Consider the following 72,089-nt stretch of genomic DNA (forward strand, 5'->3'; position numbering starts at 1 on the left):
CTTCAATGGATCCTTGGATGGCTCGAAGTTCTTGAAGCAGAATCATGACACGAAAACAAGTTCAAGTAAGATCATCACTTGAAATAAGATTGTTATAGTTATAGAAATTGAACCAAACTTTGAATATGATTATTACCTTGTATTAGAATGATAACCTACTGTAAGAAACAAAGATTTCTTGAGGTTGGATGATCACCTTACAAGATTGGAAGTGAGCTAGCAAACTTGAAAGTATTCTTGATTTTATGAAACTAGAACTTTTGGAATTTATGAAGAACACTTAGAACTTGAAGATAGAACTTGAGAGAGATCAATTAGATGAAGAAAATTGAAGAATGAAAGTGTTTGTAGGTGTTTTTGGTCTTTGGTGTATGGATTAGATATAAAGGATATGTAATTTTGTTTTCATGTAAATAAGTCATGAATGATTACTCATATTTTTGTAATTTTATGAGATATTTCATGCTAGTTGCCAAATGATGGTTCCCACATGTGTTAAGTGACTCACATGGGCTGCTAAGAGCTGATCATTGGAGTGTATATACCAATAGTACATACATCTAAAAGCTGTGTATTGTACGAGTACGAATACGGGTGCATACGAGTAGAATTGTTGATGAAACTGAACGAGGATGTAATTGTAAGCATTTTTATTAAGTAGAAGTATTTTGATAAGTGTATTGAAGTCTTTCAAAAGTGTATAAATACATATTAAAACACTACATGTATATACATTTTAACTGAGTCGTTAAGTCATCGTTAGTCGTTACATGTAAGTGTTGTTTTGAAACCTTTAGGTTAACGATCTTGTTAAATGTTGTTAACCCAATGTTTATAATATCAAATAAGATTTTAAATTATTATATTATCATGATATTATCATGTATGAATATCTCTTAATATGATATATATATACATTAAATGTCTTTACAACGATAATCGTTACATATATGTCTCGTTTAAAAATCATTAAGTTAGTAGTCTTGTTTTTACATATGTAGTTCATTGTTAATATACTTTATGATTTGTTTTCTTATCATAGTATCATGTTAACTATATATATATATATCCATATATATGTCATCATATAGTTTTTACAAGTTTTAACGTTCGTGAATCACCGATCAACTTGGGTGGTCAATTGTCTATATGAAACATATTTCAATTAATCAAGTCTTAACAAGTTTGATTGCTTAACATGTTGGAAACATTTAATCATGTAAATATCAATCTCAATTAATATATATAAATATGGAAAAGTTCGGGTCACTACAGTACCTACTCGTTAAATAAATTTCGTCCCGAAATTTTAAGCTGTTGAAGGTGTTGACGAATCTTCTGGAAATAGATGCAGGTATTTCTTCTTTATCTGATCTTCACGCTCCCAGGTGAACTCGGGTCCTCTACGAGCATTCCATCGAACCTTAACAATTGGTATCTTGTTTTGCTTAAGTCTTTTAACCTCACGATCCATTATTTCGACGGGTTCTTCGATGAATTGAAGTTTTTCGTTGATTTGGATTTCATCTAACGGAATAGTGAGATCTTCTTTAGCAAAACATTTCTTTAAATTCGAGACGTGGAAAGTGTTATGTACAGCCGCGAGTTGTTGAGGTAACTCTAGTCGGTAAGCTACTGGTCCGACACGATCAATAATCTTGAATGGTCCAATATACCTTGGATTTAATTTCCCTCGTTTACCAAATCGAACAACGCCTTTCCAAGGTGCAACTTTAAGCATGACCATCTCTCCAATTGCAAATTCTATATCTTTTCTTTTAATGTCAGCGTAGCTCTTTTGTCAACTTTGGGCGGTTTTCAACCGTTGTTGAATTTGGATGATCTTCTCGGTAGTTTCTTGTATAATCTCCGGACCCGTAATCTGTCTATCCCCCACTTCACTCCAACAAATCGGAGACCTGCACTTTCTACCATAAAGTGCTTCAAACGGCGCCATCTCAATGCTTGAATGGTAGCTGTTGTTGTAGGAAAATTCTGCTAACGGTAGATGTCGATCCCAACTGTTTCCGAAATCAATAACACATGCTCGTAGCATGTCTTCAAGCATTTGTATCGTCCTTTCGCTCTGCCCATCAGTTTGTGGATGATAGGCAGTACTCATGTCTAGACGAGTTCCTAATGCTTGCTGTAATGTCTGCCAGAATCTTGAAATAAATCTGCCATCCCTATCAGAGATAATAGAGATTGGTATTCCATGTCTGGAGACGACTTCCTTCAAATACAGTCGTGCTAACTTCTCCATCTTGTCATCTTCTCTTATTGGTAGGAAGTGTGCTGATTTGGTGAGACGATCAACTATTACCCAAATAGTATCAAAACCACTTGCAGTCCTTGGCAATTTAGTGATGAAATCCATGGTAATGTTTTCCCATTTCCATTCCGGGATTTCGGGTTGTTGAAGTAGACCTGATGGTTTCTGATGCTCAGCTTTGACCTTAGAACACGTCAAACATTCTCCTACGTATTTAGCAACATCGGCTTTCATACCCGGCCACCAAAAATGTTTCTTGAGATCCTTGTACATCTTCCCCGTTCCAGGATGTATTGAGTATCTGGTTTTATGAGCTTCTCTAAGTACCATTTCTCTCATATCTCCAAATTTTGGTACCCAAATCCTTTCAGCCCTATACCGGGTTCCGTCTTCCCGAATATTAAGATGCTTCTCCGATCCTTTGGGTATTTCATCCTTTAAATTTCCCTCTTTTAAAACTCCTTGTTGCTCCTCCTTTATTTGAGTAGTAATGTTATTATGAATCATTATATTCATAGATTTTACTCGAATGGGTTCTCTGTCCTTCCTGCTCAAGGCATCGGCTACCACATTTGCCTTCGCCGGGTGGTAACGAATCTCAAAGTCGTAATCATTCAATAATTCAATCCACCTACGCTGCCTCATATTCAGTTGTTTCTGATTAAATATGTGTTGAAGACTTTTGTGGTCGGTATATATAATACTTTTGACCCCATATAAGTAGTGCCTCCAAGTCTTTAATGCAAAAACAACCGCGCCTAATTCCAAATCATGCGTCGTATAATTTTGTTCGTGAATCTTCAATTGTCTAGACGCATAAGCAATCACCTTCGTTCGTTGCATTAATACACAACCGAGATCTTGCTTTGATGCATCACAATAAATCACAAAATCATCATTCCCTTCAGGCAATGACAATATAGGTGCCGTAGTTAGCTTTTTCTTCAATAACTGAAACGCTTTCTCTTGTTCATTATTCCATTCAAATTTCTTCCCTTTATGCGTTAATGCAGTCAAGGGTTTTGCTATTCTGGAAAAGTCTTGGATGAACCTTCTGTAGTAACCAGCTAGTCCTAAAAACTGGCATATGTGTTTCGGATTTTTCGGGGTTTCCCACTTTTCAACAGTTTCTATCTTTGTCGGATCCACCTTAATACCTTCTTTGTTCACTATGTGACCGAGGAATTGAACTTCTTCCAACCAAAATGCACACTTTGAAAACTTAGCGTACAATTCTTCCTTCCTCAATACTTCTAACACCTTTCTCAAATGTTCACCGTGTTCTTGGTCATTCTTTGAGTAAATAAGTATGTCATCAATGAAAACAATGACAAACTTGTCAAGGTATGGTCCACACACTCGGTTCATAAGGTCCATGAACACAGCTGGTGCATTAGTTAAACCAAACGGCATGATCATAAACTCGTAATGACCGTAACGTGTTCTGAAAGCAGTCTTTGGAATATCATCTTCTTTCACCCGCATTTGATGATACCCGGAACGTAAGTCAATCTTTGAATAAACAGACGAGCCTTGTAGTTGATCAAATAAGTCGTCGATTCTCGGTAGTGGGTAGCGGTTCTTGATGGTAAGTTTGTTCAAATCTCGGTAGTCGATACACAACCTGAATGTACCATCTTTCTTCTTGACAAACAAAACAGGAGCTCCCCACGGTGATGTGCTTGGTCGAATGAAACCACGCTCTAAAAGTTCTTGTAATTGGCTTTGCAGTTCTTTCATCTCGCTGGGTGCGAGTCTGTAAGGAGCACGAGCTATTGGTGCAGCTCCTGGTACAAGATCTATTTGAAATTCAACGGATCGATGTGGGGGTAATCCCGGTAATTCTTTCGGAAATACATCGGGAAATTCTTTTGCAATGGGAACATCATTGATGCTCTTTTCTTCAGTTTGTACTTTCTCGACGTGTGCTAGAATAGCATAGCAACCTTTTCTTATTAGTTTTTGTGCCTTCAAATTACTAATAAGATGTAGCTTCGTGTTGCCCTTTTCTCCGTACACCATTAAGGGTTTTCCTTTTTCTCGTATAATGCGAATTGCATTTTTGTAACAAATGATCTCCGCTTTCACTTCTTTCAACCAGTCCATACCGATTATCACATCAAAACTCCCTAACTCTACTGGTATCAAATCAATCTTAAATGTTTCGCTAACCAGTTTAATTTCTCGATTCCGACATATATTATCTGCTGAAATTAATTTACCATTTGCTAATTCGAGTAAAAATTTACTATCCAAAGGCGTCAATGGACAACTTAATTTAGCACAAAAATCTCTACTCATATAGCTTCTATCCGCACCCGAATCAAATAAAACGTAAGCAGATTTATTGTCAATAAGAAACGTACCCGTAACAAGCTCCGGGTCTTCCTGTGCCTCTACCGCATTAATATTGAAAACTCTTCCACGGCCTTGTCCATTCGTGTTCTCCTGGTTCGGGCAATTTCTAATAATGTGGCCTGGTTTTCCACATTTATAACAAACTACATTGGCATAACTTGCTCCGACACTACTTGCTCCGCCATTACTCGTTCCGACACCATTTGTTCCTTTCGTTCTATTAACCCCTGGTCCGTAGACCTCACACTTCGCCGCGCTATGACCATTTCTTTTACACTTGTTGCAAAATTTGGTGCAGAACCCTGAGTGATTCTTTTCACACCTTTGGCATAGCTGCTTCTGATTGTTGTTGTTGTTGCGGTTATTATTGTTGTTGGGATGATTGTTGTAGTTGATGTTGTTGTTGTTGTTGTTGTTGGGCCGTTTGTTGTAGTTGCGATTGATGTTGCGATTGTTGGGATAATTGTTGCGATTATTGTTGTAATTGCTGTTGTTGTTGTATTGGTGATTCTTATCACCGTTTTCCTCCCACTTTCTTTTGACTTGCTTCACATTGGCCTCTTCAGCAGTCTGTTCTTTAATTCTTTCTTCAATCTGGTTCACTAGTTTGTGAGCCATTCTACATGCCTGTTGTATGGAGGCGGGCTCGTGTGAACTTATATCTTCTTGGATTCTTTCCGGTAATCCTTTCACAAATGCGTCGATCTTCTCTTCCTCATCTTCGAATGCTCCCGGACACAATAGGCACAATTCTGTGAATCGTCTTTCGTACGTGGTAATATCAAATCCTTGGGTTCGTAACCCTCTAAGTTCTGTCTTGAGCTTATTGACCTCGGTTCTGGGACGGTACTTCTCATTCATCAAGTGCTTGAATGCTGACCACGGTAGTGCGTACGCATCATCTTGTCCCACTTGCTCTAGATAGGTATTCCACCATGTTAACGCAGAACCTGTGAAGGTATGCGTAGCGTACTTCACTTTGTCCTCTTCAGTACACTTACTTATGGCAAACACCGATTCAACCTTCTCGGTCCACCGTTTCAATCCGATCGGTCCTTCGGTTCCATCAAATTCCAAAGGTTTGCAGGCAGTGAATTCTTTGTAGGTGCATCCTACACGATTTCCTGTACTGCTAGATCCAAGGTTATTGTTGGTATGTAGCGCAGCCTGTACTGCGGCTATGTTTGAAGCTAGAAAAGTACGGAATTCCTCTTCATTCATATTCACGGTGTGTCGAGTAGTCGGTGCCATTTCCTTCAAAATAGTTAAATGGAACAAGTTAATCATACAGAATATTAAGAGTAGTTAATAGTATTTCGTAGCATAATATGAACTCATTTATAAAAGCTTTTTCTTCATATTAGCGTTTTATAAGTTTAAATTCGGGTAGTACCTACCCGTTAAGTTCATACTTAGTAGCTAATATACAATTCAACTACTACAATTCTATATGAAAAACTGATTATAATAATATTTCGCGTTCAAACTTTTATACAATATTTTACAAACTTACAATACCGCTTATTTTACATAAAGCATGAAATATAGCACACAATAACTTTGATACAAGATAGTTGTGAAGACAATTCTAGCTAGTACACAAGTCGTTCAGCAAAGGCAATAAAGACACGTAATTCATACGTCCAGAAACAAGTCATGCATTCTGGTTTTACTAGGACTACTTCCCATCCTTGGTCTTGTGCAACATAACCGTTATGGCCGTTGATAAGACAGCGTGTTGTAACGTCATCAAAGGGACGAGGGTTACGTAATGTCCAACAGTCCCGTAATAATCTAAAAACCTCATTTCTTACCCCAATTACCGACTCCGTCACTTGTGGAAACGTTTTGTTTAATAGTTGTAGCCCGATGTTCTTGTTCTCACTTTGGTGAGAAGCGAACATTACTAATCCGTAAGCATAACATGCTTCTTTATGTTGCATGTTAGCCGCTTTTTCTAAATCACGAAGTCCAATATTCGGATATATTGAGTCAAAATAATTTCTTAACCCGTTGCGTAAAATAGCATTTGGGTTCCCCGCAATATATGCGTCAAAGTAAACACATCGTAACTTATGGGTTTCCCAATGTGATATCCCCCATCTTTCAAACGAAAGTCTCTTATAAACCAAGACATTCTTGGAACGTTCTTCGAATGTCTTACAAACTGATCTCGCCTTAAATAGTTGTGCCGAAGAATTCTGGCCGACTCTAGACAAGATTTCATCAATCATGTCTCCGGGTAGGTCTCTTAAAATATTGGGTTGTCTATCCATTTTGTGTTTTTAAACTGTAAAATAGACAAGAGTTAGATTCATAAAAAAATACTTATTAATACAAGCAATTTTTACATATATCATAAAGCATAAGAACACTATATTACATATATTACACCACACGAATACAACTATCTTATTCCGACTCGCTCGTTTCTTCTTCTTCGGTTTTGGTTCGTTTTGCCAAGTTTCTAGGGATATATGATGTTCCCCTAATACGAGCCGTCGTTGTCCACATTGTTTTAGAAAAACCTGGTGGTTTAGAGGTTCCCGGGTCATTGTTACAACTTAAGGACTTCGGGGGTTGACGATACATATAAAGTTCATCGGGGTTGGAATTAGATTTCTCTATTTTTATGCCCTTTCCCTTATTATTTTCTTTTGCCTTTTTAAATTCAGTTGGGGTAATTTCTATAACATCATCGGAATTCTCGTCGGAATCCGATTCATCGGAGAATTGGTAATCCTCCCAATATTTTGCTTCCTTGGCGGAAACACCATTGACCATAATTAACTTTGGTCGGTTGGTTGAGGATTTTCTTTTACTTAACCGTTTTATTATTTCCCCCACCGGTTCTATTTCTTCATCCGGTTCCGATTCTTCTTCCGGTTCCGATTCTTCTTCCGGTTCCGACTCTTCTTCCGGTTCCTCTTCGGGAACTTGTGAATCAGTCCACAAATCATTCCAATTTACATTTGACTCTTCATTATTATTAGGTGAGTCAATGGGACTTGTTCTAGAGGTAGACATCTATCACATAATATCAAACACGTTAAGAGATTAATATATCACATAATATTCATATGTTAAAAATATATAGTTTCCAACAAAAATGTTAAGCAATCATTTTTAAAGAAAACACGGTCGAAGTCCAGACTCACTAATGCATCCTAACAAACTCGATAAGACACATTAATGCAAATTTTCTGGTTCTCTAAGACCAACGCTCTGATACCAACTGAAATGTCCCGTTCTTATTGATTAAAAACGTTCCATATTAATTGATTTCGTTGCGAGGTTTTGACCTCTATATGAGACGTTTTTCAAAGACTGCATTCATTTTTAAAACAAACCATAACCTTTATTTCATAAATAAAGGTTTAAAAAGCTTTACGTAGATTATCAAATAATGATAATCTAAAATATCCTGTTTACACACGACCATTACATAATGGTTTACAATACAAATATGTTACATCGAAATCAGTTTCTTGAATGCAGTTTTTACACAATATCATACAAACATGGACTCCAAATCTTGTCCTTATTTTAGTATGCAACAGCGGAAGCTCTTAATATTCACCTGAGAATAAACATGCTTTAAACGTCAACAAAAATGTTGGTGAGTTATAGGTTTGACCTATATATATCAAATCGTAACAATAGACCACAAGATTTCATATTTCAATACACATCCCATACATAGAGATAAAAAAATCATTCATATGGTGAACACCTGGTAACCGACAATAACAAGATGCATATATAAGAATATCCCCATCATTCCGGGACACCCTTCGGATATGATATAAATTTCGAAGTACTAAAGCATCCGGTACTTTGGATGGGGTTTGTTAGGCCCAATAGATCTATCTTTAGGATTCGCGTCAATTAGGGTGTCTGTTCCCTAATTCTTCGATTACCAGACTTAATAAAAAGGGGCATATTCGATTTCGATAATTCAACCATAGAATGTAGTTTCACGTACTTGTGTCTATTTTGTAAATAATTTATAAAACCTGCATGTATTCTCATCCCAAAAATATTAGATTTTAAAAGTGGGACTATAACTCACTTTCACAGATTTTTACTTCGTCGGGAAGTAAGACTTGGCCACTGTTGATTCACGAACCTATAACAATATATACATATATATTAAAATATGTTCAAAATATATTTACAACACTTTTAATATATTTTGATGTTTTAAGTTTATTAAGTCAGCTGTCCTCGTTAGTAACCTATAACTAGTTGTCCACAGTTAGATGTACAGAAATAAATCGATAAATATTATCTTGAATCAATCCACGACCCAGTGTATACGTATCTCAGTATTGATCACAACTCAAACTATATATATTTTGGAATCAACCTCAACCCTGTATAGCTAACTCCAACATTCACATATAGAGTGTCTATGGTTGTTCCGAAATATATATAGATGTGTCGACATGATAGGTCGAAACATTGTATACGTGTCTATGGTATCTCAAGATTACATAATATACAATACAAGTTGATTAAGTTATGGTTGGAATAGATTTGTTACCAATTTTCACGTAGTTAAAATGAGAAAAATTATCCAATCTTGTTTTACCCATAACTTCTTCATTTTAAATCCGTTTTGAGTGAATCAAATTGCTATGGTTTCATATTGAACTCTATTTTATGAATCTAAACAGAAAAAGTATAGGTTTATAGTCGGAAAAATAAGTTACAAGTCGTTTTTGTAAAGGTAGTCATTTCAGTCGAAAGAACGACGTCTAGATGACCATTTTAGAAAACATACTTCCACTTTGAGTTTAACCATAATTTTTGGATATAGTTTCATGTTCATAATAAAAATCATTTTCTCAGAATAACAACTTTTAAATCAAAGTTTATCATAGTTTTTAATTAACTAACCCAAAACAGCCCGCGGTGTTACTACGACGGCGTAAATCCGGTTTTACGGTGTTTTTCGTGTTTCCAGGTTTTAAATCATTAAGTTAGCATATCATATAGATATAGAAAATGTGTTTAGTTGATTTTAAAAGTCAAGTTAGAAGGATTAACTTTTGTTTGCGAACAAGTTTAGAATTAACTAAACTATGTTCTAGTGATTACAAGTTTAAACCTTCGAATAAGATAGCTTTATATGTATGAATCGAATGATGTTATGAACATCATTACTACCTTAATTTCCTTGGATAAACCTACTGGAAAAGAGAAAAATGGATCTAGCTTCAATGGATCCTTGGATGGCTCGAAGTTCTTGAAGCAGAATCATGACACGAAAACAAGTTCAAGTAAGATCATCACTTGAAATAAGATTGTTATAGTTATAGAAATTGAACCAAAGTTTGAATATGATTATTACCTTGTATTAGAATGATAACCTACTGTAAGAAACAAAGATTTCTTGAGGTTGGATGATCACCTTACAAGATTGGAAGTGAGCTAGCAAACTTGAAAGTATTCTTGATTTTATGAAACTAGAACTTTTGGAATTTATGAAGAACACTTAGAACTTGAAGATAGAACTTGAGAGAGATCAATTAGATGAAGAAAATTGAAGAATGAAAGTGTTTGTAGGTGTTTTTGGTCGTTGGTGTATGGATTAGATATAAAGGATATGTAATTTTGTTTTCATGTAAATAAGTCATGAATGATTACTCATATTTTTGTAATTTTATGAGATATTTCATGCTAGTTGCCAAATGATGGTTCCCACATGTATTAGGTGACTCACATGGGCTGCTAAGAGCTGATCATTGGAGTGTATATACCAATAGTACATACATCTAAAAGCTATGTATTGTACGAGTACGAATACGGGTGCATACGAGTAGAATTGTTGATGAAACTGAACGAGGATGTAATTGTAAGCATTTTTATTAAGTAGAAGTATTTTGATAAGTGTATTGAAGTCTTTCAAAAGTGTATAAATACATATTAAAACACTACATGTATATACATTTTAACTGAGTCGTTAAGTCATCGTTAGTCGTTACATGTAAGTGTTGTTTTGAAACCTTTAGGTTAACGATCTTGTTAAATGTTGTTAACCCAATGTTTATAATATCAAATGAGATTTTAAATTATTATATTATCATGATATTATCATGTATGAATATCTCTTAATATGATATATATACATTAAATGTCTTTACAACGATAATCGTTACATATATGTCTCGTTTAAAAATCATTAAGTTAGTAGTCTTGTTTTTACATATGTAGTTCATTGTTAATATACTTTATGATATGTTTTCTTATCATAGTATCATGTTAACTATATATATATATATCCATATATATGTCATCATATAGTTTTTACAAGTTTTAACGTTCGTGAATCACCGATCAACTTGGGTGGTCAATTGTCTATATGAAACATATTTCAATTAATCAAGTCTTAACAAGTTTGATTGCTTAACATGTTGGAAACATTTAATCATGTAAATATCAATCTCAATTAATATATATAAATATGGAAAAGTTCGGGTCACTACATATTGGGCCTAACAAACCCCATCCAAAGTACCGGATGCTTTAGTACTTCAAAATTTATATCATATCCGAAGGGTGTCCCGGAATGATGGGGATATTCTTATATATGCATCTTGTTAATGTCGGTTACCAGGTGTTCACCATATGAATGATTTTTATCTCTATGTATGGGATGTGTATTGAAATATGAAATCTTGTGGTCTATTGTTACGATTTGATATATATAGGTTAAACCTATAACTCACCAACATTTTTGTTGACGTTTAAAGCATGTTTATTCTTAGGTGAATACTAAGAGCTTCCGCTGTTGCATACTAAAATAAAGACAAGATTTGGAGTCCATGTTTGTATGATATTGTGTAAAAACTGCATTCAAGAAACATATGTCGATGTAATATATTTCTATTGTAAACCATTATGTAATGGTCATGTGTAAACAGTATATTTTAGATTATCATTATTTGATAATCTACGTAATGCTTTTAAAACCTTTATTGATAAAATAAAGGTTATGGTTGTTTTAAAAATGAATGCAGTCTTTGAAAAACGTCTCATATAGAGGTCAAAACCTCGTAACGAAATCAATTAATATGGAACGTTTATAATCAATATGAACGGGACATTTCATACAAAGTACGTAGCTCGTTCAAAACGACAAGTGACACTAACGGTCGTAAAAGCATTCGAGGATCAAGTTAAGTGATTAAACACTTAATATCACATTTTAAGACATTAACGAAAGTGATTAATCATGAATAAAGATCCCAGAGCATAAACTAGCTCAGTACGCATAAATACGTAGTTTCGTGAAAGTATAGAGCACAAAAATATATGTCGAAAAAGTCGGGTCGTTACACATACTCATCTTCATCAAATTTGGGTGGTCTATTGGATGAGCCATTTTCAAGGTAAGCTGTATTTGAATATGCAACCATGTGAGAATTCAGATCCAAGATATTAAATTATCAAGACTGAAGCTCTGATACCAGTTGGCGGCCCCGTGATAAACAACAAGAGTATTGTAGGGGGGGTGAATACAATTTTTAAATTAACTTAAAAGTTAAGACAGTTTAGTATTCAAACAAGTAAATTAAATAGAGTCAAAGGTAAGTTTTCAACGATTTATTCTTTATTGATTTAACACCCTAGGCAAATCCCACATCGCCCACAGACATGAGTGATCATGAGATTATAAGGTAATACCCACGCTTAAATGACACAACGCGTTTTGGGATCACAGGCATAGCAGATTTGTGAGTACGCTACAGTTAAGCGTGCTCGGGCGAGAGCACTACCAGGATGGGTGACCTCCTGGGAAAAGTGCTTCTCGTGTGTGGTCACCAAGAAAAAGCCGTGCGCCTGCGGGCAAAGCGGACAATATTGTGGTCACGTTAAGCTGGGGTGTTACAGAATGGTATCAGAGCCACTCATGTGTCGTTGGGGGTGGTAGGGCAAACCTCGTCAAGGATGATGAGTTCCTGAGGGGGGGTGAATGTAACACCCTAGGCAAATCACACATCGCCCACAGACATGAGTGATCATGGGATTATAAGGTAATACCCACGCTTAAATGACATAACGCGTTTTGGGACCACAGGCAGAGCAGATGTGTGAGTACGCTGCAGTTAAGCGTGCTCGGGGGTGAGCACTACCAGGATGGGTGACCTCCTGGGAAAAGTGCTTCTCGTGTGTAGTCGCCAAGAAAAAGCAGTGAGCCTGCGGGCAAAGCGGACAATATTGTGGTCATGTTAAGCTGAGGTGTTACAATTGATTGAATCACAAAGAATTACAACTATCCTTGGTGAAATGATAGTTGATTGATACAGATTTACCTAGTTATAGCTATTGAGGATATTCTTAAAGCTATTACACGTTTTGGACTCTAAATAAATAAACCCACACCACTAGTTGTTACAATAGTGGATACACCAGTTTATAGTGGTCCTATTAACCGTGTAATTGTTCTATTATCCACTGGTACATAGGATGTCTGTATTTGTGGGGACAATTATGTCAGAGAGTGTGCTCCTGTCTTTCCTCTTAGGTAGCTATTGACGGGAACACCCCAATTCGGTTTGGAACCACTATTTGTTTAAATAAATAGAATGTTGTGTTCCATAGGCGTTGACGAAGTATAACACATGTCTGCACATGCGTTAAACTTCTGCATTCCCACATGGTCTTGTAAGGTCACTTGTCAGCCGCCGACGCATGTCCTTTTCTGTTCAACTTTGTCTTCGACTTCTGTTGAATAGTACAATTGATGTAGACCACTCAGGAAACTACTATGCTTGTAATGGAGCATAGCTATCTTGTGTTGTATGCTGCTTTCCAGCCATGCTGGTTCTTCTATGCTGAGTCATTTGATATTCTTGAATTGCTGGGTACACATCCTGTGCTGATTCGAAGTAAACTGTCTACCTTGTGCTGGTAGACTAGGCAGCATACTAGACACTCGACACAGCAATATTTGCTGTCTATACATAAACAAATTTGTGCTGGCTGCACATTACATTTTAGTGCAAATAAATTCTGTTTTGTCATAATTAAATCTTTAATTACTCTGGGGACTCAACAAACACCCTCAGCTATTTACAAACTAAACTATGAATAATACTAAATGTACAAAAGTGGCAAAACTTGTATATACTTATATAATATTCTACGGCAAGTAGCCAACTACTGAATTATAATGCTGGCTAGTTGCTTTCAAACAAGTCCAAACTTGTGTAAAACTTGATTGCAAGTATTGGTGGTTGACAATCAATAGTCAATATGTGAGTCTTGTGAAATATTCAACCAATGATATGGTTTCTCTATCATCCAAAATATTCTCAAATTAGATAAACCAACAAAAACAAACCAGGTCATCGATATAAAGAACTACTGGCAATGAAGTACAAAATATTTGATCTATAAACACAACATGATGCCAAAAGTATGATGCAACTTACTTAAGAACTTTGAATTATGATGATGTGAAATGGGAAGACATGAAGGTGGTGGTGGAATTGGTGGTTCAGTTTCTGTTTTCTTTTCTTTCTTCTTTCTCCGTAACTGAAAAATTATTGCATCACATATGCACATTCTGCTGATAATACCCCTCTTACCACCATGTTTGGGTGGAATGAATGCACAGGGGCGGGTGGTTTATCTGACCCATTTCCTCCATCAACATCAGGAACAGCCTGCAAAATTATCAAGTATAACTCTAAAATCTAAAAAATTAAACATCTGGTGGTGCTAGCATGAAATCAATTTTTACCAGAGGTGGCAATCTCAAGCATTTATAATTAAAGAATTTGCTCCGAAAAAAAAAAAAGTTAGACAATCTAACATGAGACTGTTGTTGAACATGTTGTTAACTGTTACCAAACACGAGCCTTTTGCACGTTCTACTTCTAATTATTTTACTTTGTACATGTACCATCTGATCTATTTAAGTAAACTTTGATTACCTTATCCAACTAACATCGGTGTTTACTTTTTTTCTGAATTTGACTATGTTTCTATTTGCCTCTTATTCTGGAGGAGTGTCTGATTTCATGTCTCATGGAGACAGACCAAATTTCAGATTAGGTAGCAGGTTAAGTGATACAGTAACGATAATTTTACTTTCAATTAATAAAATTGTCTACTGTAATCTATTGATGTCAATCTGTACAAAATTGTTATTCTGATTGTGATATCAATAGAATTGTTGTTGGCTATTAAAAAAACATGTATTTCTATCCATAAATAATTAAATATTCGTACATTTGTGTATTTACCCAAAATGGTGATAGCATTTTTCAAGGAAGGTGATACTATATACCTTTATGCATACTTAAGTTACTAATACTATATACCTTTATTTACTTATAATAATGAAAGTTCAATCCTCTAGATAAATTACGTATAAGTTTTATGATAAAAAAAAATGTATATATCAAAAAATAAGTGTCTACCTCCCATTTTCTAAACCTAAATAAAATACTCAGCGTAGAACACGTTCCTTTTACTGTAAAATATTTGCGCTAAATTGAATTACTCTACTTTCACTTACGTTGGCTGCTCTTTGCACTTTCAATTCAAAAATGTAACTAGATGATGATAATGGAGCCCTAAATCCATCAAAATCGTAGACGTAATTCACACTCTGTTATTTCTTGTAAAAGCTAACATGTACTGATATATTCATTACCTCAACAACTCATTGTACTGCGGATTAAATTTTATTTCAGTTCAAGTTTTATTTATTTATCCATCTATAAATTAGATTAAAAAACAGTTACGCAATACTTCAATCTGAAAAATATCTTACTCGAAATTTTTAATTATCCAGCACTAATTCTGATAAAAATATTAATAAGTGCGTTTTGATTCATCCTGAAGAGAACAGTGCGTTTGATTTCAGAACTTTTCTTACATTTTTCTATGAATGCGAGTTATTTAAAGTTTTCATTAATATTAATAAGTTAGGTTTTCGACTTTTCGATACCGAGTTTTTTTTTTTTTTTTTCATTGCAGACTTTTGGAGTGTATATGATGAAAACTCAATGTGTAAGTTCGGATAGAATCAGCTCACTTCCTGAAAACATAATCGAAACAATTTTAAGTCTTATGCCAATCCGAGATGCATTGAGAACCAGCATTTTGTCAAAGAGATGGAGGTATTGCTGGATGACTATGCCCAAACTTGTATTTGATCACAACTTGGTTCGAGCGATATCTGGTACTGGAATTTTGTTGAAATATAAGCTAGTCAATGCGATCTTCCATGTTTTGTTAATGCACAACTGTCCGGCGATAATAAAGTTCGAGCTTGATGTCGACAAAATGGACATGGAAACCGAGTTTCACCCGATCATACTATATCTGTCTAGGAGAACTAATGTGAAAGATTTGATCATTGATAATAATACTTCAGACATCTTCTACAAATTACCTACATCGTTCTTTTTGATACAAGGGTTAGAATCTTTAGAGCTAATGGGTTGTGATCTTGAACCTCCATTGACTTTTAATGGATTTAATAAGTTGAGGAAGATTGACTTTGATGATGTTCAGGTTTCTACTAAAGACCTTCAACATTTCCTCTCAAGTTGCCCACTACTTGAGGAAGTCATTTTGGTAACGTGCATTTAACCTTTTATCAAACTCCTTCATTTTAAGATATCATTTTAAATATATGTTTTACTGATGCAGGGTGATTATGAAGAAGAATATGTAGAAGAAAACTCCTTTAAGTTTGTACAACTTTTCCAGTGTGTGCCCTTAGTTCATACTTTAGATATCTCAAAAGATTACATGAAGGTGATTTTGGTTAAACGATTGTATACATCTCATACAACAATCTTGCGATTGCTAAACTTTGATTATTTTTTTTTTCTTCTTTAAAGTACTTGACTGCAGGTGGTATGCCGAATAAGCTTCCAACTTCGCTTCACCTTAAAGATGTTCGTTTGGATGTGTGCCTAAGGGAACTAGATGTCATTTCATCTGTCCTTTGCATAATCAGGAGCTCCCCAAATCTTGGGCGACTTTTCTTTGTGGTATATAATTGTATTGCTCACGATAATGGTTCTTTAAATACGGTTTTAATGACATTTAATTACCATGTTTTCTGAATTAGATGCGTGATAATGAGAAGTTACCGATTCAAGAAAGTTCCATTAAGTTTGCTGATCTCCGAGACGACTTGAGTTTGACCTTAGATAATCTTGAGATATTTGAAGTAGTTTATTTTAGTAACATTTCGTGTGAGATGGAATTTGTGAAACTGATCATGTGTAAGTCGCCTATACTGGAGATAGCACAAATTGAGCTTAAGGACAATGTTTCTGCTGACGATGAACTGAAGATTGTTAGAGATATGGAACGTTTTCCACGTGCATCACCTTCAGCACAATTAATTATAGAACGACGCCCAATGACAGAAGATTCTTAAGGATTGTCAAGGATGTGCTTTTATTTGTGGGGTACATGTTTAGATTATGTTACTATGTCGTATGAAGTGCTACTTTCTGCTTTGTAATAAGTACGGACCTTGTTTTTGAAGTAAATCATCCTGTGTAGAACTCAGTTAAGTTAATTATTATGTACATACTGTCTAATATTGTTATGGGTGTTTAGGAATGTAGTTTGTAAAATAGGCCTAGAAAGAACCCCTAATTAGTTAGATGTTATAAGAGTTAATACGAAAGTCCAATCTGTAGCTTTTGGTTTATCTCGTTGCTTTCTGTTGGATCACCTTCACATCATTTTTTGGTGCTGCCCTTATCCGTTGTTTATGTTCTTTTGGAGATGTTTTGTGATGACTGTATTATAACAGGTTTCAACATCGTTTTTAAGTTTAATCCTTCATTCACCTGCAATTCTTCTGTTGTTCCTTATTAGGTCAGATTCATGTATATGGATGATCAGGGGCGTGAATAATATGATGAAGCATTTTCTTCGTGAATGTTATTGTTTGGGTACGACTTGACAACTATCGATATTTATTAATGTAATATCTTTTCTTAGAAGTTCCACATACTCTCACTTACATACTAGGCTCGTCACCAAACACACATCTTATTCTCTGGAATTCTCTTCCCAACAATCTCCCCCATAGTGCGAGTTAAGCGTGATTAGTTGATGAAGATCTTGAATTCTTGATCTGTTTAACTTTCTTAAACTACTGTGATATTTGTTATTGCGTTTTGGAAGCTCCGAGTAGTTGACTGTATCGGTGAAAATGAGTCTTAGAACTGAATTATTCAAGAATCATTTAATTCATCTTTCAAACGATCTTGAAATACTTGTATCTTCTGAAGTTAACCGTAGGCTGGTCCTAACAATCACCTCTTTTTGATGACTCGTGCTTCATTGACCATTGATGAATAACTTGATAAATTTTCAAACTTTTGATGCTTGAATGTTGAGGATTCTGTAAGAAACGCTGAGAAGATCCTTGAAGCACATTTGCATGATGACCTTCACTCAGAATATCTCAGCAGTGTGTGATCTGACTGAGACATTGACAATATGTGCAAGGGTGTAAGAAGAATTATTCGGGGAAATACATGAAGTCTGCATTTTGGGTTATGGGTAATATGGGCTTAGCCTTTTTAAGTTGTTTAAAGAAGTGGGCATATGGGTCAGGATTGACCTCGTCTTCACTGCATATCACAAGCTTCTGTTGTGATAGCAGATTATGTGTTTATCCAGGATAGATATTCTAGGCTAACGCTGGTTGTTTAAATGGTAGTTATTCAAACTAATACCGAAAGGGGATACTTAGAGAATTAATCCACAACACTGGATGGTGTTTAAAACTTCAACAGATCCATGAACAATGTGTTCACTTGTGCTTTTTAATGTATAGGGATTAAAATCTAGTGAGATTCTCCACACTGATTGGTAACTAGAGGCCGATTTGCGCCTCGCGGTTTGATGTTTTGAACAGCTTAGAACAGTGGAAGTAGGTTACAACTGATTATGTCATATAATCCCTCTGAAAACGATATACCAAACACCTTCGGAATAATAGTCTACTACGGAGTATTATATTAAACACAAAGTACAGTTTGTGTATGTGTATCGTTATGACCTTTTGCAAAAATGAAAAAAAAAATTCAAATTTGATAATTTGTAAACTTAGATTTGGTTACGGCGTTTTGTGTTTAGAATCAAGCGAAATTTGACAATTTGTTAGTTTAGTACAGCAGTGTTTTTTTGGTGTCGAAAGACTTCCTTCCCTTGTAGTATTGCGATGTGGAAGTGCGGCGTGATTCGGGTAATTTATTCGGCGTTATCAAAAGGACTTGTTAATCGGAATAATTGATGTGCTGATGAAGTTTGGGTTTGTTTAAAGTCCCCTTCAAGTGAGAGATTGTTGGAGTGCGAAGTTGATTTAAATAAAGAGAAGTTGTCTGGCGATTGGAATTGTTTCGCGATTAGGATTCATATTCCCGTTTGGATTTGAACTTGTTTAGCACTATAAGTATACCACTATGTAACATGTAATTGTGTGCACGAGTTTTATAGTATATAATCTCTAGTTTGCGCATGTGGAGTAAACTTTTGTACGTATTTGGAGTTAGGATATAACCACACGTTAAATTCTTGTGTCGCTTTATGCACTTATTTATTGTTCATATGCTTTAGCTAGTTCGTTTATAATTAGTGGGTGAGTGATTAATCACTTGTCTTGTTGGGTCCTAAAATCCTAACATGTAGGTACTAATTGCCGCTTTCTGGATGCTTCTAGATTAACATTCGATTGCTTTATGTACTCATTTTGGAAAACAGGATCAGCGCTTTGCGATTTACTTTTATCTGTAACTAACTTATATTCACTATCACACTGTATCGTTTATCTGTCCTGGACTCGATAACTCTATTATCCAACTCCGTTTTCTCCACAAGCCTCTTAAACTGAGATTGATCAGTTATCTTATCCATTTTTACAATATTTTGTTGACTATTTTGCTCGTTCCTCCGAAATACTTGTGATTGATGCTGACTAGACTCGTCATTAAGCTTCTTTTCAGATTTCTTTCGCCATTCTTCATTCCCGTAACACACATCCACATTTTTCTTCTTCACGGTCTCATTTTCTTCTTTACATTGCTTGTGGACACGTTCCTCAACACTCTCATAGTAACGTTTCACATCCATTTTCCGATCATTCTTATACTCGCTCAAAGACTCACCTTTAATATAACCGCCATCCCCTCTAATCTCTACATCATCATTACTGTTGGTAATTTTAGTGTCATCCAACATTCATTTTAGCTAATTGTGATTTACTTGAATGCAAGAGTTAGCTAGTTACACTTAACAACGGGTTCGGAGAGTGTTAAGTACATGCCCGAAAGAAAAGTGTGGAGTACTCGCGGGGCTCGGGGCAGCGCCCCGAAACCTCAACCAAAATACACTATACGTTATGAAAGGAAAGTGTATTCCAGCCAAGAGTTGTACCAAAAGGTATAACAGTTTTTCCCGCTCAACTTGAAAAGTTGTATCCTTTCAAATTATAAATGCTGAATGTATCTGTTTTGTTATTTCGGTTTTTACAAACTGCATTTATAACACAACAACAGAAACACACAAATTCTCTATGATAATTTGATTAGTGATTTCATTGTCAAAAACACTGATTGCATTCTTGTCTTATTCCTGTAAAGATTTCGTGAAACCAAGACAATCGTTGCGTCAAAATACTTTATAGAGAAAGTGAATACACGAATCAAGAATCAATCCGGACAGTCAAATCATACCCAATTTCTAACAATTACCAATATGGAATTCTCATACTCACCCCGCTAGATTTGAAATTGTTATCAGCAGCCCTTCTTTTCTTCAAATATATCAAATTATAACAATTATACACAAACATTACTACTAAGATCCTGCAAACACATGAACATGAATAAGATCAACAGAATATTGATCCAGGCTAAAATTGCTGCTTATTTTAACAACCTTAGATCATCTTAAGCATTTTGAAATAGTAAGTTTTAGTAACATTTCTTTTGAGATGAAATTTGTGAAACTGATAATGGGTAAATTGCATGTACTGACGGTAACACGAATTGAGCTTAAGGACAATATTTTTACTTACGAAGTTTTGATATAAAGGTACCAAATAATGGAAATACCAAATATACCCCGCACATGGATAGCACATAACATTACTTTTTTTTTTTTGAAAGGCAATATTTTATTGATAGAAGAAATAAAACAACACTCAATGTGTCTTCCTTTTTGGAAAGAACACATACATCAGTAGCTACACAAGTAGCACAAACATATCCTTACAGTGTCTAGTTACAACATAATTATACTATGTACTTGATGCCAAGTTAGCACCATAGTAAATAATTTATTTATGTAATAAGAACTTGGGGCGTATGTTACCACGTATGCCAATCGATAGTCTTCGATTTACATCTTTTCACGACCCATTCGAATGTTTTTAGTTGTATCTCGTTCAGAGCCATTGGTACATTCCAACTTTTATTTGTGAAAACCTTTTGGTTTCGGTTTTTCCATATGAGGTAGCTAGACGACCAAATTACCGCTTGCCAAAGTAGTTTACCGACAAATGAAGTTGCTTGTCCCGAGTCTAGAAAAAGGTCCTCAACGTTAACATATGGTACCCCACCGCGACCCCACCAATCAAACACCTTGCTCCATACTTCTAAGGCGTGTTTACAACCAATCATGGAGTGATCAACCGTCTTAATATCATCGTCGCACAATGGGTATCTAACTGAATCTAAATCGATACCTCTTTTGTCAAGTTCCACCAACACCGGAATGCGTTTTTTTCTTGCTCGCCACACAAAAACTTCAATTTTTTTCGGTACCAACTTATTACTCAATGTCTCGTGCAAAGAAATATTTGTAATTAATACCCTCGAGTTGATCAAATTTGTAAGTTCTTTTGTAGTGAAATGTTCACCCCCACCCGCCTTCCATTTCCATCTGTCTCTTGCTTGTGGGTTAAACTTCACGATTGAAATCATGTCATTTAACCTTTGTAATTCATCGTTTGCCCGACCACTTGGTTCTCTTGTCCACGCCCATTTGCCTTCACAACTTGCTCCATCCCATGAAAGTCTATCTTGAATTGTAACGTCTAAATTCGGCTCTAGTCTTGAGAGTCTTTTGAACTTGTTTTTAAGCTTCTCATTTCCAATCCAATCGTCGTTCCAAAATGAAGTAGAAGCTCCGTCACCTATTTCCTTCACAAAAAAGTTTCTAAAAGCAAGACCGGTTTCTTCAATGTTTGCCCCCGTATTTATAATCCCCTTCCAAATTGATTTAAAAGAGTTATTTGAAAAAGAGTCATCACATGCAAGTCCACCCGAGGTGCCATAAATACTAGATATAACCTTGACCCACAAAGAGTTGGATTCGGTTTTAAACCTCCACCACCATTTGCCAATCAAAGCCATATTTTTTGTTTTTAGGGAACCCAAATTCAAACCCCACCCCACCCCCCCCCCCCCCACCCCCCCCCCCACCCCCCCCCCCCCCCCGATAAGGTAAAATTGTTTCTTCCCATTTAACCCAAGAAAATTTTGATTTTTTACCCGACCCACCCAAAAAAAAAAAGAACGCCTTACACACTCAAGTTCTTTAATCACACATGGCGGAGCACGGAAGAGCGAGAAGTAGTACAACGGGAGACTATTCAACACCGATTTAACAAGAGTCAAGCGCCCACCAAATAAAATCGATCTAGCCCTCCAATCCGAAAGTCTCTTTTCAAACTTGTTTAAAACCGGTTTCCAATTCTCTTCTTTTTTCATGTTACCACCAACCGGAAGCCCAAGGTAAATAAAAGTAGTAGAACCAACTTTGCAACGAAATAACCGAGCCATATTCTCAACTTGAATCTTATCAACCCCAATTCCAATAAGGTTACTTTTGTGGAAATTAACCTTAAGTCCCGATGTTAGTTCAAAGCATTTGAGAAGTTTCATAAGATTCCTAATATTTCCTTCACTCCATGATCCAAAGAAGATGGTATCATCTGCGTACTGAAGATGCGAGATGGGGACTTTATCTCGACCTATTTCTACCCCCGAAAAAAATGTTGTTCCTAACGGCCATTTTAGTTAAAATATTCAGTCCTTCCGCCGCCAAGATAAAAAGAAATGGGGAAAGAGGATCGCCTTGCCTTACCCCCCGCTCTAAGTTGAATTCACTTGTCAGCGACCCGTTAACAAGTACCGAGATAGAAGCCGACTTTAAACATGCCATTATCCATTTTCTCCATTTATACCCGAATCCCATAATTTCCATTATTTCGATTAAAAAATCCCAACTAAGACAGTCAAAGGCTTTCTCGAAATCCACTTTGAAAATAACACTTTTGATGCGCTTATGTTTTAAAAACGAAAGTGTTTCATTAGCAATAAGAGCCCCATCTAAGATATTCCTACCTTTTATAAAAGCACTTTGTTTAAACCCAACAAGATTAGGGATAACTTTTTTAAGACGATTAGAAAGAAGTTTTGCAATCACCTTGTAAAAGCTACCAATTAAACTAATTGGGTGATACTCATTCAAGCCAACGGGATCCGTTTTTTTGGGACAAGAGTGATAAAAGAAGCGTTGCATCCCTTCGAGATCTCCCCTTTTTCCCAAAACAAGTTAATAGCCTCGATAAGATCGCCTTTGTTAGTGCTCCAACATTTCTTGTAAAACCCCATATTAAATCTGTCCGGTCCCGGTGCCTTCGAGCTTCCACAATTTTTCACCGCCTCCCAGATTTCATCCTCACTAAAAACCCTTTCCAATTCGTTTGCTTCTAAAGGTGACAATTTGTTAGCCAATGAAATCAGAGAGTTATTTTCCACATTAATGGGATTGGGTGTTACTAAACCCCATGTTTCCTTCACTGTTGCGAATTCCACCACTAAACTCCATGTTTCCTTCACTGTTACGAATTCCACCACAAGCAGGCTCACCTAAAACTGAGACAAGCCTGTTACTATCACCCAACATTTCTGGCCCAATAGCAGCTGCATTTGTCGGCCCAACTGTGTAATTTGACATGATCCAATGGCGAAGAGTGGGTCTGCTACTGTTTTCGACCCCAAAAATTAGCACATAACATCACTTAACGTTGGCTTGTTAGGCCACTCCCTATCGTAACTAAACTATTCATCTTCTTAACCTTCCACATCAGCGCCACATCAACACCAATATCCTATAACTAACTCATAACTAAACAATCCCTATCATGGCTAAAACAATACTCCTCTTCATATACAACGTACAAGCAATAAAGCATCAAGTCCAATAATAAAAAGCCACTGGGACTCACAATTCCTATAACTAACCAAAACTCTTCTATTAAATCCATGGTGAGTACGGGTAACTAATGCGGGTAACTAAGCCGTGCCTATGGTTCATTACGGGTAACTACGTGTAATGAGCGGGTAACTAACCATAGAGAATGGTCTTAATGATTGTCAAGGAGAGACCAACGACATAATTAACAATACGTGGGTGACTAACCAAGCAAAAAAAAAATGAATAATCTGAAACAAACATTAGGAACAATCACGTAATTTTATCTATTTTTATTTTATTTTGAATGTCTATAAACCTAACTTCAATTCATACTAAATAATAATATATATTTTTAAAATTATTACTCAATTATCTTTTTCCATTGTTCCAAATTTAATTTGTTCACTTTTGTAAGTTGATCAAAATTCTTTTTTTTTTTTTTTAATTCTTATTATTATTATTTTGTTATAATTCAGTAGGCTTATAACTATCTTTAATGGTTATAAGAACAAAGAGAGAAAAAGAGAGAAGAAGGAGAGAAGAAATATTGATATTGATATTTCAAGAGAAATGGTGCACCTTAAATGGTTACCATACATGTCTATTTATAGTATAAAATATTACTATGCAAGAAATATAATAATAATAAAATTAACATCCAATCTAGATATTTTATAACACAATCTAGATATTTTATAACACTCCCCCTTGGATGACAATTTTATTAGAGAATAACTAGTACTGCCTCGTTAAAAACCTTGCTAAAGAAAACTCATTGGGATAAAACTTTAGCTAAGGGAAAAAGAGTGCAGCATAAAGTTGACTCCCCCTCAAGTAGGCAACGCCTGAGTTGTTACATCTTCTGAACATGCCTCATGCCAATATTATGAACGTGTGTTCTGAAAATAGCAGTTAGCAGTGCTTTGGTATAAAGATCAGCAGAGTTGTTGATTGAACGTATCTCATTTTAATCTGGTTGTCTTTTACGATATCTTGAGTATATGAGAAAAATCTGAGGTTTTCATCTGAAACTGTATCATCTAAATCTTTTATGTACAAGTTTGGCCCTCGTGATTTGTCTACAGTCTCCTTCATGGTTTGTTCAAACCGTTGTTTCAGTTCCTATTCCCTTTCAGTCTTTTTCTGAGCCTTACCAATATACCATTCTTTTCCATCAAACTTATGACCGTTAAGACCGTTTATAGCTTTAGCGCCTCGTCAGCATTTATGTTTTGTTCTGTCATTTTTGATACTCTTCTTTCATTTGTATTATGTAAGCTGTATTATCTTCATAGATAGTTGTTACGCTTTTATAGCGTTCTAGTCCACAAGAATCAATAATGATTTGTATCATTGATCTTAACTAAAATCATTCCCGAGTAGCTTCATGTAATGCAATCACTTCGGCATGATTTGATGATGTTGCAACAAGTGTTTGTTTTGAGAACGTCATGATATTGCGGTGCCTCCATTTAGGAATACATATCCAGTTTGAGATTTAGCTTTATGTAGATCGGATAAATAATCTGCATCTGTATAACCAAACAAATCTTGTTTCGAGTTGTTAGAATAAAATAATTATAAATCAGTAGTTCCCCGAAGGTATCAAACTATTTGTTTGATCCCATTCCAATGTCTTTTGGTAGGGGCTGAGCTGAACCTTGTCAACAAATTAACTGCAAAAGAAATGTCAGATCTTGTATAATCTATAAGATACATAAGAACCTCAATTGCACTAAAATATAGAAATTCCGATCTGTTAAAATTTTCATGATCTTCGCAGGGATGAAATAGATCAGTGTCAATATTGAGTGATCTAACAACAATGAGTTTGTCTTTAAAAAAAATGTTTTAAAATCTTTTCGGTATAAGTTGTTTGATGTACAAGTAAACCATTAGGCATATGCTCAATTTGCAATCCAAGGTAATACTTGGTTTTTTCAAGATCTTTCATTTCAAAATAATTCTTTAGAAGTTGAATGATTTCATAGATCTCTTTATTTGTTCATATGATGTTAAGAACATTGACATAAACAACTACGATCTCATATCCGAACATTGTTTTTATAAAACATACGTGCAAAATAAGTTTATATTTATACCCTTTTTTTTATCAAGTAGTCATTTAATCGGTTATACCACATACGTCCCGTTTGTATAAACCCACTTAGAAATCTTTGTGATTTAATGGAATATATTCCCTTGGGTTTTACATTAGATGCTTATGATACCTTAACCCTTTAGGTATATTCATATATATCACTATTAAGTGATCCATACAGATAAGTAGTAACAACATTCATGAGATGCATTTAAATAACTACCAGGTTGATTAAGTATCTAATAAGTAATTGTATCCATTACAGGAGGATAATTTTTCCTCCTAATTCATTTCTGGTCTTTGTGGGAAATATTGAGTTACAAGTCTAGTTTTGCCTTGTAACTTCATTTGCACATTTCTTTTCGGATAAAAATTCATTTGTATCCCATACGTTTCACATCTTTAAAAGTGATAACGATTGATCCGAAAACTTTTCTTTTATCGAGCGATTCTAATTCAGCTCTTATTGCTCCTTTCCATTGAGCTCAATCATGTCCATTTTGTATATTCAATGACAGATTTTAGTTCCAGATCATCATCTTTATTCATGATGTCATTGTAACATTATATGAAAATATCTCATAGAGATTTTAGTTTCATTTCGGTTCCATAATATTGCATAATTTATCGCAATTTTAGTATTTACATTTATCAATATCCTCTGCAGAAGGAATATTGATTTGTGGTTCTTCTTGAACACTTTCTCTTACCTCATTATCAGCTGATTTTCTTTTTCGAGGATTTTTATCTTCGGAACCAATTGATCTTCCATGTTTGATGCGTGGCAAAGACTCAACAGTGACATTATTGCCAGCTTTTGGAATTTCAGTTCGAGCTGGAGCATTTATCGCTGGTATATATGATTTAGTCACTTTTTTATATCTGTAAATGCATAAAGTAATTAATTTGCAAGTTCTTGCATATGCATTATTTTTGAACTTTCGTTTCACATTCTTTTGTGCGAGTTCAATATACCTTAATTGATGTTCACATCATGAAGCATCATTTTATTTTTTATTTTTATTTCTCCCCCTAATCTAGGGAACAGTGTTTTATTAAAATGACAATCAGCAAAACGTGCTGTAAAAACATCACCCATCATGGGTTCAATATATCTTATGATTGAAGATGTTTTATATCCAAAATATATTATCATCTTTCTTTGAAGAACCATTTTATTGTGTTGTGGTGATACAATTGGAACATACACTGCACAACCAATGTTTTAAGGTAGAAAATATTTGGCTCTTGGCCAAAATCAAGTATTAAGTGAAAATATTTACGACTTCCACATGGTATAATGCGAATTAATGTCGCAGCATGTAAATTTACATGTCCACATATAAATATTGAGAGATTTGTACTCATTATCAATTGTCTAGTTATTAGCTGTAAGCGTTTATCTATTGATTCAGCTAAACCAATTTTGTGTATGCACATGAGCAACTGGATGTTCAACAACAATCCCTGTAGATATATAATGATCATTAAATGCTTGAGATGTTAACTCACCAGCATTATCAAGTCTCATCCTTTTAATGGTGTAATCAGAATAATGTGTTCTCAATTTAATAATTTGTGCAAGAAACTTTGCAAATGCCATATTACGGCTTGATAACATACAAATATGAGACCATCCGCTAGATGCGTCTATTAGAACCATGAAATATCAAAATGGTTCACATGATGGATGAATTGGTTCATATATCTTACCTTGAATTCTTTCAAGAAACATTTGTGATTCTTTTTCACAATATACTTTTCATTAATCACCATATGTGCTTTCCATTAATCACCATATGTGTTTTTTTTTTTTTTTATAAATCACCATATGTGCTTTTTTTTTATCATATATCCTTTTCACCATATACGCTTTTAATCATATGCGCTGTGTTTTTCACCATATGCGCTTTTAATCATATGCGATTTTCATCATATGCGTTGTGCTTTTCATCATATTCGCTTTTTATCATATGCGCTTATCATATGCGATGCGCTTTTTATCATATGCGCTTTTTTATGTGAATAGTAAATTAATTAATTTTGTTTTACTATTCATATGAATTAATTTAGATTTACTATTTTGTTAATTGAGTAATATATATATACATCATATACTTGTGACTCCGAAGGCTCAAATGAATTTGACCATATAGTTATACGTTGTACCTTGCACATTAATTTTCAGTAGAAGCTTTAGATGCATATTATTTTCAGTAGAAGCTTTAGATGCACTTTTTTTTTAATCACCAAATACCACAAACACTTTGTTTGCGTTTGTTCATAGTCATCAATGAAAACCATTTTCTTTAATTTTTTTTTATACAATAAAATTAACGCATCATTATTCTTTTCAAAAACAATAATCTATTGTTATTGTTCACTTGAGCCATGTTTAACAACAAAAGTCAACAACCTCTGTCTTGTTTGTTGTGGCAACCAAAAACAACATTTGCTTTTGTTACCGAGAATTCAAGACCAAAAAACAATTAATTTTTAATTAATCTTTTATCAAAACCATAAATGATTTTATTGATCTACGTTGATATGGCCATAAAGAATTGACGGCTGACCTACTTTTGTAAGTGTATTTCGGCTATCATCCCGAAAACGCACAACGACCTTTTTTTTTTTATGAACTATTTGTTTCATATCTAGCTTAGGCAATTATTGTGAACATTTGGTCCCTATAAGAGCATTTATTTTTTAGACTTTTAGTTGATTTGTACTTGTCACAATTAGGGATAGCACCCGCGGATCGTGGATGCGGATCCATTGGATCCATCACCCGTACCCGCGGATTTTTTTTAAGAGACATCCAATTGAACCCTTATTCGTTGAAACAATTTGACTATATTTTTACTCCCCATTATTAAACGGGCCATTTTGATGCACACTCTTAAAAAAATAATTTGTTTTTTAAGTTTTATTATTCAACCTCCTTTTTTCAACGGTCACGTTTTTAACAAAACATTTGACAAGTTTGGAAAAAAGTTTTTTATTGATTATCATCAAAAGTTTTCTATTGTCACTCTACTGGATGAAATTATGGCATACAACCAAAATTGCAACCCAACACTACATAAGAACAAAAAGGTTGTTTTTAATTAACATATGTATATGTGTTAAACTCGGAATAATAATAACTTATTTTAGAAAATTAACATAAGACATGTTGAAACATTTTTGTCACATTTAGCTCATCAAGTCTAATACTTATCATTGATAGATTTTATCACGTCTAGGAGATGTTTACTTTTTTCTTGTATTAAGTCCTACTTTCATTTACCTTTGTTTGGAAAAAAGTTTTTTTTTTACTTTGCTTTCCCCCTTTCTGTAAAACTCATTTAAACACTTTCTTTGTTTTTTTTTTTTTTAAAAAAACTTCCTTTTTTTTACGTTACCCGTAAATTATAAATATATAAAAAAAACTTTTTGTTTAAATTTTTTTTCTAGTTTTTAAAAGGCCACTTGACCAATTTTTTAATTCTTTCACAACACCTGATATCGTGATCGTGACCTTTCACCAAAGCAAGAGATATTCTTGATAAACTAAACACGGACTCGTGTTTGAAATTGTCGGCCACAAAAAAAATTCATTTGATAAAAGTATATATATTTTTTTTAGTTATAGAAGGAGACCACTTCATTTTCAATACTTCATTTTTGACAAAAAACTATTCCATTTTACCATCCCTTTTTTTTCTTACTTTAACTTTTAAGATATACTTTTAATAAAAATACAAACTACTTTTTCTTATTTTAACTTTTAAGATTTACTTTTAATAAAAATACAAACTACTTTTTGTATTTTAACTTTTAAGATTTACTTTTAATAAAAGTACAAACTACTTTTTCTTATTTTAACTTTTAAGATTTACTTTTAATAAAAATATAAACTATTTTTTTATTTTAACTTTTAAGATTATAAATTTAAGAATAAACATTAGTATGCATGAAATAAATAATGATTAATTGCATAAGTAATCATAAATGTTAGATAACATATAAAGACCCCGTCGTATTCATATTGATCGGAATTAATCTCGACCCATGGTACCGTGTTGTCAAATGACGTGTTGCGTACATAAAGTACCGTGTTGTCAAATGACGTGTTGCGTACAATCATGAGGTCTTATTAACATAAATATAAATGTTAGTGAAGTTAATAAGAGTTAGATTACAGAAAATATAATTCAGGTGGTATAACCGACCATATATAACTTAAATAACATAAATATAAATGTTAGTGAAGTTAGTAAAAGTTAGATTACAGAAATATAATTCAGGTGGTATAACCGACCATATATAACTTAAATAACATAAATATAAATGTTAGTGAAGTTAGTAAAAGTTAGATTACAGAAATATAATTCAGGTGGTATAACCGACCATATATAACTTAAATAACATAAATATAAATGTTAGTAGTCCAAAATTTGATATATTCGAGTCTGAAAATTATTAATAATTTCATACCTTGATTAGTGATTCGTGATCGTTTGAGATATCTTTTAATTACACTAAGCTTTTCGTGCTGATAACGTGTTATAATTCAGTAGGCTTATAACTACCTTTAATGGTTATAAGAACAAAGAGAGAAAAAGAGAGAAGAAGGAGAGAAGAAATATTGATATTGATATTTCAAGAGAAATGGTGCACCTTAAATGGTTACCATACATGTCTATTTATAGTATAAAATATTACTATGCAAGAAATATAATAATAATAAAATTAACATCCAATCTAGATATTTTATAACACAATCTAGATATTTTATAACATATTTTTTTTTTTTTGATATTTGTTTGGATTTAGATTGTACCATATTCGTTGTTTATTTATTATTTTATTATTTATTATTTATTTATCTATAGTATCTATTAAAATTCTATAATGATGATGTCATTATTAAGTTAATTCTTTTTTTAAAAAAATCAAAAAACAAAAGAAAAAAATTTAAGCATGGTGGCTGATGTCATTAATCTAAATAATTTTGAATTAAAATTAAATCTTATTAATTAATTATTTCTATTATTAAATCTTATTAATAATTATTTTAATTATTAAAATTAAATAATTTTGAATTATTTTAATTAATTATTTTAATTAATTATTTTGAATTAAGTACGAGAAGGTATAAAAGCTAGGCAGAAGGAAACCAATTCTAAATTTATATTTTAATTTATACTATTAAAATAAAATGAAAACCAATATTATCTCTTATTATTGGATGTGGATTGTTTAATACCCATTTTAGGTGTTTGATGAAATGTTCAGCTTACGAGTTTCTTAGTCAGACTCTGTGGTTCCACGGGTCATTAAACTAAATGACTTTAGCATTTACGTTCACTTAATACCTAAAACATATTATTAAACTGTTTTGTTTAAACAAACCCGTAATTTGGTCGTTTCATTCCCGAGCTCTCCAAAAACGACATCCATCACCCCCTTAAAAGAAAACCTGCTTCTTTTCCTCTCTTCCATTTATCTCCAGATAACTCCACACCTCTCCATATCCTTCCACAGATTTCCATATAAGAAAACCACCACAAATTGCTACCCTAATTTTGGTCGTTTCATTCCCGAGCTCTCCACGCGGTGGACTGACCTCTTTAGGCAAGGGAGTCAGTAGTAAGAGAGCTATTAGAAATCAATTCAAAATGTTCCCGATGGAAGTGGCCATGGGTAGCTAAAGTGTCTGCACTTTGATTCCCTTTCATGTTTTACCGTCATTTCACTAGTTATCTCTGTTATACTCGTACTAAAAGTCTAGCTGATTTGATTTTTAGTCTTTTGCTTCAGTAAAACCCTCCAAAACCACATCTCCCCTCACCATAAAACCATCCTTCAACCTTGTTTCATCCCTTCCATTATTTTATCAATACAAAATACAAACACAGGGACACCAGCATCGCCATCTCCTGCATACCCATCTACACACTTTCGAAGAATTACACCGTCAGAACAGAAAAGGAGAACCCAAGCCTTTAACTAAATTGAAGATTCCATCTTCAGAAACTCAAGTTCGCACAACCCTGCTGTAACATTTAAGGTGCCATTAATGTTATTACTTCATTAGTTTTAAGTTATGTTTCATGAACCCTAACCCTAAGTTTCGGGGGAAAGTTGTAACATGGGGTATGTATCTATTATGGACTAAACTAACAATTTTTGTTAATAACTAGGGTTTGTGTAACTGCAGAACTTCATCTACTACACTCTTTTATACAAATAGATGACTGTCTGGCCTGACCCACCACTCTTTTTGTATATCTACATTTATTTACGAAAATAAAACAGAACACGTATCCATTCGCTGTAAAAAAAAAAATTAAATAAATAAAAAATTTGCCCTAAATTAAATTAAATTACTTATGGTTTATTACTTCCGTTTGGTTGGCCACTCTTTGCACTGTCAATTCCAAATTTTACCTCGATGATGATTATGGAGCCCTAAATCGACCAAGAGGGTACAGGTAATTCATACCGTGTTCTTTCTTGTAGAAAAGCTAAAATGTATTATTCTGTTAATTATCTCAACAACTCATTGTTTTGCGTACTAAATATAATTCGTGTTCAAGTTCTATTTATTTTCCCTTTATAAATTGGACTGAGAAACAGCTACACAACACTTTAATCTGAATTGAAAATTACCTTACTCGAAACTCCTAATTTTCTAGCCCTAGATCTGATAATAATAACATTTTTGTTCCTGTTTCTGTGAATGTTAGTTTCAAAAAGTTTAGTTAGTATTATTTCTAATGTAAGTTTTTTGTTTCTATGAATGTTTTTTTTTTTCTTTTCTTAAAAAGTATATTAATATTTGTCACCTATCTTCTGGAATACACTTTCACTTTTTTATAACCAAATGCCCTTGTTTATACTTTCTGTTTTATTTATTTGCATTATATATTGCAGACTTTTGGAGTGTATATGATGAAAACTCAATGCCTAAGTTCGGATATTATCAGCTCCCTTCCTCAAAACATAATCGATACTATTTTAACTCTTATGCCAATCCGGGATGCTTTGAGAACGAGCGTTTTGTCTAAGAAATGGAGGTATTACTGGACGACTATGCCCACACTTGTATTTGATCACAACTTGGTTCGAACGATATCTGGTGCCGGAATTTTGTTGAAATATAAGCTTGTCAATGCGATCTTCCATGTTTTGTTAATACACCGTGGTCCGACGACACTAACGTTTGACCTTGATGTCAACAAATTGGGCATGACAACCGAGTTTGACCAGATCATACTTTATCTTTCAAGTAGAATTAATGTGAAAGATTTGTCCATTAATACTTCATACACCATCTACAAATTACCGACATCGTTCTTTTTGATACAAGGATTAGAATCATTAGAACTAATAAATTGTGATTTTGAACCTCCGGTGTCATTCAATGGATTTAATAAGTTGAGGAACATGCACTTTCAAGATGTTCAGGTTTCTGCTGAAGTGCTTAAGCATTTCCTCTCAAGTTGCCCACTACTTGAGAATATTGTTTTGGTAACGTTCATATAACCTTTTATAAAGCTTCTTCACTCGAAGATATCATTTTTAAATGTATGTTTATTGATGCAGATTCATTATGAAGACGAATATGTAGAAGAAATATTCTTTGATTTTGTAACTTTGTTCCGGTGTGCGCCTTTAATTCATACTTTATATATCTCAAAGTATTACATGAAGGTGATTTTGGTTAAAGATTGTATACATCTCATACAACATTATCGTGATGATTGCTAATCATTGTTTTGTTTTTTCCCCTTAAAAGTACTTGGCTGCAGGTGGTATGCCAAATAAGCTTCCGAATTCACTTCCTCTCAAAGATGTTGGTTTGGATGTGTGCCTAAGGGAACAAGATATAATATCAGCTGCCCTTTGCATAATCAGAAGCTCCCCTAATCTAGAGAAATTTTCTTTTTCGGTATATAATTTTATTGCTTAATATAATGGTTCTTTATTTTAATACAGAGTAACATATAACTGTGTTTTCTGAATTAGATGTATGATAATGAAAAGTTGCCGACTAAGGAAAGTTCCATCAAGTTTGTTGATCTCCAAGACGACTTGAGTTTGACCTTAGATCATCTTATGCATATTGATATATATTGTGTTAGTAACAAAGTGTTTGAGATGGAATTTGTGAAACTCATCTTGGCTAAGTCGCATGTACTAAAGATAGCACGAGTTGAGCTGAATGCCAATGTTTCTGTTGACGAAGAATTGAAGATTGTTAGAGAAATGAATCGTTTTCCACGTGCATCAACTTCAGCACAATTAATTATTGAACGCCCAATAACTTAAGATTTTTAAGGATTGTCACTGATGTGCTTTTATGTGGACTTTTTATTTTTTTGTAGGGTACATGTTTAGACTATGTTATTATGTCGTATGAAGTGCTATTTTCTGCTATGTATTAAATATGAATCTTTCTTTTGAAGTAAATCATCCTGTGTGGACCTCAGTTAAGTTCATTTATTTTTGCGTAATGTCTGAATCTTGTTATGGGTGCTTAGGAATGTAGTTTCTAAAATAAGCCTAGAAAGAACCCCTAGTTCACCAATATGAAGTGTCATTAAATGATTTTCTGAAGCTTATTTTGGACAACTCACCAATGCTATAAGATTAACGGATATATTGATCGACAGTCGGGCTGATATTGATGATGAAGTTAGGATGTTATAAGAGTTGATAAAAAGTCCAATTTGTGTGTCCGTAGCTTTTGGTTTATCATATTGATTTCTGTTGGACCACCTTCACTTCATTTTTTGATGCTGCCCTTTTCTGTTGTTTATGCTTTCTCGGAGATCTTTTTTGATGAGTGTATTATAACAAGGTTTCAACATGATTTTTAAGTTTAACCCTTCATTCACTTGAGTTTTGTTGTTGTTGTACTGGATGGTGTTTAAAACTTCAACGGATCCATGAACAATGTGTTCACTTGTGCTTTTTAATATTAGGGGATTAACATCTAGTGAGATTCTCCGCATTGATTGGTAACAAGTTAGAGGTCAATCGAGCGTTGCGCCTTGCGGTTTGATGTTTTCAACAGCTTAGAAGAGTGGAAGTAGGTTACAACTGATTAAGTCATATAATCCATCTGAAAACGATATACCAAACAACTTCGTAATAATAGTCTACTACGGAGTATTATATTAAACACAAAGTACAGTGTGTGTATGTGTATCGTTATGATCTTTTGCAAAAATGAGAAAATCGAAATTTGATAAATTGTAAACTTAGATTTGGATAGGACGTTTTGTGTTTCAATCAAGTAAAGTTTGACAATTTGTTAGTTTAGTACAATTTTTATTTTTTGGGTCAATTTTAGTATAGAATAGAATCAACCTAATGGGGGAGTAATTGTGTAGAACATTATTCAAATTCACTTCACATGATATGTGGGATGGAGGAATATCATCAAGATAACAGAATGCTTATGTTTATAAAGTGTGATTGACCATTCAATCGAATAAGGATATACAAATTATTGTGTGATCATTTGTCGCGTTGCTTGTATCAAGCAAAAGAATTTAAATTGCATGAGAACAACATTTGTATAGAATTATATGCGAGTTTTTCAAGTTTGGCATTTGTTTGTCAATAACAGAAACAATTTGTAATCTATTTGTTACTACTTGACCACCCTTTGTATAATTATATAGGATTGTACCTTAAATTTGTTGGAGTTATGTACCATGTATTTGTGCATTTATATACTTGAGCTTTAGCCCTTCTTTCATGTATCATCAAGGAAATAAACATAACCTTTGGCTAGAAAGAAACTAAATAATCAAAAAGTAATATTGAAACAAGATAAACAGAAGTAATATAAAGGATCCCTTCAGAAGGCAGTTAGATCTTAACGGTAAATTGGTCGCATTGTCATAGTCGTTACAAAATTATTGTAAAATTTGTCGATCTAGAGGTCAGCATGAGGCTCAATTGATTAAAGAAGATTTTAATTTTTAATGCTGTCAAAATTGGGTTAAACTTTCGAAAATGTTTGACAGCAAGTAGCCAACTACTGGATTATAATGCTGGCTAGTTGCTGTCAAACAAGTCCAAACTTGTGTAAAACCTGATTGCCAGTATTTGTGGTGGTTGACTATCAATAGTCAAAATGTGAGTCTTGTGAGCAATTCAATCAATAATATGGCTTCTCTATCATCCAAAATATTCTAAAATTAAATAAACCTAAACCATACAAATTAAAACCAGATCATCAGTATACAATGATATAAAGAACTACTAGTAATGAAGAACAAAATATTTGATCTATAAACAAAACATGATGCCAAAAGTATCATGCAACTTACTTAAAAACTTTGAATTATGATGTTGTGGGATGGGAAGACATGAAGGTGGTGGAATGGTTGGAGGTTCAGTTTCTGTTTTCTTTTCTTTCTTCTTTCTCCTTAACTGAAAAAACTGCTGCATGACATCAGCACATTCTGCTGATAATACCCCTCTTCTTACTGCCATGTTTGGGTGGAACGGGTGCACAGGTGCAGGTGGTTTATCCGACCCATTTCCTCCATCAACATCAGGAAACAGCCTGCAAAATTATCAAGTACAACTCTAAAATCCAAAAAATTAAACACCTGGTGGATCCAGCATGAAATTTAATTTCTACTATAGGTGGCAATCTCGACCCATTTATAATTAAAGGAATTTGCTCAGAAGAAAAAAAAGTTAGACAACCTAACATGAACCTGTTATTAACTGTTACCAAACACGGCCCTTTTGCACGTTCTACTTCTAATTATTTTACAATTGTATATGTACTATCTGATATTTTTTAAAATAAACTTTGATTACCTGATCCAGCTACCATCGGCTCCAAGTAATTTATTTGGAGCTCCCCATACAAGTGTGTCAACTCGGGCTTGAAGGATTGCTCCAGCACACATAGGGCATGGTTCAAGTGTAACATAAAGTGTGGTACCCTGATATTGCAACAAAATTAAATCAAAAATGTGTAACCATGATATTTGTACAAAGAGTAAGGAAAACATTCTAATGAGAACTTTGTCGGACAAAGTTCCACGCAGACGATTAAAAAAGGCAAATAAATTAAGATAAATTCAACTCTCAGTTCATCTTTCCAAATTTCATTTTCGTTTAATGTGGCTCTTGCAATTTGTAGCAGTTAAGAGATCTTTATTCCTATTCGTCTATAAAATGACTAGAATTTGCAATACATACATATACATATACATATTACAGAATTTGCAATACATACATATACATATACATATACATATACATATTACATGAGATATAGAATTTTACAGCTTCAACATTTTAATATAGATAAGGGGGATATGTTACCGAAAGTCTCCATGAGCGTAGGTTATTTGATGCCTCACGTATACAAATCATCTCAGCATGAGCAGTGGAGTCGCGCAACTCTTCTACCCTGAATTATATAATTTGTATACTTTTTAGTATTTTCAGGATTATATCAAATATATAAGATGTTATATATGATTACAAAACTATATGATTACAATGAATAATATAATCATAATAAAAAGTTATTTAGATGTCTTTATGCATTTAAATACAGTTTGACTAAATATTACGGAGTAACTTATTTGACCCAACTCTTCTACCCTGAATTATATAATTTGTATACTTTTTAGTATTTTCAGGATTATATCAAATATATACGATGTTATATATGATTACAAAACTATATGATTACAATGAATAAAATAATCATAATAAAAAGTTATTTAGATGTCTTTATGCATTTAAATACAGTTTGACTAAATATTAACTTATTTGACCCATCTCTTTTTAGCTAGATCATTTAGCTTAACCCACTTGATCCATTAACCCATGTAGCCACATTTGGTAAAAAAAACATGGGTCAAATTATCAATAGACCTACAAAATGTAAGAAATTTTGAAGAAGCCATAAGAAACTTACAAATTATATCCCCGAGCAATTACTTTACCATCCTGCACAAGTACAGCCCCAACAGGCACTTCCCAGAAATCAGCAGCTTTTTTAGCTTCTAAAAGCGCTTCTCTCATAAAAAATTCGTCTTGTTGTCGCTGTTTAGCTTCAACTGTATAAGCCTCTTCCCATTCATCAAATACGTCTTTCGAGACCTGACCCGTTCGTCCAAGTTTCCTTCGAGTAGGTACAGATTGATCCACTACAACCATCTTGCCACTGCCAGACACATCCATTTGCGAAACTTGTGTCACCGGTTTTAGGTCAACTTCGCCCATTTTGTCACTGGTGGATGCATCAGTTTTGTCTGAAGTTTTTTTAACAATAGGTGACCTTCTCATGCGAATTGCAGGCAACGGAAACGATGATTCTTCCATTGATGGAGACACAGTTTTGGATGAAGATCCCTGATTAGTATTTGTTGAAGATGATAATAATATCGGCGAATCTGATTTATCCTTGGTGCTTGATGTTTTTGAAGATTCTTTTCGACCTTTCGTACTTCCAATTTTCACGTTATCGTCACTTGATTCGTGACCGGAAAACCATCTTTCACTACTTGCAGACTGATTTGATGAAGCCTTTACAACGCCCGATTTCGGAGTATGTGTTTCAGTCGGTGGAGACGCCCACCGCAATCGAACCACATCTCCTATAACATTCCATAACGACCTACCCCTCTTTTTCGCAGTATCATCATTTCCAGTCGAATCAGGTGCATCGGTCCCAGCAGGCTGCTGACTAGACGCACCAGTTTCATGCCACATCTCGTCAGACGGTCCACTAGGTCCATCTTTTCGATCAAAGTTTCCTGAACCATCATCACCTGAACTCTTAAGTTCATGCACCTCGTCATCTTCATACACTAATCCAACTTCACCCGTTTCATTCTCTTGTTGAACTTCAGAAATAGAAAGTTCGTGTTTGGCCTTTTCAATGAATTCGCCCATATAATGTCTTGACGATTTATGCTGTTTTTCAGCTGAAACAATAGCATCCTCATGAATAATTTCACCTGCACCAGTTTGTTGTAAATTTGGTTCAGGGTTCAATTTCATAGCTTTGTAGGTACTAGCTGCCGCTTTTGGCATCCCGGCAGTAAAACTCAAAGCCTTAGTTGTTTTCCTACCGGTTGTTACTGATTTGGTAGGTCCCTCTTCCAATTCCACCCCAGATGACATATACGTATCTTCAACGCCTTTTCTCCTTAAGTCAACCTGTTGGTCCACAGTAACTTTCTCTGTTGAACTTGAAGTACCTAAACGCAGTTCTTTGGTTTCGTTTCTACGGTTAGATTCAGTACTGGTCATGCGGTTATCCGAAGTTTCTGAGATTTGCTGATATTCGAATCTAGGTTGTTCAAACGTAGTCAAATGGTCAATGCTTTGCTGATTTCCTTCTCTTCGATCTTCGACCTGATCACTAACTTCTGTCGTATAGTCTTCCCAGTTCTTCATTCTAGCCTCGAGTGACGACGAAGAAGTAGATGCCTCGTTTTTGTCAATATCATGAATTCGGGACGCTTCAATATTAACATTTGACTGCTTCGTGTACTCATTTCGGCGAGTAATGCGATCAGCACTTTCCCTTCTATCGGTAATCACTTTATATTCAGTATCACTGTATCTTTTGTCTGTACTCGATTCAGTAACCTTATTATCCAACTCCAATGTTTCCTTTTCATCAATTCCATGAATCCTTGAGGCTTCTAAATTAACATTTGACTGCTTTCGGTTCTGATTTTGGCGAGTAACAAGATCAGAACGTTCCCTTCTACCAGTAATCAACTTATGTTCAGTATCACTGTCTCGTGTACTTGTGCTCGACTCAGTAACTTTATTATTAAACTTTGATGTTCCCTTTTTGTCAGTTTTATGAATTCTGGATGCTTCTAGATTAAGATTGGACTGAACACGATCAGCACTTTCCCTTCGATCTGTAACTAACTTATATTCACCATCACCGTGTCGTTTGTTTGTGCTCGACTCAATAACTCTATTATCCAACTCCGATTTTTCCACAAGTCTCTTAAACTTCATTGACTGAGATTGACCAGTGATCTTATCCGTTTTTACAATATCTTGTTGACTATTTCGCTCGTTACTCCAAGAAACTTGTGATTGCTGCTGACTAGACTCGACATTAAGCTTCTTTTCAGATTTCTTTCGCCATTCTTCGTTCCCATAATACAAATCCACACTATTCTTCTTCACGTTTTCGTTTTCTTCTTTACGTCTAAGGTCAACACGTTGGTCAACTCTCTCATCGTAACTTTTCGCATCCATTACCCGATCATCCTTATACTCACTCGAAGACTCACCTCTAACATAACCATCATCACCTCTAATCTCCACATCATCATTACCATTCTCATACTCACCCGTTGAAGAAACCGAATAATAAGACGAACAACTCGAACCTTCTTTTCTCAATTCCCGATTCACCCCTTGCATTGAACTTCTCTTCTCTTCCTCCCGCCTCTCTTTCCTTAACCTCCTCCTATCTTCTTCTTCGTTCGACCTAATTTCCACACCTTTATTACCACACTTCGAATCCTTCTTAACCGATCCCAAACGCACACTTTTCATTTTCCCCTTTACGTAACCGTCATCCTTTTTCTTCTCAACCTTTTTTCTCTCTTTAACACCAATCTCCTCAGTCAACAGATCCAGCAACAAGTCAACTTCATCAACAAACTCATCGTCCGTTTCATCATCCCTCACAAATCGTATATCCGTCTTATCGTTATTCCCCAAACACGCAAACCTACCTTTACCGAACTTCCTTCCCTCCTTAAAAGAGTAAAGTTTTTCGTAGTAATAATTTCGATCCGAATCACGAATTACACTATCACTACTGCAAGTTTGTCTCCTTCTACCATGATACACTAATCTTTTACTAGGTGAAAATTGAATTAAAGTGGATTGCCTTAATCCATTACATACAAAACTAGGGTTTATTCTAGGGAGCCTATTGTAAACTAAATAATTGTTACTATTATTAGTACAACAGCAGCAGCAACAACAACAATTAGTAACAAATGATGTTGAAATCGATAACGGATTAATTTCACATCTGGCATCTAAGAAGTAACCAGGATCATAGAAATATGAAGATCTACAAGCTGAAGTTGAATAGATACTGCGCATCATTTTTTCAGTTATTATTAATTAGATGAATATAGAATTAAAAGGTAGAATGTTTACCTTAATTGATTTTCAGAAGTTAAGTGATGAGGAATTTGTTTGAATTTGGAGGTAATAATATTGACATTGACATGTGGATAATAATAGATAGATCAGGCACAAGTGACGGACAATGATGATTAGATGGCATCCAACGTACTCACAAATTAACTACGGTTAAATTGTTTGACCAAAAACTAATTTTTTTTTTTTTTTTTTTTTTTTTTTTTTGATAAAATTGTCCATTTCGTCCATGTGTTTTTTACCTTTTGCCCGTTTCATTCTTGTATTTTATTTTCTGCATTTTTCATTCTTAAAAGTATTGTGAAGTCCCAATTTCATCTCTCATCCTAACGAATGTTAATTTGAATCCGTTAAAACTATACACATGGACTATTAACGTAATCTTTAACTAATTAAATTAAAGACTTTACGAACTCATAGAGCCGCAAAACACAAACATTACGAAAAGGCAGTTGCTAAGTTCTTTTTGTTTTTTTTCTTTGTGCTACGACATTGATAAAAAAAACAAACAGAAAGTAAGCCAAAACAACAATTGAATTTCATTCTTTTGCCTTCCTCGATTTACGTGCAAGAGGGATAGCATTATGCATTAGACTAAATCTAGTGCAGCGTCAAAATGCGAGCGTGAGATGAGCTGGAATACGTTGACGACAAGTGACGGGATTAACCCGGCGTCAAAATCTAACGCCACAATGCGTCAGTTAGAATCTGACGATGGCTTTATCCAAAAAAACAGCCAATGAATGTTTTGTAAAGACCCGTCCTAATCCATCCGGACGAAGTCCATATCGATTACAAACGATTCACAACAGTTGATTACATCGCGAGGTAATTGACCTCTATATGATACATTTTACAAATATTGCATTCGTTTTTAAAAGACAAACTTTCGTTACATCGACAGTTGACAGGCATGTATAGCATTTCATAATATATCTAAATATAATTGACTTAATAATAATCTTGATGAACTCAAAGACTCGAATGCAACGTCTTTTGAAATATGTCATGAATGACTCCAAGTAATATCTCTAATATGAGCAAATGCACAGCGGAAGATTTCTTTCGTACCTGAGAATAAACATGCTTTCAAGTGTCAACCAAAAGGTTGGTGAGTTCATTAGTTTAACATAAATAATCATTTCCAATATTTTAATAGACCACAAGATTTTCATATTCAGTTCTCATAAATGTACGTCCCATGCATAGAGACAAAATATCATTCATATGGATTGAACACCTGGTAATCGACATTCACAATATACATATTAGAATATCCCCATCATTCCGGGATCCTTCATCGGACATGATATAAATTTCGAAGTACTAAAGCATCCGGTACTTTGGATGGGGCTTGTTGGGCCCGATAGATCTATCTTTAGAGTTCGCGTCAATTAGGGTGTCTGTTCCCTAATTCTTAGATTACCAGACTTAATAAAAGGGCATATTCGATTAGATAATCCAACCATAGAATGTAGTTTCGATTACTTGTGTCTATCTCGTAAAGCATTTAGAAAAGCAGCGCATGTATTCTCGGTCCCAAAAATATATATTGCAAAAGCATTTAAAAAGGGATTAATGAAACTCACAATACTGTATTTTGTAGTAAAAATACATATGACGACATTGAACAATGCAGGGTTGGCCTCAGATTCACGAACCTAAATCAGTACTATATATCAGATAATATTATAAACGTATAATGGTAATAAATCAAATATTAAATATATAATCTTTTATAAAAGTTTTAAGTTAACTCCAATATATTTACTTTATTTATCTATTATGTCCTTAGTTTATATGTGTTATATATATACATCGAATATATTTATTTTTATATATTATGATTGTAGTGACCCGAACTTTTCCATGTTTATATATATAATTGAGATTGATATTTACATGATTAAATGTTTCCAACATGTTAAGCAATCAAACTTGTTAAGACTTGATTAATTGAAATATGTTTCATATAGACAATTGACCACCCAAGTTGACCGGCGATTCACGAACGTTAAAACTTGTAAAAACGGCATGACGATATATATATATATGGATATACATATGGTTAACATGAGATTATGATAAGTAAGTATCTCCATAAGTATATTAACAATGAGTTATATACATATAAACAAGACTACTAACTTAAGGATTTCGAAACGAGACATATATGTAACGATTATCGTTGTAACGACATTTAAATGTATATATATCACATTAAGATATATTAATATATCATAATATCATGATAATATAATAATTTAACATCTCATTAGATATAATAAACAATGAGTTAACAACATTAATTGAGATCGTTAACTTAAAGGTTTCAAAACAACACTTACATGTAACGACTAACGATGACTTAACGACTCAGTTAAAATGTATATACATGTAGTGTATTTAGATGTATTAAAATACTTTTGGAAGACTTCAAGACATATATCAAAACACTCATACTTAACGAAAATGGTTACAGTTACTTTCCCATTCTTTTCTTTCATCAAGAATTCTAGTCGTATTTTTACCCGTATTATACACAGCTTCAAAACGTACTTACTATGGGTATATACCAATAGGAACTAGCATGGGATTCCACTCTTGATTATGTCATGTATGACTAATCAATTTTAACTTCTACCATGAGCTAGTCAACTAACTAGAACTCCTTTTAACCCCACTCACCACTCACCAATTACCACTCATCATTCACTCCATTTCACTTCCAATTCTCTTTCTAATTCTCTCTCAACACACCCACACTATTATGAACGTATTTTTCCAGTAGTTAATCATCATCTTCATCAAAAATCACTTCAAGAATCAAGCTATAATCATCATAGGAAGAACACTTCAAGAACACTTCAAAAATCCCTTCAAGTTTACTAATTTACTTCCAAGCTTTCTAATCCATTCCAAGTAATCATCTAAGATCAAGAAACCTTTGTTATATACAGTAGGTTATCTTTCTTATTCAAGGTAATATTCATATTCAAACTTTGATTCAATTTCTATAACTATAAACTATCTTAATTCGAGTAAAAATCTTACTTGAACTTGTTTTTGTGTCATGATCCTACTTCAAGAACTTTCAAGCCATCCAAGATCCTTTGAAGCTAGATCATTTCTTGTCACTTCCAGTAGGTTTACCTACTAAACTTGAGGTAGTAATGATGTTCATAACATCATTCGATTCATATATATAAAACTATCTTATTCGAAGGTTTAAACTCGTAATCACTAGAGCATAGTTTAGTTAATTCTAAACTTGTTCGCAAACAAAAGTTAATCCTTCTAACTTGACTTTTAAAATTAACTAAACACATGTTCTATATCTATATGATATGCTAACTTAATGATTTAAAACCTGGAAACACGAAAAACACCGTAAAACCGGATTTACGCCGTCGTAGTAACACCGCGGGCTGTTTTGGTTTAGTTAATTAAAAACTATGATAAACTTTGATTTAAAAGTTGTTATTCTGAGAAAATGATTTTTATTATGAACATGAAACTATATCCAAAATTTATGGTTAAACTCAAAGTGGAAGTATGTTTTCTAAAATGGTCATCTAGACGTCGTTCTTTCGACTGAAATGACTACCTTTACAAAAATGACTTGTAACTTATTCTTCCAACTATAAACCTATACTTTTTCTGTTTAGATTCATAAAATAGAGTTCAATATAAAACCATAGCAATTTGATTCACTCAAAACGGATTTAAAATGAAGAAGTTATGGATAAAACAAGATTGGATAATTTTTCTCATTTTAGCTACGTGAAAATTGGTAACAAATCTATTCCAACCATAACTTAATCAACTTGTATTGTATATTATGTAATCTTGAGATACCATAGATACGTATACAATGTTTCGACCTATCATGTCGACACATCTATATATATTTTGAAACAACCATAGACACTCTATATGTGAATGTTGGAGTTAGCTATACAGGGTTGAGGTTGATTCCAAGATATATATAGTTTGAGTTGTGATCAATACTGAGATACGTATACACTGGGTCGTGGATTGATTCAAGATAATATTTATCGATTTATTTCTGTACATCTAACTGTGGACAACTAGTTGTAGGTTACTAACGAGGACAACTGACTTAATAAACTTAAAATATCAAAATATATTAAAAGTGTTGTAAATATATTTTGAACATACTTTAATATATATGTATATATTGTTATAGGTTCGTGAATCAACAGTGGCCAAGTCTTACTTCTCGACGAAGTAAAAATCTGTGAAAGTGAGTTATAGTCCCACTTTTAAAATCTAATATTTTTGGGATGAGAATACATGCAGGTTTTATAAATGATTTACAAAATAGACACAAGTACGTGAAACTACATTCTATGGTTGAATTATCGAAATCGAATATGCCCCTTTTTATTAAGTCTGGTAATCTAAGAATTAGGGAACAGACACCCTAATTGACGCTAATCCTAAAGATAGATCTATTGGGCCTAACAAACCCCATCCAAAGTACCGGATGCTTTAGTACTTCGAAATTTATATCATATCCGAAGGGTGTCCCGGAATGATGGGGATATTCTTATATATGCATCTTGTTAATGTCGGTTACCAGGTGTTCACCATATGAATGATTTTTATCTCTATGTATGGGATGTGTATTGAAATATGAAATCTTGTAGTCTATTGTTACGATTTGATATATATAGGTTAAACCTATAACTCACCAACATTTTTGTTGACGTTTAAAGCATGTTTATTCTCAGGTGAATATTAAGAGCTTCCGCTGTTACATACTAAAATAAGGACAAGATTTGGAGTCCATGTTTGTATGATATTGTGTAAAAACTGCATTCAAGAAACTGATTTCGATGTAACATATTTGCATTGTAAACCATTATGTAATGGTCGTGTGTAAACAGGATATTTTAGATTATCATTATTTGATAATCTACGTAAAGCTTTTTAAACCTTTATTTATGAAATAAAGGTTATGGTTTGTTTTAAAAATGAATGCAGTCTTTGAAAAACGTCTCATATAGAGGTCAAAACCTCGCAACGAAATCAATTAATATGGAACGTTTTTAATCAATAAGAACGGGACATTTCAATGATGTTAAGTTATTATAATATTCGTTTATTAATATTAATATAGTGGTTCATTATTAAAGTATTTAATAGTTTATTTATAATTTATCATAGTATATTTATGTTTTAAATATATTATTAATATTGTATTAAATTTTAATGTTTATTTACGTTATATAAAGTTTAAAATTTATGTCTATTCTTATAAAATTTTATAATAAAGTATAATTAATATTGTATTAATGTTTTATAATATATATTACAATTTATCTTATACAAATATATTTATGTAATATATATATAAATAATTATATACATCTTATTAATACTATTATATGTAAATTTAAATAATATTAACTTATTAAATATAATAATGTGTAGTGTATTTTGAAATCTTTATATGTAAATCTTTGTATTTATTTATAACAACTATCATAATAATACAAATTTTTAGTGATAATACAAATGGTAATTTTAATAATAATAATAATATTTATTTTATTAATAATAATAATAATAATAATAATAATAATAATAATAATAATATATAATAAAGATACCTAATTAAAGTCAAACGCGTTTTTATATATCTGTTCCAAAACAGATCGATAAAGCAGAAGTAAAAAAAATGCAGAGAAACATATCACGATTTAGGGTTATTCACTTCTTCAACAGATCACTCAATCCAAAATCATAAATGTTTAATAGAGCATCGATTTATTAACATCATCATTCAGAATCGTCATCATCAATCTTCATTATCATCGTTGTTCATCATAATCATCAGGTATGACAATCGAAATTAATCTCATGGTTTAAAGCTGTCTTATTTCAAATCAGTTATCATATCGATGAGTTACTAGTCCTTCAATCTTCACTTCTTACCGATGTAATGGGATTAATGTGAAATTAGGGTTTTTGGACTTGATACAAATCGAATTAATTAGTTTGAAGATATGAGTTCATATATTTGTTCATAATTTATACAGAGTATTTTGCTTTCTGATTAACTGGTGATATATATATATATATATATATATATATATATATATATATATATATATATATATATATATATATATATATATATATATATATATATATATATATATATATATATATATATATATATATATATATATATATATATATATATATTATTTTGTGTATTTTAATTGTATCCAAAAATTTGTAATTTGTAATTTAATTCCATTGTAATTGATAATTTGCTCTGTTAAGTTCTTGTAGTATTAGTATCTTTAAAGTTACAATGATATTTGAGAAAAACAGATAAATAAAAGATCACACATAATGATTTAAAATTATACCAGCTTTCTCCGGGTTTCCACTTTTGCACAGAACATTACCAAAGACAGAATTGTACTTGTGTTCTATTGTAATGTATTCCTTTGATTGAGTTTGAATATTCTTGACCTGGGTTTAATGGTTGTGGGCAGTGGTAATTAGATGGGTTTTTCTTTTTATGAATGAAACAAAAAATAACTTTGAAAGTGGGTTGGGAATGGGTAATGGCAGTTCTGTGGTTTTTCATAGTAGCAGTAGGTTATCAAAATGTGCAGGTACAATGGTGAGGTTGGTTTGATGACAGTTTTTGAGTAGGAACAACAAGAATTGGTGACACAATGGGGGTGAATCAAGTGAGTTTCTATAGACAAAAGTGGTTAATTGGATTATATTTATGATTTGATGATTTGATAACGTCTACCGTAGTTAATCAGTAATATTAAATATGTGTTGCAGGTTCAATGGTGAGGTTGGTTTGGTGGTGTTTGTAGGGTGATTTCAACGATACAACAGGTCAGTTTGGGTGGTCCTTGGCCTTCGTCGACAATCAGAAACAGTAGGATAGTAGCTGCAATAGTATGTAAATGCTGGTGATGGTTGTTAATCGTGGTGAAGGTTGTTCTAGGGTGACGGCTCACTAGGGACACAGAAAACACATGGGAGTACACAATGGTGGTGGTGATTAGTGTGGTGTTCGATCATTTAATGAAAGTGGTTTGGTGTTTTGGTTTGTTTGAGTTACAAAATAGAAAAATGGTAGCGGTGGTGATGTCGGGGATGGTGGCATTGGGGTGGTTGTGTAAACAGAAGAGGTTGAACACTTTATTGTGGTTGAAGCTTGTTTGAAACATAAATTAAGTAGGTACAATAGTTCATATTTTGATGGAGGTGATTCGATTAAAACAAAACAGTAACAAGTAGCAGTTTAACCGAGATGGGTAGTGGTTTACGATGTTCTAACCAGAAGGTGATGCATAAACAATCGGTTAATAGCAGTGGTTATAACAAGGGTTAATGATGGTGAGGTAGATGAAGATAAATAGGTTTTATGATCATGGTTCACATTGATCTATATCATATAGTGTATATCTAATATATAATAGAAAGGAGATAAGAGAAAGATAAATGTTCTAGTGGGTGATAAGCATATACTCCGTACTATAAATATTTGACAGCTAACAACCTAGAATATTATATTATAAATTGTTAATAATTCATATACTTTTTCATATTAAGAGGACAAAAGGAAAAACAGTAAATAGAGTGACATGCATGTATATGCATACATAAATAACAAAGGATTGAAAGGAACAAGAATAATATCATATGTAATTGATCCAAAAATATCGACGTGTAAAGAAAGTTGAGGTTGAAAGAAGTTAATCAACAAATTAACTTCTTGTGCATATGTGATATTGTGAGCTGTAACCCAAGATGGTATGCATTAAGTATCATGTAAAAATAATCATCTTAATGTAAAACGTTGATTACTTAACTTACCACAACTCGACATCTAAGTTATCTACATTCTACGTTCTTACTTGTAACTCATTTACCATTTTCCGAATAAAACAGATTTCTGGACCTCATAACAGAGACCCGTATTCATATCATAATGTATCTGATAATTCAATCATTTGAGATTATCTTTTAATTTCGTCGATAAATATATTAAACATATATTGAACCAAATACGTTCATGTAAAGTATTATACATCTAATACATTGTTAACGTTTTCAATTATTAAGTATATATTATATATACATATCTATATACATATAAACGTTCGTGAATCGTCAGGCATGGTCAAAGGGTAATTGATTACATGAATATAGATTTCAAAACTTTTAAGACTCAACATTACAGATTTTGCTTATCGTGTCGGAAAGGTATAAAGATTAAAGTTTAAATTTGATCGGAAATTTTCGGGTCATCACATGTTTTTCATAATTTAATATTAATATATTTATGTTATTAATTTATTTTTTTCATACCCAATTTCCAATCAGATTTTACCACGTCACCCTCCAAATATTTGACACAAAAACTTGACATTATAGGTTAACGGGGTCAAATACAGTCACAGTCAAAAACTCACTTTTTCATCAAAAAGTGCACAATTTAACTCTGATGTCACCGTCAGGGTTAGGAATAGTCTTATCACGTGAAGCAACAAAACTAGTTTTGTTTCTTATTTAATATTTGACGTAAACATATATGAGGCAGTGTCTTTCCTCTAGGCAAATCCACACAACCATCTTCACATCATCAATGATAATTGACAGCTTTGGAACTCGTCTTTAATCGTTCTTTATACCTAAATAACAGCACCAAAATAGCGGCAAGCTTAGTTACAATCACTATCTCGATATAAATGGGTAATGCCTACAATATAAAATATAATTTAACAAATTAATAAAGGATATAAACGTACAAAAAAAAATAGTTAAAGATTACGTGGATAGTCCCCGTGAATAGTTTTAACGGACTCAGTTAACCGTCTTTAGGTCGGAGGATGAAATTGGGACTTTAAAATACTTTTAAGTATGAAAAATGAAGAAAATAAAATACAGGGACGAAATGGGCAATTTTGTCTTCTTTTTTTTACAATGTGACCATCCAAGTTTTAACTTGCGGATTTTGACCACAGTATGTATTTACCTTAAATAAATAAATATATAAACTAGTTTAATACCCGCGAATTCGCGGAATTCAAAAAGAGCGTATTAAAAAAAATCATTGTAATTAAACTTCAACATTAAACTTGAAAGTGTCACACTACACCCCACATATTAAAAATATAAAGACGTAAAACCTTCAAAAATATCGGTGGGACAAAATAAGTTGTAGATAATGTGTGAGTTTGTTATTCAAGGCAAATGATTTTCACGATAAATAGTACGGAGCGTAAATTTTACCCCAATATATTGAGTTTCATAATGACATACTCTGTATTATTCAATCCTTTTAGCCCTCTTATTTACCCACCTCAAATTATAAATTAGCTACATCTTGGAAGTAGGTTGTTGTATATGTACATATGTCTTAACTTTTGTCCAATATGCTTAGAATAGTAATTGCAAACTCAATTGCAGGTGGTTATGTGCATAAAGCATGTAGTGATGGCTTAAGAATATATTAATAAATTTCGTAAGTTGTATTTCAAGCATGTGGTGAATTATTACTGAATTATAAAGGAAACCGTTGTCTACATAACCAATTTAGAGCTATAATGTGATGACCCGGGAATTTCCGACCAAATTTAAACTTAAATCTAATATGATTTCGACAATATGAGCAAAGTCTGTAAAGTTGAGTCTCAAAAGTTTCGAACTGTTACATGGATTCATATTCCCTTTGACCATTTCCGATGATTCACGAACGATTGCGTATAAAAAAAAATGTAAATCTATAAGAATGGTTAAATTCTTTACACAAGATAATAATATATATGTGTATATATAAATAATTAATAATTAGTAAAGATTGAATAAAGTATATAAATGGTAGATATAATATACAAAATGGAAATATAGTAAACTTAATTAACAAGTTGAATAGAATCGTTATATTAAAAGTAGTAAAATTATTTAATAAATTGTTATTGTTATGAATAAATATTAAGTATTAAATATATATTATTATATAATATATATTTATAAATAATAAATATAAGATAATTAATACTGAAAATATAGTTGTTTTAATGATACTAATAAAATCAATATTAGTACTATTAATGTTATTATATAGATATAAGATTTAATACATTAAAATTGATATATTATTGGTATTACTAGTATTATTATTTTCAATGTATAAATATGAAGTTAGTTATATATAATTTGTATATTATTATTATTATTACTATTACTATTAATACTAAAAATCATTAATATTATAATTATCATTATTAATAGATATTAAACTTATTATTATTATTTTTTCATTATTGATGTTATTATTATTATTATTATTATTTTAGTATTATTAATAATATTAAAAGTATTATTATTAATTATATATAAAAAAATTATTTATATTAATCTTTTATATATAAAGTCGGATTCAGTTTTAGATACTCATCAAGTTTTATTACGTTTTTTTTTTTTTTTATTCTGTCCCCAGTTAGTTAACAATCATTTTCTTCCTTTTTATCTTTTTGTATTTTTTCTTCTTAATTTGATTCCTCCTGTCGATTAAATTTTGACTATAAGATGATTAGTAGTTCAATAATAGGAATTAACTCATTCATAACTTCATTATCAATATCAATCAAAACATTTACAGATTCTAATTTTCGTGATTTAAAACAGAAATTTTTATTTTTTTTTCTCTCTGTTCGTTACCTCTGTTTTCAACTCACACTGCGAATCCTTGAATTTGAAATTTATATCAAATTGTGTTAATACAGTTCGGTTAGGAATTAACTACTCAATCTATACTCAAAATCTCAGCTTCCAATTTTTCTTAACGATTGTTAATTTTGGAGTCAAAGTGTTATGTCAAAAAGTCAATCAATTAGTTCTTGAGGAAAATTCGATCATGTTCTGCTGTCTCGAGTCAAATTGATCATCCAGGTAGATTATAAATAAGATTTAAGACATATTCCATTTAGGAATTATGATCTATAACATCCTAAATCTTGAGATTGGTATTTAAGTTCAAGAATTTTTTTTTTATTCTGTCACAGTTTTTTTTTTTCTGATTAATTTGATTTAAACAACCACTGGATATTTCTGTTTCATACTTTAAATCTAAATGAAATCAAATAAATTTTGTTATTATGTTTTTGGTGGGTCATTAGTCGATCCAGTTCTTGGAATAAAGAAGAAAGTGGAATTAGTTAATTGAAACAGCATAAATAAATTTAGAGTGTGATAGAAACAGATAGTAACGAGCAGCAGAATGGTAGAGGGTGTTTGAGGGGAGCGAGGGGTCTCGGGTTCGAACCCTGGCAGGGTTACTTTATTCTTTTTGGGCCGAATTTTGAGGTTCGTGAATCCGAGGCCAACCCTGCATTGTTCAATGTCGTCATATGTATTTTTACTACAAAATACAGTATAGTGAGCTTTCATTACTCCCTTTTTATATATATTTTTGGGACTGAGAATACATGCGCTGCTCTTATAAATGTTTTACGATATAGACACAAGTAATCGAAACTACATTCTATGGTTGAATTATCAAAGTCGAATATGCCCCTTTTTATTAAGTCTGATAATCTAAGAATTAGGGAACAGACACCCTAATTGACGCGAATCTTAAAGATAGATCTATCGGGCCCAACAAGCCCCATCCAAAGTACCAGATGCTTTAGTACTTCGAAATTTATATCATGTCCGAAGGAGGATCCCGGAATGATGGGGATATTCTTATATGTATATTGTGAATGTCGGTTACCAGGTGTTCAATCCATATGAATGATTATTTTGTCTCTATGCACGGGACGTATGTTTATGAGAAATGGAAATATGAAATCTTGTGGTCTATTAAAATTATGAAATGATTACTTATGTTAAACTAATGAACTCACCAACCTTTTGGTTGACACTTGAAAGCATGTTTATTCTCAGGTATGAAAGAAATCTTTCGCTGTGCATTTGCTCATTTTAAGGATATTACTTGGAGTCATTCATGACATATTTCAAAAGACGTTGCATTCGAGTCGTCGAGTTCATCAAGATTATTATTAAGTTAATTATAGTTAGATATATTATGAAATGGTATGCATGCCGTCAACTTTCAATGTAATGAAAGATTGTCATTTCAAAAACGAATGCAATGTTTGTAAAATGTATCATATAGAGGTCAAGTACCTCGCGATGTAATCAACTGTTGTGAATCGTTTATAATCGATATGGACTTCGTCCGGATGGATTAGGATGGGTCCTTTCAGTTGGTATCAGAGCGATGGTCTTAGCGAACCAGGTCTGCAATAGTGTGTCTAACTGATAAGTCGTTAGGATGCATTAGTGAGTCTGGACTTCGACCGTGTCTGCATGTCAAAAGTTTTGCTTATCACTTCGTGTCAAAAATTACCTGCTTATCATTCTTAGAGAATCACTTGCTTATCATTCTTAGTCTAGACACGTTTTACTGCATTGATTGCATGATTAGTGTATGGACAAAATCCATATCTTAGCATATCTGCTAATTCATATCTTAGCGTATCTGTTATTGTAAACTTTGCCTGACATTTTCTGTAGATTCCTTCGTAACTTATGGGATTTTAGTATTATATATGCATATGTAAATTATGTATTGCAGGGTACTAATCTACATCCTATAATCTAATTCTTATCAAAAATCCTTCATCTGATTGTACGGGATGAATCCCTCAACCAGTTCAAGTCCCTCAGATTTCGATAGCTATTCCGATAGTTATTCCGACAGCTATTCCGACATGAATATTCACCTAAGCTCCGAAAGCGATGTCACCAGAATGAATCAATCAATCAGCCATTCCCAATTCATCTGATGCATTCGTAGTCGACTTAATCAATGGAGACGCGAAGAAGGCGATCCCTTCCACCAACCGAATTCACCTCTTGACAATGAACCTGAAGCGTTTACCGACGGACCTATCCGAAACACCATTTTTAGCCTCATTTCCAGGGTAGCTCGTCACGATTATATTCTATCTAAAATTCTAAACCTTATTCATTTGCTCGTTCCGACCGACAATCATCTTGGAATAATAGGAGAAGTCAACGAACTTCGCGCTCGTGTAATCAATCTGGAGAATATGGTACAAAATGTACCAGCTTCAGCAACATCACCGACACCAACAGTATCATCAATAACAGCACCAGTACCATCAACAATCCATGCTTCAATATCATCATCGGTACTTTGAGTATGATCTTCGTTCTACGTATCGTTCTATCTCTTTTATCTTCGTTCGACATGGCGAATATGTAATCTCTAAAGTTTTATAGATTATTTATTCTAGTTCCAACCGAAAAGCAAATGAGTTTAATATCATATTAACTCATTAAATCCATGATTATATCTGAAGAAAATATATATGTATATATATTTTCATAAAGATTGTAATTAAAAATTCTTTTGTACAAACTGTTAATGATGAAAATATTTTAACGGGTAGGTAATACCAGAGGAATATTTAAATTTCACATTAATAAGTTACATTGTACGTTCTTCGAATCTGTTTCAACAGTCATATACTATCCTACATACATCCACCGATATACGTATCCGTTCACCAAAGAATAACTATTTTCATCCAAATTCAAATTTCATATTAGGATTTTGACATATCAGAATCCAACAAGTGGCATAATGAAGAAAACATTTGACGAAATAAAAATATGATAGAAACAAACAAATTAACTACGAAAAACTTTGTTAAGAATCCACGCTAACTGTTCCAGCTAACTATTCCTAGCTAACTAATTACATTTATTTATCGCAAAATTATTTATTTATCGCATTTTAATTATTGCAATTTACATTCTCGCAATTTTATTTATCGTCATTTAATTTCTGTTATTTACTTTACGCACTTAATTTATCGTTATTTAATTTCTGTTATTTATTTTACGCACTTTAAAAAAATCGGGACACGTATACAAGGTTTTGACATATCATATCGACGCATTTATATATATTATTTGGAATAACCATAGACACTCTATATGCAGCAATGATCGAGTTCTCTATACAGGGTTGAGGTTGATTCTATAATAATATATATAATTTTAGTTGTGATCGAGTCTGAGACATGTACACGGGTCACGATACGTATTAATTAATTCGAATATTATATAATAAACTATATATGAATTATTATTTGTACACTGCTAATTGTGGACTATCGACTGTGGACTAATAATATTGGATAATTAAAATGAATTAAAATATTGATTATAACATATGAAACTAAACAATTCTTCAAGTTGCCACTTGATTTCATCTTAAACTTCATTTGTATCTTGACGATTACAATCAGCGTTCAAACCTTTCATGATTCTTGAAAACACCTCAATCGGGAGGATGAATCAACCGCACTCCATCTACGGAAGAAAAGATTTACGCATATAGTTATGCACCTGAAAAAAAAAAAAAATTCTCAGAACCTGTATAAACGTTTAACACGTATCTGTGCTAGCTCCTTTGGCGTTGTTATCACCGAAAATAACTTTGCAATTCCTTTCCAAATTAGCCAATTTTGTCACAGCTTCAGCAATTCAACTTCGACTTTTCATTCGAAGTAACTTTACTATAAATCTTGATATATACGATCACCCTTTTAATACCGGAGAATTCTTTTATATTCCACCATATTACCAGCAGACGTACCAGCAACCTCGTTGCTTCTTGACTTAAATCTCTCTGACAAATAATTATATTTATTCATTGAAACCCTATCATATACTCATCCACATCTTGTAACAAGAACTGCCATACCAATTACCGAGAATCAGCAATCAGTACTTTGAAAACTCACAGCATATCTACATCAACAGTTATATGTATGACATTTATCGCTTAGAATATTGATCTCTCATTCTGAAATTTTGAAAAGCACTCAGTCACAAATCAATACTCTGAATGTTGAAAAAGCTGAATGAAGCAGCAGAAACCATAGACAACTATAAATGCCCTTAATCATCGGAAGTTTGATGATAAAGCATAGTATGTTGGAAAAGCTCAGAAAGGTTGGAACTGGAAAACGGATTGAGCTAACCACGAAGAAGACCGAGGATAAATACAAGGACCATACCATATATTCAACGAATCCAGATAATTCTGGATCCGATGAAACCTTCAAAAATATCTTACTCCGAAGTCATGTTAAAATCTTGCGAAAAATTTTTCTCCATCAACCATCGAACTTCGAAATTCCAAAATATCATCATCAACATCTTCGATATTTCTGAAGATATTTTCATAAATATTCTCGTCCGAAATTATATACCTCTTCGTGCTTCCTGTGTATCATTATATTGGAAACATTCAATAGAAAATTTAGTACCGAAAAGCAGATTATGCGAAACTATGAAGAAAGCCGTGGACAAATCACAAAGAATAAGTTTGACTTCAAAGAATCCAAATGACTCAATGTCTGCTAAAAAGTCTTCAGTGAATATCTTACTCCTTACTCTAAACCCTTGCAGACAATAGTTTCTATCATCCTCTGATCTTAGATATTCAATGATATTATTGTATCTTTCATTATAAATATCCTCCATATTTTTGAAGATATTTTTACAACTATTCTTATCTAAAATCATTAATCTCTTCGTACTATCAGTGTTACATCATATAGAAACTGTTAGTTTCTATATTCTATAAACTTTCGAGCTTAAAATACGAATGTTGTTGAAGTAATGTTGGGAACTGATGCATGAGTTAGTATAATATAATGACACTTGATCAACGTGATTATATTACAGTAATTCATGCTGAGTTTCTAATGGAACGTGATGATTCACAGAACATACCGTCATCATGTGCCATTTACACGACTCTTACATTCTAGCTAAACTCTAAACGTATTAAGAACATAGCTTCTTGATAGTTCTATCTTTTCGGATATTCTGGTAATTTGCCAAATCAAGATCGTGTTACTACCATTTCTTTCTTATAACATTAACTATGTTCATTTCGAAATGTATATCTATAAATTATGGACCATTGTTCGCTTGACTTGAAGTCGGGAAGAGAAAACAAAAGCATAGAGGTTTGAAATATAAGGGAGAATATAAAGCCCGATAACAACACATAAATTACAAACCGTGTATATCAATGTTTATCGCAACATAAAGACACGGGAGAATTAAAAACATTATAATCCCAAGGGCAAGGTAGAAGGAAGCAGATTCCTCTGGTGGAAGTTGGAAAAGGAGAATGATTGTTGCGATAGTAAAGATAAGGACAAGGATCAGAACTGGATTAAGCATTTTCACAATCGTTTGGATGTATGAACTAAGAAAGAAAGTATAGGAATGATGAGAATAATGGAACGGAAGAATTTAATTTATAATGGAGATATCAGACAGAGCAATCGAGGCAGATCATCACATTTAATTAAAGAGATCCTAATTTCCTCATTTACCGAAGAATCAGATCTTATAGATTTCATAAAATTTCTTTAAATTCCTTGAATTCCGGAATTCAATCAAGACAACGTCAAAAGCTAAGACGCACCTTATTTTCTAAATTCAACCGTTACCACGTCAAAAGTTAAGACAAATCCTTGATTCCTAATTTCACTCTTTTGTGATAGCTTCACTTGTACGCTTCACATGATCGAAACGTTTTATCTACATTAATCCATAATGATAAAACTCTAACTCATATTCGTCATGAAAATATTTTTTTTTTAACCATGACCACCTCACTCAAATTTCGGGACGAAATTTCTTTAACGGGTAGGTACTGTGATGACCCGGGAATTTCCGACCAAATTTAAACTTAAATCTAATATGATTTTGACAAGATGAGCAAAGTCTGTAAAGTTGAGTCTCAAAAGTTTCGAACTGTTACATGGATTCATATACCCTTTGACCATTTCCGACGATTCACGAACGATTGCGTATAAAAAAAAACGTAAATCTATAAGAATGGTTAAATTCTTTACACAAGATAATAATATATATGTGTATATATAAATAATTAATAATTAGTAAAGATTGAATAAAGTATATAAATGGTAAATATAATATACAAAATGGAAATATAGTAAACTTAATTAACAAGTTGAATAGAATCGTTATATTAAAAGTAGTAATATTATTTAATAAATTGTTATTGTTATGAATAAATATTAAGTATTAAATATATATTATTATATAATATATATTTATAAATAATAAATATAAGATAATTAATACTGAAAATATAGTTGTTTTAATGATACTAATAAAATCAATATTAGTACTATTAATGTTATTATATAGATATAAGATTTAATACATTAAAATTGATATATTATTGGTATTACTAGTATTATTATTTTCAATGTATAAATATGAAGTTAGTTATATATAATTTGTATATTATTATTATTATTACTATTACTATTAATACTAAAAATCATTAATATTATAATTATCATTATTAATAGATATTAAACTTATTATTATTATTTTTTCATTATTGATGTTATTATTATTATTATTATTATTATTTTAGTATTATTAATAATATTAAAAGTATTATTATTAATTATATATAAAAAAATTATTTATATTAATCTTTTATATATAAAGTCGGATTCAGTTTTAGATACTCATCAAGTTTTATTACGTTTTTTTTTTTTTTTTTTTTGGATTCTGTCCCCAGTTAGTTAACAATCATTTTCTTCCTTTTTATCTTTTTGTATTTTTTCTTCTTAATTTGATTCCTCCTGTCGATTAAATTTTGACTATAAGATGATTAGTAGTTCAATAATAGGAATTAACTCATTCATAACTTCATTATCAATATCAATCAAAACATTTACAGATTCTAATTTTCGTGATTTAAAACAGAAATTTTTATTTTTTTTCTCTCTGTTCGTTACCTCTGTTTTCAACTCACACTGCGAATCCTTGAATTTGAAATTTATATCAAATTGTGTTAATACAGTTCGGTTAGGAATTAACTACTCAATCTATACTCAAAATCTCAGCTTCCAATTTTTCTTAACGATTGTTAATTTTGGAGTCAAAGTGTTATGTCAAAAAGTCAATCAATTAGTTCTTGAGGAAAATTCGATCATGTTCTGCTGTCTCGAGTCAAATTGATCATCCAGGTAGATTATAAATAAGATTTAAGACATATTCCATTTAGGAATTATGATCTATAACATCCTAAATCTTGAGATTGGTATTTAAGTTCAAGAATTTTTTTTTTTATTCTGTCACAGTTTTTTTTTTATTTTTTCTGATTAATTTGATTTAAACAACCACTGGATATTTCTGTTTCATACTTTAAATCTAAACGAAATCAAATAAATTTTGTTATTATGTTTTTGGTGGGTCATTAGTCGATCCAGTTCTTGGAATAAAGAAGAAAGTGGAATTAGTTAATTGAAACAGCATAAATAAATTTAGAGTGTGATAGAAACAGATAGTAACGAGCAGCAGAATGGTATAGGGTGTTTGAGGGGAGCGAGGGGTCTCGGGTTCGAACCCTGGTAGGGTTACTTTATTCTTTTTGGGCCGAATTTTGAGGTTCGTGAATCTGAGGCCAACCCTGCATTGTTCAATGTCGTCATATGTATTTTAACTACAAAATATAGTACAGTGAGTTTTCATTACTCCCTTTTTATATATATTTTTGGGACTGAGAATACATGCGCTGCTCTTATAAATGTTTTACAATATAGACACAAGTAATCGAAACTACATTCTATGGTTGAATTATCAAAGTCGAATATGCCCCTTTTTATTAAGTCTGGTAATCTAAGAATTAGGGAACAGACACCCTAATTGACGCGAATCCTAAAGATAGATCTATCGGGCCCAACAAGCCCCATCTAAAGTACCGGATGCTTTAGTACTTTGAAATTTATATCATGTCCGAAGGAGGATCCCGGAATGATGGGGATATTCTTATATATATATTGTGAATGTCGGTTACCAGGTTTTCAATCCATATGAATGATTATTTTGTCTCTATGCATGGGACGTATGTTTATGAGAAATGGAAATATGAAATCTTGCGGTCTATTAAAATTATGAAATGATTACTTATGTTAAACTAATGAACTCACCAACCTTTTGGTTGACACTTGAAAGCATGTTTATTCTCAGGTATGAAAGAAATCTTCCGCTGTGCATTTGCTCATTTTAAGGATATTACTTGGAGTCATTCATGACATATTTCAAAAGACGTTGCATTCGAGTCGTCGAGTTCATCAAGATTATTATTAAGTTAATTATAGTTAGATATATTATGAAATGGTATGCATGCCGTCAACTTTCAATGTAATGAAAGATTGTCATTTCAAAAACGAATGCAATGTTTGTAAAATGTATCATATAGAGGTCAAGTACCTCGCGATGTAATCAACTGTTGTGAATCGTTTATAATCGATATGGACTTCGTCCGGATGGATTAGGACGGGTCCTTTCATATAAGTTCAAAAACATACAATTTAGAGCTAAGTTTAAAAACTAAAAAAGCGTACAATGTAGAGCTAAGTTCAAAAACATACAGTACAATTTAAGTATTTCATAAATGAATTCTCATGCTCAGGATCATTGGGTATTTCAATCTAGTTATTTCATACTCAAAGTAGAAACTAACAAATTGATATAATACACAAAATCATTAATCAATTTAGGTTTTTTCATCTTGAAAGTTGAAACTAAATAACGAATAGTGGCCCAAGATTATTGGTATTTCTAACGAAAAATGAGAACAAAATAACTTACTAATGGTAAAAGTATGTGATACCTCCATAAAACAATCCCCAAAACTCATGCCAAATGATGCTTTAGCAAAAACAAATTAAATTGTGTCATGATGAAGATCATGTGAGTATTCAATTTGAACATCCCTCCTGTTTAATTTGAGCTTCCCATAATCCCATCTAATTGGTATCAAATCATGTGAGTATTCGTTTTCTGAATATAACTTGCGAGCAACTTCCTGCATAAAATTGACATCACGTTAGATACAACATTTTAGTTCGATAAACACATTATGTCAAGGTGAAGACAGTAACATACGAATCCATACCACTAAACATGATTTATAGTCCCAGTCGAACCTAGCAAAATACACGTAAAGCTTCAACATCATTATTTATGCCCATTAGAAATGTTCAACCCATTTGATATTTTAACAACATTATTTTGTTCGACCTTTTAGAGTTAAAAGGGTCTAAACTTGCGAGCAACTGACTATCTTTTATGAACTTCCGAATAACATACCTTTCCTTGTTCCTTATCTACTTTTAACCTCTTCAAAGAAGATCTCAGATCATCATTTTTTATCTTCAAGCTACAAAGAATACTTACACCATTTCTTATAACATCTACAAAGATAACCAGTATTAATTATCATCGGTTAGCATCCATGATAATAACAAAAATGTAGAAATACAAATTCAATTGATTACCAAGATCATTGAACATCATTTTCATGGTCGATTTTGACTCCTGAATTGAAGTAAATACGAAACAACAAACACCCGAATCTTGGAACTTTTTTGTCTTTTTTCTTGTTGAATGACTTTTTAAAGGATATTTTTAGATATCTCATCCTGGTACACATTCACAATACAATATATTATCGTAAAAATTTATCCTTGCTTAAATGAACCAGGCAGGAGAAAAGTGCTTAGAAACCTATACATGCATACTCTATTACTTTTCCCATCCCACCACACTCTTGCAGCAGCCTAGACAATAAGGATTAAAATTGTAAAATTGTCCAAGAGAAAAAATATTCAACAATTAGCATCCAATAAAAAACACTGAATCCATAGCATGCTTTAAAATTTAAATTCGTAAAACACCCTAAGAAAATGTCTTAATCATATCAACCAAACAGTATTTCTGTTTATGTCGGGTTGACCTGGCCCAACCCAATTAACAATACATGTTTTAAAGTACATTTATTTGAACTGTTACCCAATCTCTCAATTTTACCAATTCTGATAAAACATGTAAGTAAACTTAAAAGCATACAATCTTATAACGTTGCTATCCTGCTCTACTAAAACTTCTTACCCAAATCCAACCACTAGTAAACTCCAGAATTTTAACTATAAGTTGTAATTCAAATCAATAATCAAGTATGAACTATCAATTTAATACTAACATGTATTTTCTTTCCCTGACTTTGTAATTATGTAAATAGTTCAACAACAATTTGAATAACAAACTTTGTTTTATTTATTCTTCCTTCATTCACATAGCCAATTGTATCTTAATAAGCATATATACATAACACTAAATCTTGACATAGATAACGAAACAAAAACAATTAACCTTCGCGTATTCATAGCTCACGATTGATGCAAACATCGATGCTTCACGATTCAGCATCATAACTTTACGCAATTAACTGAAACCCCAACAATCTCAGGGTGTTAACATAAAACAATAAAAATTAAGATTCAAAATTATTGTTACATAGAAAACTCGTTATTACATAGATCCAGCAAACACTGACTATACTATTGATAATTAGGTTTTGAAGTAATCAATTTAACTTTGATTAAAGATCGGTTTTAAGAAAAAGATTTGGGTATACTGAAGAAATCAATTTTTGTATAACCGTGTGCATTTTTCCCATATTTCGAATTCAATCTAAGCAATCCGATACATCAACTGTTTTTGGTGTTGGATTGATTTCTGAATCCGTTTCGATCTAACTCGATTCATTGCCGGATCATTTATATTATTGCCGATTTCATTGCCGGATTCGAACGCAAATCGAGACTTATTGCAGATTCTAACGAATGGATACGAACACAATGGATACGAATCAGATTTGTATCAGGTCATGGGCATGTGTGTAGAGATCTAATAGCTCTGAGTTTGTTTCCAATTAAATTTTGAAGTTAGGATTTTTTGAGAGGAAATTAGGGTGTTTTTGCTATTGTATGGTTGTGAATGAATTCAATTTTACAGATCCCTTATTTTCCCATGTTGTCCCGCAAGTATTGTGTTTCAAGGGTGTTTTGGTAATCAAACAATCTATGGAGTGAATTATGATGTCATAATCAAATTTAGAAAAAATGGATGGTTTAGATTAATGTAGATTATCTTTTTTGATGACTAAGATTAGTTCTTTCTTCTTTAGATAACCTATTTTAAGTTTTGTTATTATATATAAGAGAGATTACTGAAAAAATAACATTCTAATGACTAGACTCATATGCTAATATGTTACGTAGTATAAATTTATACTACGTATTACAAATTACGTAGTATAATAATTTTTTATTTATTTATTTATTTATTTATTTAATTTTTTTTTTCTGAGAAGCCAAGAATATAATTACAAATTATAATTGAAATTAGTTTCTTTGATAATCGCAATAGAAACTCATAGTAGCATGGCTCATTTTTTCCCATTAGACCACTTGTAGCGAAATTTTCTTAGCGGGTCAATCACAATCCACTAATGGGGGCATTACGTACAAATTTTGGGGGGCTTTTTCTTTTTTACATATAAATGAACATACCTAAGATTAACTTTTAAAATAGAATACAATTAAAACAGATTTAACACTTAAATAAATACAAATCGAATTTTGAATTTATGTGAGGGAAAATGACCCGAGGTGGAGTAATCAAAATTAAAGGTAATATTTATTTTATTTATTTATTAATTTAATATTGACAAAATTGCCCATTTTGTCTCTGTGTTTTTTTACATTTTGCTCGTTTTATCCATGTATTTTATTTTCTGCATTTTTCATCATTAAAATCATTTTAAAGTCTCAATTTCATTCATCACCGTAACGAAGATTAACTAAGTCCGTTAAAACTATTCACGGGAACTATCCCTGTGAATAGTTTTAACGGACTTAGTTAACCTTCGTTATGGTGTGGAATGAAATTGGGACTTTAAAATGCTTTTAATGATGAAAAAATGCAGAAAATAAAATACATAGATGAAACGGGTAAAAAGTAGAATACATAGGAATTGGGCAATTTTGTCTTTAATATTTATTAAAACATTAAAATTAACAAATATTACAAACATATTGTAACAACCCTCACTTTTCGACTTTTAAATTACTGAATTAACCCTAGGGTTATATGTCTGACTATATGTATTAAGGGTTGTTATATACAATTAAATATTGATCGAATAGTAATTTTTAGTCAACAATGTACGCTTAAATAAATAATATATTATTAATTTATATAATTTGACATAATTTAACTAAGTATATAAACTTTGTATCACTTTTATTATTTAGTTAATGTATTATATATTTAACTATATAATAAATTCAATTATATATAAATGTAATAATATTTACAAACTTACTAAAACTATAGTTTAATAATTAAAATCATAATTATTATTAAAAATACAAAATACCGAATTATTTATTATTTTTATGCAAAATTTGTATTTATTAATTAAATAAAACAAAAATAAAATAAAATAAAAATAAAATATTATTGACAAATATTCTAGGAAAAACATTAAATAAATTTGTTTATTTACATAAAAAAAATCCTTAAAATAAATAAAAATAAATAAATAAATAAATAAATAAATTACTTTTTAATTAAAAATTTTAATGGAAAAAATACTTTTATTATTTTATTTTGTGCATTATCCCATGACCTAACATTTAATACTTTTTAATTTTAAAATCCCATTAAGAATTAAATATTTTTTTTTCTTTTAATTATTTTATTCTTTTTACCTAATTTTTTCAAGTATAAATACCCCTCATTTCTCATTCAAACTCACACCAAAATTTCTCTCATTCTCTCTTTGAAGAATTACTACTAGTAAGTATTCTTTTCTTACTTTTTTATTTTTTTTTACTTTTTACTTTTTACTTTTTACTTTTTACTTTGGTTATTATTTTTACCGAAACATGTAAATAATGTTATAAATTATATGCAATTAAAAATAAAATAAATAACATGTATACACTATTACTATTACTAGCACCTATAACCTACTACTTATATTGTAACATAAAAACATTTTGGGATATGTATTAGAGATGTATAGATCTTCGAACTTTCTTGACGAATGGTTTCTATGAGATTCTAGGCAGAGGGTTTGGATTTCCGATTTAAAGGGTCCTATGGCTCAAGCCCCTAGATCTAAATTAGCCATTCGAAGGGAAAAGGGTGATTGGAAGCTTATCTAATACGGCAAGTATCCTAAAATGGAAAACACTGATAAAAGTAGAAACTCTCTAGTCATAGAAACTTAGTAAAATAAGAAACTTTCTAAAAATGGAAACTTTATAAAAATAGTAACTTACTAGGAATAGAAACTTAGTAAAACAAACACATACTTAAACTTAAACATGGGCAAAACACTTAACTACTCTTAAATGTCAATAGGTTGACTTTTCTGCTCACTCGTTCAACTCTTTATTCCGAGGAATAACTCTCTCTCTACTTACTAAGGTGAATTCATAGCCCCTCTTTATTGCTAGCAAACTTACTTACTTTTACTTGGGGTGAGACACATGCTGTTTTTACTTTTTACACTTTAGACACAAGTACCAAACTGTTAAACTATGCTATACCCGGCTATGTCCGACTAAGTCCCTACAGTGATATTTTTAATTGATGCGGCATGCTTAATTATTGGGGGTAGGCCTATAGGGAGTAACGTCCCCGATACATTTGACCAAGTCATTGTATTACTTAATAATGAAATTAAACCGACAAGGACAGACACAACTTGTCATGGGGCAAACTTGAACGTTTAGTCTAAATATCACGCATTGGCATAACTTTTTGATCCTGCGGGAGATCAACTTTACAAACTAAATCTTGTGGTCTAAAACAACGACAAACTTTTTGTTAAACCTATGAACTTCACTCAACCTTTTTGGTTGACACTTTAGCATGTTTTATCTCAGGTGCTGTTTGATTCAAGCTCTTATACTTACTGCTTATGTGATGCTACTTGGACATAGGATCAAGAGATATCGCATTTATTACTTCCGCATGTGAACATTTACGTTATTGTTATTCCTGTCATTGTAACGACATTTCATTTTCTGCTGCGTACTCAATAAAGTTTAACTTTCTCATTTAGTATTGTTCTCGTTATTATAATATGTTGGTATATTTTGATATTAGTGACATTCCTTCCAGACCCTATTAGGAGGACGTTACAGATTGGTATCAGAGCATAACCAGGCTGTTATAGAGAACCAGGATTGCATTTTTATGTGTGCCTTACTTGTTAGCTAGGGTGCCTTAGCATTCTAGGAAACTATAACTTTTCCTGCCTTAGAATTAAAGCACTTAGGATTGCCCCATAATCTTAACGATTATGCTTAAAGATTCTAATCAAAATATCCTTCCTAATGTTAGGATGTCTAATTATCATCAAACGACCAAAATGAATCTTTTCAAGCCAACCGAAAAAGATGCTGAAAGGTCTTCCACAGAAAGACCAGTCCAAAGTCCACCTTATAACTTTGGTGGTCCTCCCTCACCAAATTATAGCCCAAATACTACTCTAAAGTTACATGGGTCTCCTGAATACTATCCAACCCCAAGGAATAAAGACAAGAGGAAATGTCTTGAAGAAACTAGGCCGTCAAAGAAAAGATCCCGATCTCCTTCATACGATGAAGTTGATGCCAAGTACGAGCTCATGAATCTGCGAAAAACTATCGATGACCTTATTCTCCATATTGCAAGGATCGATGCTCAAATGAAGGAAAAAGACCTAGCGATCAAGAAGCTCATGGAGGAAAATGCTGAGCTAAAGAAAGAGATTATATACATACATTTGTTTTATCCCATGACCGATGTGGACTTTGGTTTACACCCTTACAAGAAATGCCCGATGGGGGAAGCAATATCTCTCCTACCTAAGAGAAGATGTTGACTTTAGATTGAAGATGGAGGAAAACCGCGTGAATAATCAACTTTCTATGAGGGACCACAAGTACCATGTAATCAACAATGATGTTTCCAATCTTTATGATAACATCGAGTATCTTTATGAGGAACAAAAGGAGAAGAACGACAAGTTTGAGAAGTTTATGAAGGAGGTTGAGGACGAGAAGAAGAAATATGAAGACTACTTCAATCTTAATATTTCCTAGTTATTTTCTATCTATGCAAAGGCTAGGCCTTAAACTATTTCTATCCCCGAATCGTGTAATAAGAAGGCTTGTTTAAAGCCTTGTTCTTAATAAAATAAAGTGTTTCGTTTATATCATATTCATCTTTATTCCACTTATTTTTTTTTCAAAATTATGACCTATCAAGTTTATCAAACTTCTATATGTTATTGAAGATAACGGTTCGTCCACAAGCTCCTGCTACTACTTCAAACACCCACGTATCTTATGCCTTTATGCATCAGTTTGCGAACCAGAAAATATTATTGGGTTATCACAGTATACGAATTGAAATTCTTTAATCAATATCTGGTTACAAATCTCAACACGTCATACCACCATTATTACATAAATGGATGACACATCATATCTTATCATATATTATCATGTCTATAAACTTTGTCTACCACTTATCCTAAATTTCCTCCGTAAATTACGGAAATCTTTTTGCTATAAATACGTATTCAAGGAGACGAATATATCATTCGGTATTCAATACCCATTTCATATCAAACCCTATTCCAAACATATAATATGAATTTCTCAAACTCTTCAAGCTCCCACGGCAGCGTAACCGGAACAAACGAACCAACCAGCCAGCATCTATTCTGGATGAATTGGGGATGGGTTAGTAGTCGACTCAATCAATGGAGACAAGAAGAAGGTGATCCCTTCCACCAACCGAATTCACCTCTTGGCGAAGAACCTGAAGCGCTTACCGGCGAACCAGTCCGAAACACCATTTTCTCTCTTCTTTCCAGGGTATCCCGTCACGAATATATAATATCGAAGATTCTAGATCTTATTCACCCCGTTGTTCCAACCACCAATCATCCCGGAATAATAGAAGAAGTCAACGAGCTTCGCGCTCGAGTAGTGGCTCTGAAAAATCTGGTGCGAAACCTACGAACACCAGCAGCAGCACCAGCAGCATAACCAGCATCGCCACCAGTACCATCAGTACCATCAACATCACCACTAACAGCATCAGCTTCATCAACAACAACATCCGCATCCCACGCCTCAACATCACACTCAGTACCTCAAACATCAACATCATACGCCCATAGATACCAAGGAATATTAGTAATAATGAGTTAAGATGTATTGACTCATTCTTCGTGAAGAATTATATATGTATACCTTATATATATATATATATATATATATATATATATATATATATATATATATATATATATATATGATTTGGAACAATAATAAATCTTGTCGTACTAAGCAATTACGTGAGAATCTCAACTAGTATGTACTACTTGGTTAATTCATATCACTAATATGCTATGATGTACACCCTTCGCTAATGACTTAACAATTGTTAATCACTGCTTCAGCACAATAAACTCCATTTCATAATAAATCAAGTATAACGATGAATGTAGTGATTCATAACTTCATTAGCGAAATATTTCGCAATAATTATGAAATCTCTAAGATTTTGGAGATTATTTACTCTCGTTCCAAACCGCAAATCAAATGAGTTTAATATATATTAACTCATTAAATCCATGATTATATCTGAAGAATAAATATATGAATGTATATCTTCATAAAGATTGTAAAAACTGTTAATTGTGAAAATATTTTAACGGGTAGGTAATACCCGAGAAATATTTACATCTCACATAAATACACTGTACATTCTTCAATTTCGATTCATAAATCATTAATTATACTCACTGCCTTCACTGTGATACACAATCATTTTCATACAAATTTAATTACACATTCTGAAATTAACATACCAGAATTCAAGTAAAGCTTTAGCAGGTGTTATCTTCCTAAAGATCACTACATTCATGAATTATATTCATTCGTATTCTATGATGAATTATCATATCAAACCACCGAAATTATCATCAACAACGCCTATTCGTTAACCATTAGATCCGTTGACAATTACAATCAGCGTTTAATCATCTAAAAAAAATAAAATTTCTTGAAACCATCTCGGATTGATAACCAATGATTCAGATATGGTAGCATTAAATGCAGAGGAAACAAAAGAATTTTCCTCGTCATTGGAACTTAGAAATTCTGAGATATCACTGTATCTTTCGTTATAAATATCCTCTATATTTCTGAAGATATCTTTATAACGATTCTTGTCAGCAATTAATTATCTCTTTGCGATATCTTTATCACATCATAAAGGAAACTGTTTTAGTTTCTATATTCTGTAAAGTTCAAGTTTAAATTATGAATGATTTGAAGTAGTGTTGGGAATTGAAGCATGAGTTAGTATAATATAATGACGTCAGGCCAACGTGATTATATTACAGTAAGTCATGCTAAATTTTTAATGGAAGATGATGATTCATAGACTTTATAATCATCATTTGCCATGTTACACGACTCTTATCTATTTAAACTCTAAACATATCAAGAAAATATTTTTCTTGATAATTCGGTCTTTTCCGGATATTCTGGTAATATGACAAATCAAATCGTGCTATTACCTTTCCTTCTGCTTTGAATATCATGATCATTCGAAACTTCATACCTACGAATTCTGGACCGTTACTTGCTTTACAAAATCATGAAGCTTCGACATATAAGGGAAAATATAAATCCCGATAACAACACTGAAATTACAAACCATGTATATCAATGCGTATAGCAATATAAAGACATGGGAGAACTAAAAACACAATAAATCCTAGAGCATAGTAGAAGTAAACAGACTCCTCTGGTGGGAGTTGGAAAAGAAGGATGATTGTGGCGATAACCAATATAATGTCAAAGACAAGAACTAGATTGAGCATATTAACAAAACTTTTGGAAGTATGAATTGAGAAAGAAAGTATATAAGTGGTGAAGATAATGAAACGGAAGAAGTTAATTTATAGCAAAAATTCCAGACACAGCAATCGAGGCAATTCACCGCATTTAATTAAAGAAAATCCTAATTTTCGTAATTACCGGAAAATCAAATCTTATAAAGATTTCGAAGATTTCTTTAATTCCTTGAAATCCGAAAATCAATAGTAACTACGTCAAAAGTTAAGGCGAACATTTAATTTTCTCATTTACTCTTTTACAATAGCTTCGTTTATGCTCTTTCTATAATCGAATTACTTTATCCATATTATTTAATGTCGATAAAACTCTAATTCATCATTCTTGTTATAAAGAATGACGATCTCTATCAAATTTCATGACTATGATTTTCATGAACTCCTCTCTATTTTGTCTGCCTAATATTGCAGCATAAACGCTCAAGGTTTTAAATGAGCTCAATATTATTCATAACACATTTCATGTATCCAATTTACTGAAATGACTTGCATAACATCATCATTTTGAATGATCTCTGCATTAATGATAAAATGCACTTCGTAGAAGAACCTATAGAGATTATGGTTTGTATGACTTAAACGCTTGAAACAAAACAATATTCTATCCTTTGGAAAACACGCAAGGCCCCGAACATACCTGGGAACGTGAAGACCAAATGAAACAGAAATATCCCCATCTCTTCTCAACCGCTGATGCATCCGAGAAGTCTACCTAAAACTTCGGGACGAAGTTTTTATTAACGGGGAGGTACTGTAACAACCCTCACTTTTCGACTTCTAAATTACTGAATTAACCCTAGGGTTATATGTCTGACTATATGTATTAAGAGTTGTTATATACAATTAAATATTGACCGAATAGTAATTTTTAGTCAACAATGTACGCTTAAATAAATAATATATTATTAATTTATATAATTTGACATAATTTAACTAAGTATATAAACTTTGTATCACTTTTATTATTTAGTTAATGTATTATATATTTAACTATATAATAAATCCAATTATATATAAATGTAATAATATTTACAAACTTACTAAAACTATAGTTTAATAATTAAAATCATAATTATTATTAAAAATACAAAATACCGAATTATTTATTATTTTTATGCAAAATTTGTATTTATTAATTAAATAAAACAAAAATAAAATAAAAAATAAAAATAAAATATTATTGACAAATATTCTTGGAAAAACATTAAATAAATTTGTTTATTTACATAAAAAAAATCCTTAAAATAAATAAATAAATAAATAAATAAATTACTTTTTAATTAAAAATTTAATGGAAAAACTACTTTTATTATTTTATTTTGTGCATTATCCCATAACCTAACATTTAATACTTTTTAATTTTAAAATCCCATTAAGAATTAAATATTTCTTTTTCTTTTAATTATTTTATTCTTTTTACCTAATTTTTTCAAGTATAAATACCTCTCATTTCTCATTCAAACTCACACCAAAATTTCTCTCATTCTCTCTTTGAAGAATTACTACTAGTAAGTATTCTTTTCTTACTTTTTTATTTTTTTTTTACTTTTTACTTTTTACTTTTTACTTTTTACTTCGGTTATTATTTTTACCGAAACATGTAAATAATGTTATAAATTATATGCAATTAAAAATAAAATAAATAACATGTATACACTATTACTATTACTAGCACCTATAACCTACTACTTATATTGTAACATAAAAACATTTTGGGATATGTATTAGAGATGTATAGATCTTCGAACTTTCTTGACGAATGGTTTCTATGAGATTCTAGGCAGAGGGTTTGGATTTCCGATTTAAAGGGTCCTATGGCTCAAGCCCCTAGATCTAAATTAGTCATTCGAAGGGAAAGGGGTGATTGGAAGCTTATCTAATACGGCAAGTATCCTAAAATGGAAAACACTGATAAAAGTAGAAACTCTATAGTC

The 72,089-nt window shown here is 32.4% G+C and overlaps 4 protein-coding genes across 5 annotated transcripts; 2 read left to right on the top strand and 2 right to left on the bottom strand.

Annotated features, from left to right (window-relative positions):
- Positions 1–14,622: 14,622 nt before the first annotated feature.
- Positions 14,623–17,048, top strand: LOC139900543 (F-box/FBD/LRR-repeat protein At1g13570-like). The gene is made up of 5 exons (XM_071883309.1): positions 14,623–14,718; positions 15,629–16,231; positions 16,307–16,414; positions 16,501–16,653; positions 16,734–17,048. The coding sequence occupies exons 1-5, from the start codon at positions 14,623–14,625 to the stop codon at positions 17,046–17,048; spliced, it is 1,275 nt and encodes a 424-aa protein (XP_071739410.1).
- A 3,421-nt stretch (positions 17,049–20,469) lies between these two features.
- LOC139900544 (uncharacterized) lies at positions 20,470–23,656 on the bottom strand. Its single transcript, XM_071883310.1, has 5 exons — positions 23,484–23,656; positions 22,781–23,234; positions 22,219–22,635; positions 21,166–21,900; positions 20,470–20,496 (listed from the first exon to the last, which is right to left on the bottom strand). Exons 1-5 carry the CDS (start codon positions 23,654–23,656, stop codon positions 20,470–20,472), a joined length of 1,806 nt encoding a protein of 601 aa, XP_071739411.1.
- A 7,984-nt stretch (positions 23,657–31,640) lies between these two features.
- Positions 31,641–34,466, top strand: LOC139896945 (F-box/FBD/LRR-repeat protein At1g13570-like). Of its 2 annotated transcripts, none has more exons than XM_071879573.1 (5): positions 31,641–32,052; positions 32,919–33,515; positions 33,591–33,698; positions 33,784–33,936; positions 34,014–34,466. In XM_071879573.1, the coding sequence occupies exons 2-5, from the start codon at positions 32,934–32,936 to the stop codon at positions 34,314–34,316; spliced, it is 1,146 nt and encodes a 381-aa protein (XP_071735674.1). In that variant the 5' UTR covers positions 31,641–32,052; positions 32,919–32,933; the 3' UTR covers positions 34,317–34,466. The 2 variants fall into 2 exon arrangements, with proteins under 2 accessions (XP_071735674.1, XP_071735675.1); XM_071879574.1 differs by lacking the exon at positions 31,641–32,052 and adding an exon at positions 32,330–32,476.
- A 1,677-nt stretch (positions 34,467–36,143) lies between these two features.
- Positions 36,144–41,159, bottom strand: LOC139896947 (uncharacterized). Its single transcript, XM_071879575.1, has 4 exons — positions 37,951–41,159; positions 37,347–37,434; positions 36,834–36,961; positions 36,144–36,570 (listed from the first exon to the last, which is right to left on the bottom strand). The coding sequence occupies exons 1-4, from the start codon at positions 41,130–41,132 to the stop codon at positions 36,291–36,293; spliced, it is 3,678 nt and encodes a 1,225-aa protein (XP_071735676.1). The 5' UTR covers positions 41,133–41,159; the 3' UTR covers positions 36,144–36,290.
- Between the last annotated feature and the right edge of the window lie 30,930 nt (positions 41,160–72,089).

The sequence above is a fragment of the Rutidosis leptorrhynchoides genome, chromosome 3 (genome assembly GCF_046630445.1).
Source record: "Rutidosis leptorrhynchoides isolate AG116_Rl617_1_P2 chromosome 3, CSIRO_AGI_Rlap_v1, whole genome shotgun sequence".
Classification (NCBI taxonomy): domain Eukaryota; kingdom Viridiplantae; phylum Streptophyta; class Magnoliopsida; order Asterales; family Asteraceae; genus Rutidosis; species Rutidosis leptorrhynchoides.

Coding starts and splice junctions, on each gene's coding strand:
- LOC139900543 (XM_071883309.1), top strand. CDS start 14,623: ATGTTTCTATTTGCCTCTTATTCTGGAGGAGTGTCTGATTTCATGTCT. Junction 14,719..15,628: donor GTAGCAGGTTAAGTGATACA/GTAACGATAATT, acceptor TTTTCATTGCAG/ACTTTTGGAGTGTATATGAT. Junction 16,654..16,733: donor TTGGGCGACTTTTCTTTGTG/GTATATAATTGT, acceptor TTTCTGAATTAG/ATGCGTGATAATGAGAAGTT.
- LOC139900544 (XM_071883310.1), bottom strand. CDS start 23,656: ATGTCAAATTACACAGTTGGGCCGACAAATGCAGCTGCTATTGGGCCA. Junction 23,235..23,483: donor AACAGTGAAGGAAACATGGG/GTTTAGTAACAC, acceptor TTTGGGAAAAAG/GGGAGATCTCGAAGGGATGC. Junction 20,497..21,165: donor GTAAACTACTTTGGCAAGCG/GTAATTTGGTCG, acceptor ATGTGTTTGCAG/GATCTTAGTAGTAATGTTTG.
- LOC139896945 (XM_071879573.1), top strand. CDS start 32,934: ATGATGAAAACTCAATGCCTAAGTTCGGATATTATCAGCTCCCTTCCT. Junction 33,699..33,783: donor TCTCAAAGTATTACATGAAG/GTGATTTTGGTT, acceptor TCCCCTTAAAAG/TACTTGGCTGCAGGTGGTAT. Junction 33,937..34,013: donor TAGAGAAATTTTCTTTTTCG/GTATATAATTTT, acceptor TTTCTGAATTAG/ATGTATGATAATGAAAAGTT.
- LOC139896947 (XM_071879575.1), bottom strand. CDS start 41,132: ATGATGCGCAGTATCTATTCAACTTCAGCTTGTAGATCTTCATATTTC. Junction 37,435..37,950: donor ATTGCTCGGGGATATAATTT/GTAAGTTTCTTA, acceptor TATATAATTCAG/GGTAGAAGAGTTGCGCGACT. Junction 36,962..37,346: donor TACGCTCATGGAGACTTTCG/GTAACATATCCC, acceptor TTGCAATATCAG/GGTACCACACTTTATGTTAC.